The sequence below is a fragment of the Poecile atricapillus genome, chromosome 1, assembly GCF_030490865.1.
Source record: "Poecile atricapillus isolate bPoeAtr1 chromosome 1, bPoeAtr1.hap1, whole genome shotgun sequence".
NCBI lineage: Eukaryota > Metazoa > Chordata > Aves > Passeriformes > Paridae > Poecile > Poecile atricapillus.
In genome coordinates, this window is record NC_081249.1 from 128990658 (window position 1) to 129062746 (window position 72089).

Genomic DNA, 72089 nt, shown 5'->3' on the forward strand with positions numbered 1-72089 from the left:
GCTAATTTTGTTGGGTTTTTTTTTTTGTGTCCGTCCCCCCCCCCCCCCCCCGCCCCCCATTTGGAGGTGGGCATTGTTTTCCAATTAATCCAGCTGTCAGCATGGCCTTGTGTGGCTTTTAGGCAATGTAGCTCCAAGGTCTTTGGCTGATCTTTGGGAGAATAGAAGAGTGATGGAGGATGGGAAACTGGAGGAGAACTCACTTATTCTTGCAGTGCTGGTTTTGTTTTTTATTTGGGGTTTTTGTTGCTGTTAGTAAAACTGAAGTTAGAAATGGATAATCTTGATAAGTGATGAGAAATACTTGAGTCTTGCATCAAAGAACACAATACACATGGAAAGCAAGTGTGATGCAAGCATTCACCTCACATGAGGAAATGTACTTAAAAATTGAAGTGTCCTTATTTCTAAACAATAACAAAACCCCCTAAACAAACAAATAGCTCTTACAAAGCACAACACAACCACAATACAATACTCTGCAGCCTGTAAATGACTGTACTGCTCCACAGGAGCACTTTTTTTTTTTTTTTTTTTCCCCCCTGTTCCATAGTGGCTTTTCATGTGTGCATTGAGGTACAGCCTGTCTGTACAGAGTTTTGCTGTGTTCTAAAAAGAGCAACTGGGCTGAGAGAAATGTCCCACAGAGCCAGAGGTGTTTGTGGAAATGGAGGTGATCCCCCTCTGCTCCTGGGGAGCAAGGACAGCTTAAGAACTTTGTCTAATGTGCATCAGTTGTACATGTTTTTGAAGATGATGAAGCAGTAACTGCTGTCCTCTCCTCCCTGTCATATCCTCTGCCATAGGGTGATGTATCATGACTGGTAACACTTCCTCTGCAGTAGAAGCTGGTCACTTTTAAGTGCAGAAGGATGTAGGATTAAGGTTGTTCCAAGATGTTTTGAATGTCTCAAGAGGTGTGTGTGTGTGTATATACAAATCATACATACTAATTAGTCTATCTTGCTAGGTATCTTCCAAGTAAACCACTAATTTATTTAATAGATCTCATGACTTTTGATGAGAGCATAGTATGAAGTTCTCTAGTGTCCTGTTTCTTTGGGTTACAGTAGTGGTTCTGATAACTTCTACAGTAAGGCCTTTTCAGGACAGAGAAAACTGTTTTGGTTTTTTTTATTTTTCAGTGACTTGTCGGGTGGGGGGAGTCTAAGCTAGGGAATGGAGAGAGGAAGACAAAGTGTGTCCTGTCTCAACCCTGTGTGCCCCACAGTCAGTGCTGGTAGACGTGCTTCATTCACCCAGCAGTTCTCAGCTGCATCTGGTCCTGGGGTCAGAAGGACAACCCCCATGCCTGACAAACCTCCACATGGACTGTCAACAACCTCACACTGACAGAAGTGACCCAGAGTGCATTGTAGCTACTGCCCCAGCTGGGTTTGGGCCTTTTGAAGAGAGCTAATGTAGAGTCCGCTAGTGTGGTCCTCAGAGGAATACAACAGGATCTAATTATGTTTCCTTAAAGCTTGCATGTGTTTTTAGCCAACTTAAGGGGTGTCCCGTTATCATGACCAAACTCATCTGGGAGTTTGGCATGACTGATTTTTCTTATGAAAGAGAATAGTGTGCTGAAATTACTCTATTGCAAGTCAATTGCTATGATGAACTTAAATGATAATCTTTTGTTGCCAATTAAGATTAGTAATCTAGAGTGCTTTTTATGTTATGAGTTATTTTCCATTCCTATATCCATTCCTATTAAACTAGAAAGCAGATTTCCATTTAGAACTTTTTAACAGCCTCTAAATAATGAAAGCATTCAGTCTTGATTTGTGTTTAATGGCTGGATAAAGATTGTTTGTTTTTATTTGTAATGTAGTGTTGTCTCCTTAGCAGATAATGTCAAAGATATCATAGAACAATGTGGTGACTGTTTAATAGGTTCATGTCATCCTTAATGTTTGAGAGGAAAATGTGGCTGCACTTCAGCATATAGTTCAAAATTGAGTCTTATGCTCCAATATCTTAACTTATTGTGTGTCTGCAGTCCAAGCACGTTGTCAGTCAGCATATGTGGCAATGTACTGCATGTTCACAGAGAACATTGTGCAGTTAAACCCTTCTGAAATCATGGTCTTTGTGAGGCAGATCCAGGCAGCATGTCAGATGTTTGAGTGTTGAACTTTGGAAGCCAAGAACTATTCATAACCATTGATGATAACTTAATATCCATGTGTGTGGTTTTTTTTCTTTTTGGCCATGTGCCCAGATTCTATAAGGGTGGGTAGTTATCTATGCAACCTTTCACATTGTTGACATTGATTAATAACGTGTTGTGCACACTTCCATTGCATGAAATACCAACTTTTTGGGTAATGGGAAAAGAATATCTAATTAGGGAATTAATTTAATTGGCTTCACACTTTGTATATAATTCAAGTTTTTTGTTTTTGTTTTTTTTTTTAAAGCAAGGGTAGAAGTAGTAGATTGAAGTGTGATTTTTATGTAGTCGTGAGGGTAGAATATAAGGTTTTAGGTTAATTTCTATCAGTTTCCGTAGTACAACTGAAATGCAAGCATATGAACACAGAATCATATTTTCAAAGGATTTTACTGTGAGGAAGAAAATCTTTTAAATCACTAGATACTGTATATACCCTTTTGAATGCTAAATCCTAAAGCAATAAAGATAGCAGATGCTTGTAAAAATGAGATGACTGCAGCTTAGAAATCTTGTTTTTCCTGAGCAAAACTGCTTGAAACTGTCAATGTGTGTGCTGATAAGCACTCAATATTAGGAACTTATCTCTTAGAGAATATGTAAAAAAGTGTAAAACTGATGACGGGAAATTAAGAGATGGGTACAATTATCATACATGGATACCTTACATGTGAGCACACGTCCTTCAATTTCTGTATTTTATTTTTTTAGTCAGTGGCATTTAACCTGAAGCACTTTTTCTGCCTTTTTGCTAGTATTGAAGTAGTTTGCATATCACTGTATCTATTCAAAAAAACCTGAACCATAAATTAGGTCACCTATGCTGATTTTCCACACTTTACTTTTTTTTTTTTCCCCCTAAAGTGAAATTTAGCTTTTCTACTGTTTTTCTGTTAAACATCTTTACCGTTCAGGATTCAAGGGTTTTTTTTTGTTGTTACAGCTGCACTATTTAGCAATGCAGAGTCCATAGTTGTTTCATGATTTAGATGATATCTATGTGTATATATTAATTTCTATTCATTTGGCTAAGGACTGTATTCTTTCTGGTTTGTGTCATGGTTACTTCATTAACCGTGTTGAATTATGCTATAAATATTTACAGGAGCCCAGTCTTTGTAGTCATTCTCCATGGGGAATTTGCATTGAAATTGATGGGGGATCTTAGTGTAGAAAAGCTGCTTGATTGGGCATCATCTGCTCTTTCAGGCACGCAAGCCTAAGTGGTAGAATATATATATTTTTAACTGCTAATGTACTGTTAGGGCAATCAAGGGGATGATTTCCTCAACGATGTAAGTGGTTAGGCAGGAGGGGGATATCTGTTCTGTCAGAAACAGAAGAGATTTTTATCGAGAAAAGCTCTAGATAAAAGCAGAGGCCAGCAGAGAAGATGCAGGAATATTTCAGTAAAACTGAACTTATAATGATGGGAGGGATGCAAGTTCAATAAAACAGGATAGTGACTGTGTAAAAGCCTTTCATTTGTTCCTTGCTTTTAAGTATTTTGAGCCTGCTATGAAAATTGTATTAAAGGCAGGCGAAATATTCTAGAAGTTTGTTCTAGAGTAGCTGTGTGCTGGAATATGAGCTCGCACAGAGCTACTGGAGCAGGGGAAATTATTTTTGAAATGAATATAAACAAAATTGGAAATCCTTATACAAAGGAAGAATGATATAAATTTACTCTTTTCTCTCTTCTGCCTTGGAAAGGGAATCTTGTTGAGTAGCAAATCTTGTGCTTCTCCATGGCAGAGAAACACAGTTGGAACAAGTTACTTCTGCAGATATACAAGAACAGCAGAAAAAGAATACAATGTTCTCACTAAAAAAGATCAAATTGTTATTTCCTTTTGCATTGACTATTTGGCTCTGACCTGCGTTTCAAAAGGATACACACAAGACGAATGAAAAACCGTGTTAAATTGTAGAAAGTTTGCGTCTTTGCAGACTTCATCTTGATTTTTGTCTAAATGCATGGTGAGAGCTCTGGGACAGGGACTCCACTGTTTCTTTGTGGAAAGGTGCACACCAAACTGGTGAAACCAGAAATAACAGGTGGTGGTTTTGTCTGGATCTTCTGTCTATAAAGATGCACTAACCTTTTTGGAACAATAATTACCTCAGTTCCTTCCTTCTCCACTGAAGCAAGGAAAACAGAGAACCAAGAAGCTTGGCACGAAACAGGTTTGTGAAGGCTCAGTGTGTTTCAGCATATATTCTACTGTGGTTTTTATCTATAATCTTTCAAATTTTTGGCTGACATAGATTAGTTGTGTTTATACTCCATGACCTCAGTGGTTCATCCAAGCCTTAGAGCCAGAGCACAGTAAACTTGTGAAAGAGACAGAAAAAAGCTGAGAAATTGTCAGTTTTGTTGGTTTTCAGAGGAGGGAAAGGGTTTGTATTTTTTCATAATCTAATTTGCGTTTTACTGGGGACAGGCAGGGGTGATATCAAGGTCTGTGTTATTTCCCAGGGTATTTGGAATTCGTAAGTCTGAGTTAGACTCTTCCAAGTCAGCCATGAGTTTACCTCTGTGATCAACAGAAGAATTTTCTGTCTAACAAAGTAAGGTCTTTTGATTATGCTAATATACTCTAATGAAAAATGGATTTTCTAATTTGAGCCTTTGCATAAGGGACTTGATTTTGCTTTTTGTTCTTTTTAAACTTGTCCTTGAAGTATCCTGGCCATTTTAGACCAGGGTAAGATCCTAAAATACATCCAGAGAGTCCTGAGAAGGATGATACCCAGTGGTCATGCTTTTTGGAGCCCTGCTACTGTGCAGATAGAGAAATACTTTCCATGAAACTCCTGGGTTTCCTAGTCTTGCATTTCCAAAGGTATGGCTTCCCCAGCACCAGCCATTTGCAATTAATGACTTAGAGACAAGGATTGAAGCACAGAATAGCGTAAGAACTCCTATGAATATCGGTCACAAAACTGCATATCTTTTCCATCAGAAATAGTTGATTTTTCATTAAAATGCCTGGAGATGAGTACTGCTATACATGGGAACAAGTCTGGTAGTGATTGTGAGAGCAGAACTGGCCTATTGTGCTGCATTTACAAATTCCAGAAAGGTCATGTTGCTTTGATTGTGGAACTGGAAAGCTGTCTGTTCTGAGCCTTTGCAAGTTGATAGCTCAGTCTGAAATCCTCATATTCAGTTGAAGAGATTCCCTGTTGGATAGGGAATTACTAACTTCTGATACTGATTCTGAGAAGGGTTTTTTTTCCGAAAGAAATACATTTTGTTTTCCTTGTGAATTCAAGGCATGGGTTTGATGCCAGTGGAAAATGAGCACTGCGTCTATTGCCAATTTGAGCACTCTAGTGGTTGCACTAGAGGCAGCTATTCTAGTAGAGAAACTTGTGTGTTATTGTTCATATTACTTCACCACATAAAGGAATCAATTTTAGTAATATCAGTTGATTTAAAATACACACCAGTAAGTGAGTAATAAAAAAGCCAGTAGATAAAGAAGTGTTTCCTTCTTGCTTAACCTGTGTGGTTGGTAGCTGAAATTCCTGTCTTAGGCAAGAACAACTTGTATGACTTGTCCTTGAACATGCATTTTGAAAGTTAGCTGTAAAGTTTAATCAATTAGTGCATGTTTTGATTATGTACTGTCAGCAGTTTCCCCATCAGATTCTTGTGGCTCTTTTCTCCTGCTTTAACATGTAGTCCTTGCACCTCTGTTGTTTAGTGATGAGGTCTGTTGTAGGTCCAGGAGCTAGGAGAAAGCAAGAAAAAATAGTTTCTGGCCTATCTGTTACACTGCTTTAGTTAGACTAAAACTTTTACCCTTTAGTTTCTTTCTTAATTGTATTTTGGTTTTATTGGATCCTCATTCTAGACCTTTGAAAGATTATGATGAATATTTTGCTAAGTAGCATTGAAAATACAAAGGTGGTGTATAGAAAGATACAGGCCCATACCTAGAAGCACTTAATCTGTGGTTATTGTCACTCAGGTTCCCAGTGTGGCATTACTGCAAGGTTTGAATGTTTAAGCAGACTGAAATAAGGCTTTTTGAGGTACCTTTGCATTCCATGGATCAACTGATATCTGTAATTCCATGGCTGTGTAACAGCAAGGAGTGAATCAGAGTGAGAACTTAATTAATACTCTTTCTATATCTTTTTATTTAAGATTATATTTTGTTCAGTAGTGCATCCAAGTTAGTCCAACTTTTTAATGCTCATCTGAACTGATGGGATAAGACTGGAAGTGTCATTGTGTCATTAGGAATGATGTTTTCCTTGACTGCTGTGACAAGGATGTTGCTGAAGAAGTATTTAATTTCAATGGACTTCTAATAGCAGCAAAACATCTTACTTGTAGCCTTCTTCTGGAGAAAAAGTTGGTGCAGACTTTCTAGTGATATTCCCTTAGGTCCAAGTAGAAACTTAAAATTTTGGTTTTTGAAAGTTTGGATTATTTACAATATTGCAGAAAAAAAAAAGCTCAGCAACAAACGTCAGTAGAAATGGGGCTGCATCTTTTGGGCTGGAACTCAAAAGTAAACTGGTTGTCTAAACACTGTCTTGCCAAGCAGATGGTTTGGTGTTGTTTTTAAACTGTCTCTTGTCAATGAGGCTGATGATACACAGCTCCACTTATCCCATGTTGTCTGTGTCTCTGACTGTGATTGGATTCCAAGCTCATCCAGGGGTTGCAGTAATTCCTCCTATGGGTGTATCTTGTAAAGTGGTAAATGAGTTCTGGTGAATCTTGTGTCATCCCTTCCCTCTTATCACAAAGAGGTGCATAATCTCTTTGCACCAGGATTTGTTTGGTCTGTGCAAATTGATATCCCTGATGAAATTTAAATAGTGGCTTTCCAGAAGAAAAGAAGATGCTGAGTTTTCATGACATGACTTTATAAAGCATTTCAAACAATGCCAGCTAGTCCTGAGAGCTGTCCTTATCCACGTGGACATGGGAATGTAACAATCTCATTGAGTGGTACGGGTGATGTGGGTGTCAGGGCTTTCTCACATTAGTATCGAGCACTAGCATGTTTGTTCCTGAGATCTTCAGGTGATGTGTGGTTTACTGATTAAAATTATTAATGTTATTATTATTATTCTGATATACAGAAGTGTGTTGCACATCTGCAGCATTTCAGTGAATCTCTAAGGCTGTGAAGATGGATCTGTGAAGAGTTAAATAGTGGAGCATATAATGAAAGTGATATGTTCATCTGAACTAACGTGTGTGCATGCATATTTATTGCACAATTTGGAAGTCTGAAAGCCCCTGTTCTTTCGTAAATATTTGTATGTTTCAGCCTTTCATTTTGGTTTAAAGTATGTAATCTACAATAGCAAATACACTTTTATTTTATCCCTTGACAGACCTTGCCAAATGATTACTTTTACCAGCTGGTCCAAATACTGGAAGAAATAATGAGCTTTAAAAAAAAAACCCCAGCAGATTGTAGCTTGTCGCTTCCTCATTCCAGTGTCACTAGAAGATGTGGACAGTTGTTCTGTTCTTAAGTACCTACTTACTTTAAAGGTTATGGTTGCAATGAAAATAACACTTTTGCCATTTAAATTTGTACTTGAAAATCTCTTTTTTGATGGAAGACAGTCATCTACAGTCAGGTAGGCCACTAGTACAATGATGTGACAAGTGTTATGTCTTAAAAATAAAAAATACTCAATTTGCTCCCACTCTTGTCCAAAATTAAAGAAACTCTAATATCCTTCATGATAGTTTCCATATTTCTTCTTTGCAGATGGTTTAATGAGGCTTTATTTTTCAAATAATTTTGTGTAAGATCTAAGGATTGGTTCTGTGGAATAGAGCTCACCTTTGTGAAGAATCACAGAGGGTGGTGTGCAATGACCCCTTGTTGAGTTGTACTCATAATTTAGATACTACAGTGGGGTGTTTGGGTTGTGACTTCCCAGAAGTTTGTGCCTTTTTGAAACTTTCTTCCATACAAAATTAACCCCTTTTTTTATAACACCAGCTGTATTAGAGTTTACTGAGAGTGTAACAGTGTAATTGGAGGGTTAGGGTTAATCTTCACTTCAGATTAAGCTCAGACACGTTCTTGGTGATGAGGAGTAAACCCAAAGTTTAAAAGCTCAAAATAAGTCTTGTTATAGTGGTTATAGACAACCAATCAAATTGTAAAGTTTATTTATACAAATGCACTAATAGAGTGGGTAAGGTGAAGAAGTGTCTTTAGAGTGGGCTTCTCTTGCTATAGGCAGTTCAAAGTAAAGAATATTATTTGAGTAACATTTTTCCTCTTCTGGCAGTTACATATCTCTCCCTGCTGATACTGGTTTGGTTTTTTTGTATTGAGGTTGTTCAGGGTTTTCTGGGTAGGTCTTTTCCCTTGTATTTTCTTCGCTTGTGGCACCAAAAGCATAAGAACTGGAACCCATGGTCTCCTGCTTTTGGTGCTAGGCTGTAGTCTATTGTACATATAATTATGGGCTGTAGAAAATGATGCCATTGATAGTTGTGCTAATGGGGTGTGTGTTTGCTCTTCTTGTAGATAGAAAAAAATAATGTAGATTCCCATTTGAAAAGATGGGGAAACCTGGAAGAAAATGGCAACAGTCATTGTGTGGGTGACTTGTTCTGGCACACATATTCTTGTGAAGCTTGTTGTCTGTAATATTAACTCACTGCTTATGCAAGGGTCTGTCTGGTATTTAAGAGGAGGTCCAGAGGCTGTTCTGATTTTATTTTTTTTTTTCGGTTGGTGTGCATGAGTCATTTATTTGATTACCACTGGAGTTTTGGGTGCACGTGTTTACAGTGTTCCTTACTTACGGTACCTGTAGTAGCTCTGCACTTACTTCAGCCCCCAACAAGTACTAACACTTTGTCTTGCCCCTTCTGTGAAGAATTTTCTGTTTTCAGGGGAAAATAAGAAAACAATTCCTTCTTGAATGTCTTTTTTAGATGAGACTGCTACTTTTTAGATAGCTAACACAATAAATGGGGTTGTAGAACACCGATTAAGCTTGTAGGTAATGGAAAAGTCCAAGTTTTATCTACAATGTTTCTTCTGTGAATGAATGTCCAAGTATGAACTAGGCTGGTGCATCTGTTGTGTGCTTAATATTCTTTCCACTATGGGCTGAACGATGAATTTGGGAAACCTTTAGCAGTTGTCTTTGTACAACAATGATTTAAAGTAGGGTAAGTGCTCTACTTTTGTCTTTTTATTCTTACTTAAGAAAAATTGTGCTTCTGTCTGGCATCACTCCAAATGTGCCCTCCTAATATGCTGGGCATGACACCATATGGTCCCTTGGGTCAGCTGGGATCAGCTGTCCTACCTGTTTCCCTTCTCAACTTTTTGTGTAACTCCAGCCTTCTTCGCTGGTGGAGTGGCAGAAGGAGCAGAAAGAACTTGACTCTGTGTAAACACTGCTCATTAGCAACTCAAACATCCCTGTATTATCAGCACTGTTCCCAGCACAAATCCAAACCATACCTCCATATCAGCTGTTATGAAGAAAATTAACTCTACCCCAGAGAAAACCCGCATAGGCATCCCAAGGTCCTTTATTTAGTGAGCTTCCCCAGCTATGCCTCTGCATTAAGGCTTATCTGTATGTTGGATCCTGAATGGGAAATGAATAGTCCTTTGTGTAAACACAAATAGATAAAATTTTATCACTCAGAACAGCTATTTCCATGTAGAGAGTTACATCTAAAATGCAGAATGACTGATTAAGGAGAAGATAAATTGGAAGATGTTAGCAATAGCTTGTGAATAAAAATTGTTAGCATTATAGGTGTCAGGGAAGGACTGATTAGTGGTTTTGGAGCTAGAGAATAAGGTAGGAAGAAGCTGGAAACAAGGGCGATAATACTGGGAATACATAGTCCTGCTGCATTCTGTTGTGTAGTCCCTGCTGTGAGATGATGGTCAAGGGGCTGTGGTGTTTACGGTGCAATAATCTGAATGAAAGAACCCCTTTACACCACAGAACAGCTTCTCCCAGTCTTTTTTCTACACTTTCCCCATAATTCCCAAATAATCTTAAAGCAGTCAGTCTAAATTAGCATTATTTTGGGAAACACATTTCTTAAAGCTATTTCATACCTTTAATTTCTGTCTGGTCTGTGATGAGGCAGGTGAATGAATGGCTGCAAGTTCTCCAAATGCTGGTACTTCCCCTTGGCCTTTACCATAGTCCTGGCCCCCAATTCTTGACTAGTAGCTGACCGAGGAGGAATCCTAGAACATTTCAGTGTCAAAAATCCTCAGGTGTTTTTAAAACTTTGAAAAGTTTTGTTTCAACTTGGAGCCAAGTTGATAAGGCTATGTGGTCAGAAGCTGGACTCAGCATTGGGGATACTGCAAATTAAGCTAATGATTACCTGTATCTAACATGTATCTGTGCAGAGTAGAAGAATAGTGGACACGTGAGAGAGTGTTTGAGACAGAGCAGTTCTGGGTAACACAGGGTTTTTTTCCTCCTATTTATGTTGCATTAACTTTGGTATTTCCTGTGTGTACACAGGTGTTCCCTACCGAACTGGGTATTTACAGTCCTGCAGAAATATTTATAAAACACTTGCATTTGCTGCTCTCTTAACAGCTTGGTACAAGCTCTAGGGAAGCACTGCTGCTGGGAGTGCTGCCTCCTTCTGTGGGATTTAGTGAATCATTAAATGTCTTAAATTTATGTCCATTATATTAATAGAAATGAAATGAGCAATACTACCTGACTTCAAAAATTATTCTCTTCTTTGCTATTGGTGTCATAAATAGCATTTTCCTCTGTGTCAAGCAAAACAGTCCTGTACAAGAAATTACTCTCAATTTCCTTTCTCTTACTGCTGTCTCAGTGCTAACTGGTTTGCTGGAAAGTATGTGAGTCTTCCTAATATTTTTCCTCCTTTAGGAATTTATTTTAGAAAATAATGCTTACCACTTTCAGACAGCAGACAGCACTTAAAGATGTTGTCTGTGGTCTTGTAACTGGTATTTCAAACGTTCTGGTTATACACTATTTTTAAAGAACAGCACCCTGCCCTTTCTGAGGGAAGAAATTGATAGAAAGCTAGGAAAGTCCCATAGTACTAATATCTGAGGCCATATGAAGGGGATGAAGGTTAGACCAGAAGTTTGTCTTTGGTTTGCGACCCCTGATTAGTTTAATTTTATATATGCATATAATAAATCAATTATAAGTAACAAGGATAAAAATACTTTTAAAAACCAGCCCCCTCTTTCTTCCCTGGGGTGCTGGTAGGTGACTGTCTCTCTTTTCAAGGAGTCTGAAGCTAATTTATCTCAGAGCTCTCTGTCCCTGAGCTCTTCTTCCCTGTCGGGTCCCCCTCTCCACACTGCCCCTGCACTGAAGGAAAAGCCCGACGTGAGCAGCTTTGCTGGATCAGCTGTCTTCACTCTCCTTTTGTGTTCTGCTGCTAGCTTGGATAACTCAGTGTGCTCTTTGGGAAGACACAGGAGCCTCTTGGTTTAAGCACCAAGGTTGCAACAACAGACCTGTCATTTTTAAGCCCTGACACTGCTTAAGATGAAACTCAGTCTTGCTCTGAGATCTTGCAGCAGATGGAAGTGTGCTCTTATGGTTGGATTTCTGTGCTATGTCATGAGAAAGGGACACAATCTCCGAGGAGAAATACCAGAGTCCTTGTAGGAAAAGCACCTTACAAGAAACGGATCTTTGAATTTGTTTTTCAGCATTCATTAAATGCCCTTGAAAATCACTGTTTCAAAGTGATTTCTCAAGATGGCTTTTTTTTACAACATTTTTATACGGACTAATAGCTCGATTTGTTCTTTTTTGTTTTCCCATCAAACGCTCCTACCTTGGAACAGATTGGCTTGTGTTGTGACTTTTGAGCCAGCTGGTCATGTGAGGGCATTGAGAGGGGAAACCTGGGAAAGGGAAATGAGGGCTGGGACATCAGGGCTGCCTTTTTCTCGGGTGAAGTGAAGATTTTCTTATCAGGCAGGACTCTGAAAGAGATTGGCACTAGGAGCTGAAGTCAAATGCCTTCCAGGGATTTACAGAAAGGACTGTACATCATAGGAGAGCATCAAATTCAAATCTTGTGTGTTGAACACCTGCAGTTAAGGTGTAGTGGGGTAACATTTTCAACAGATTCTATTCTTAAAGCTTCAATAAACATAGTTGGTGTCAACCCTGCACCTTTATTCCACCTTAACCCCAGCCAGAAAATACCCTAAATTGTTGTTTTTAACCTTTAAAAGTATAGGCTTCCTGAGTAGTTTTTTGTGTTAAGTAAATTTTTAATGATAAGTCTTAAACAAAATGAGTCATTGTCAGTGTCACAGTGCAGTGTGATCAATGAGATTAATCAGCTGTGAGCAAGACACAGGCAAGCAGTTGTTCTGAAAGGTAATTGTAAAACAAAAATGGAGACACTTTCATGTGTACAGGTGGAGCAGCTGTAAATAGTGCTTTGTTAATATTCCCAGTAGAATATGAGGCAGCTCAAATCTGGGTGAGGAAAATGAAAAATGCAGTTGCTCCTTGTCATGGAGGCAACTGCTGGACTGCTGTATTTTTTTTTTTTTTTTCTTTTAGGCAGTAAGCATAATATCTGTATTTTGAGGGTTAAGGTTTTGTATTTCATATCATCAATCATTTTCTGAAGGTGTTTGGAATACATGTTCTGCTATGATTAAACCAGCCTTCCACTCTGGAGGGACAGCATAACATTGCTACTAAAATACATCACTTAAGAAAATCAAGGTATTTTTGTAACCTGGTATGGAAATAGGTGATGTTATTTTGCTGTAGTAATACACTGCTTTTTCTTGCTTTACTCTCATAAATGGCAACTATGAATTTGAAGTGGCCTGTTTTTGTACATTTTGAGTACTAATCTTATATATATATGGTGCTTACTGCATCAGGTCACTGTATTGCATAAACTAAAACAAATCCAGTTGTAGCAAAATCAGTAACTGGGAGCAAGCGATTTTCTGTCTGGTTTTGGTTTGTTGTTTTAGATATTTTTTTTTAAATGTGGTGTGGGGTTAGCTCCTCTTCTTACACCACATTGCAGGGTGTTCTCTACCTTTCAGTAAAACAAATTGAGCCAGTTTCAGAGGAGATCCATCACATTAAAGTTTTCATAACATACTTTGTGTTCTTGGTTTTTTCCAGTCCTAAGCTGATCTCACTATTAATGTGGTGTGTAGTTTTGTTGTTTTGTTTTGTTAGGGAAATTGCTTATTCCCATTTCTTCTGCTGGTAAAAGTGAGATTGCAGATTCTCTTGTTTATCAACCAGGAATGAGCTGTGGATCAGATACAGAGCAATAAGAATTACTGCTCAAAAGAATGTGAGTTTTCATTTTTTTCCTAGTTTTTGTAGTGATCCTTTACCTTCAGAATAAATCTTGTCTGTGGAAGAAAGCTGTGGGTTTGTTTATTGTGGGGGGTTTTTGTACTTCAATATATTTTCACTCAGATTGCTTTTTTCCCTTCAAAAGTTTATTTTTATGAAGTACCCACTCTTGATTAAATTCCATGCACATTATACAATCTTCTGTGGATAACAGAAGAGGATGCATGTAGAAAAAATCCAGCTCCTGACATTTTTGACATCCCTGAAGGATATGGCTCCAAATAAGGCAGGTGGCAAACTTTCTGTTATTTCAGTGGAATTCAGTTTGCACTCCTTTTTTTAAAAAAACCAACAAACCACACAACGCTCAAACAAACAAAAACCCTCAAGCACAAAACACCAAATCTGTGCGAATCTCTCTTAACTCTTTAAGCACTTCATTTTGGGAGTGTGAAGAGGTTTTTTTCATATATTAACTGCAGGACTAAATATTTACCAGGTCAAAGCATGGGCAGCAGTTGCTGCCTTCATTTTCTCAAAGGAATAGAAGTATTTTGCATTCAGTTCCATGCATTTACCATGCTTCTATCTGAACTGACCATTGGTATGAATATGAAAGTGAAAGTGTAAATTACAGCTATTCAGTGTATTTTTTGAGTTAATGCTATTTTAATTTTTTTAGATGATGATTCTTTATCCACTAGGTTGGAAATGCATTCATTGTTTCTTTCTTTTAAAAGTAAATATTGAAGAATTGGTAGACAAAATATAGTTGAGTAAGCTACTGCCTCTTTTTTCATCTCAGTTGTGCTGTGATCTGTTTTTGCTATTGAAAGCAAACTTAGTCTTATCTTCAGCCATTTTTAGAAGTGTAACCAGAAATGACAGTTAGAAAACTCACGCCATAAATTTTATGGTTGTCTTTTGGTCTGTGCTCCTGATAAAAACTGGACTCAAACATGTTTGAATCAGGAAAAAAAAAAAGAGGATGAAATAGTCTTTTCGACAGAACTGGCCTAACAGCTACTATTTACTGATTAGTGGCTTCTAAAGTGAAAATTTCATTATCAGTAATGATAGCTGCCAAAAACCTGCTTGTTCTAAAAATAGCCATTACCACTTAGCTTGAATCTCTTTGCAGATATCTCCAGCTATTTAAGGTCAAAATAGCACTTAATGGGTTTAAGTAATCAATAGCCCCAAAGACTTCTGAAGATCTTGACACATAAAATATTAATAGTTTATATTTATCTTTTTAAGAATCTACTAAGCGCTGTTAACACATTACAAAATGCTAAGATTGCAAAGTGCCTGTATTAAATGATGTTAAAATGCCTCCAACAAGCCTGAGATGCTTGTTTTATGTATTGATGTAAATAAATGCTATTTCTATTCTGTTGAAGTGCATGGCTAGTTTGAAGTTCAGTGTTGAGTTTGATCTGCTGACAGACTCATTTTACTGCATGATGGCAAGGTAGTCTTAAAGAATGTCATTTTTCTGCAATCCTTGTATATGAAACTACAGAATATTTCTCTGATAAGAAAAAGTCCTTTAACACACTTTCCTGTAAGTAAATAATAAATATCTGTTCAGCCCAATTCTGTTTAATCTGGGGGCATAATTAAGGTGTGTGGTTAACGCCCACAGCTGGTTCAGGCACTGCAAACAGTAGGAAGTGCTGAGTAGGGTGCAGGTTGATGAATGTCAGGGTGCACTTCTAAAATCCCACAGCAACTCAGAATTAATAACCTGTTGTAACTATCAAGCATTTCAAGAGGAATGGTAATTTCTAGCGGAATTTGGAAGATGAGAATGAGTCTCAGCCTAATTATCTTACAGAGTTAATGTGACTGCTCATCTTAGATCTTACTACAACCAACCTTCAAATTCCCTTTTAGCCTCCTATGTCTAGTAAATGAGATTTGTTTATACTTTACTAAAATTAAATATACTCTTTTCTCTACTGGAAACTGAACATCTTAAAGAAGGGTCTTTTTCATTAAAAACATCAATGGATAAACATACCAGGGGAAATTGCTATTGATCAAAATAGCAAGATATTTCTATCTGGTCAGTTTTCTGCATTACTTAACACGGCCATTTTAGTCATATTGGCAATTTTTATTTAATGGCCCCGCATTCTTCATAATGTGTACAGAAAATGGAAGAAGAAAATTTTATTCAATTGATATTCAGCTGCTTTCAAGGTGAAACTGGGGATAAAAAAAAAAAAGAAAATTCACAACTCCTGCCAGACTTGGCTTTACTGTGGGAGTACTTGAAGACCTTTACTTGGAGCATATGGTATGAAGTTGCTGCTGATTTGGGTGTCATGAGTTTAAGCATAGAAACAGTTGGATACTGTCAGTCAGTAGCTGCCAAAAATTGAAATTTAATGAGGCGAGCTTTAACCTGCATACCTAGTGGGTACCTGTGTCTCAAATATCACCTGCATACAATTTATTCTGCATACAAGATGAAAGACTTTTTTCTAGTGACATATTTGTACTGAAATCTGATAGACCTTTTAAGCTTTGTCTTTTCTCTTAAGCAATTGTATGGCATTATTTGTATTGAATTGTGCTTAGGGGAGAAGAGGGAGGCTGAAGGACTCTTCCTGTCTGTCTTCTAAGAGCATGTTTTTAAAACATCACTGTTCTATCCATCTTTCAAGGACATGTTTTTGAAACATGAAGACCTATTTCTAGAAAACTTTAAAGCCACCAGTCAATTTTTGTTTAATCTTTCCTCTCTCCTCTTAATAAGGCAGAAAAGTTGGTGAGTCTGGTAGCTGAATATCTCTCTGCTCCAATGCTTCCCTTGCTGCTCTGGATTGTAAACACCTGAGTTCTTGTTATCTCCCTCCTGCTGGCAGTGCCATTAGGGAGGTTTTAAATAGTACCAGCACGATGCTGGCTGCTGTCGAGATTCAAAATCCTGTTATGACTGTAAACTGTGAACCGTGAAATATTGGAGGACAGAGGTTGAGTGGGTATTCTGCTTATCTGCCTAAGATTTGGCTTTCCTTTTGCTTTGAAAGAAAAAAAAAAAAGGTTGACTCTCCTAGTTTAGGAAAAAAAAAAAGTAGAAGAAAAACCTGCATGTGTGAAACAGCAGTGGATTGAACAAAGCCCCTAACAAATGTCCTTTTTTTCATTCCTGACTGACAAGCAGAGAAAGCATCATGTTTGGAGCACAGTAGTAAGCACTACAGTCTGTTCTCCTGATGGTGTCCAAGATCAGTGCTTGTAATTTGCAAGACGTAAAAACCCCTATCTTCCCATTTTATGTTATGTTATCAAAGGAGGTCCCTTCCTTCCTAGCTGTTGCTGTAGTTTGCCTATCTGAACTTGTAAGGGAATACTAAATAACACTTGGTGGAGACCTTAGCTCTTATTTCTGCTGAGAAAATTCTCTGTTCTTTTAGGAGAATCTATGCAAAAGGCTTATGTTTGTCTTATTGAATGTTTTTATTTGTAAACTGTTTTATTTGTAAATCTGGGTAACTGTACATCCCAACTTCGGTAATTTTTGGTTAATTGCCTGGCCTTTTCTTGGTAATGCTGTGTGTTTGTGTGTTTTGCTTCTGCTGCTTCCATGTATTTTCTACTGCAGCCACATAAGCTTGAGCCTTTGCTGTCAAGTCTTTCTGCCAACCTGTCTGGCTGATGGTTTCCTTCAGACCAGTTTAGTGTTTGTAAATAGGCTTGATGCAAGTCATGTCACAGCAAAAATAATGAAACCCCCTGTATTAAGTGCTATGCTAGTTCAGTGATGCTGATAAGATCGGTTTGTCCCTACATCAGTGTAATTTAGAGAAATTGCTGTGTTGTGAATGGAATTTTAACAAGAAGTCCCCACAGGAAAAAAGGGCAGTTAAATTAAAATGATGTTTAAATCAGAACAGCATAGAGACGACATTGAATATAAATCAACTATGTTAATGGCAAACAAAGCTAATTCTGGAAAGTGTGGTCTGAGAAGGTTCTGCCTTGGTTTTGTTGTTTGCACCTATTCATTTGTGATATGTTGATGTTTTAATTTTTTTCCATCGCATGGATTTGATGTTAAGATAAATAATATAGTTTTTTCAATGTAAAATGCCAGCTGGACCACAAAACTTAAAACTTAAGAACTGCTATAGTACAAGTAGAGGAGAAAAAAAAAAAAAGTCCATACAAAGAGTTAGTAGGCAATAATGAACTGCAGAATCTTTAATTTTGTAATATTTATGTCTTTGATTTAAAAAAAATAAAACCCAGATATTCTTATTTAGAGAGATGCCATAAATTGCTTGGTTGTGAAATAAACCTGTAATGCATCTTGGATGTAATTGCCCCCACCTCCGCACTCCAGATAAAAAAATAGGGAAATCAGATTTGTCTTGGTTGCTCTGAAGCAAAATGAGACAGAGGCGTAAGATATGTGGAAGCTATCTGCAGCAAGAGCAAGTATCACTCATGTCTGCTGTGAAAGAGAGCTTGCAGCTGGTCACTGTACCCATGAGCTGTCCTCACATCACTGGTGGAGAAGGCTGTGACTGAGGGCCCTTTTGGTACAATGTACCACCCAGACAGTTCTGCTTGTCCCTCCAAAGTCCTGCTCATAGCCTCTAATTTTATCAGTGAGCTCACTGTCACTGCACATCAGTCCCTGCCTCTCCTAGACCCCTGTAAAGCTTTCTCTCTGGTTGGTTGAAATGGCTAGAGCTAAAAAATGCTCATTAACCACAAAAAATTGAGACTGACATTTTGTAGTCTTCTTTTAAACAGTGTTTGAGCCAAGCATTTTGAGCTCCAGCTCAAATTCAAGCCTGAATTTGGAGGAGTCTAGAAGAGCTGGGCTGGTGTAACTGTTGTGCTTGAGAAAGGGACTTGATTGGGAGAGCTGGCGGGTCCCCAGGGTGTCACAGGGGACCCTTGGTTTGCCTCATCAACCATTATTATGCTGACTTGAAAAAAATGTCACTAGGACTAGATGTTATCTTCAAGTACTATGGGATCAGCACCTTTATCAGTGCTCAGGATAGACATGACAGACTGTACTCTGAAGGAGCAGGGTGCTTTCTTCCTTTCCCTGCGCAGTTTTTACTCTATGGCATGAGTTATTAGGTTACAATATTTTATTGACTGGGAGGAGGGAGAGAAAGGATGATCATGATGATAATGTAATAGAACATTATAATGATAAGTGGTAAAATAATAATCTACATGTAATCAATACCTAACTCTCTTATGGTTAATCAGATATGCAGATGCTGGGTTTGAATTTTACACCTACCTTATCTACTGTAGAAGTGCAATGTGATTGGCTCCAAAATGCAAGTGAACTGTAGTTGCACTGAAGAGCTCAGAATTTGGAGAGGAGGTGTACTATCTTGAGTCTTTTTCCATGAGGTGGGAGTTGGATGTTTCTTTATTTACCAGGCAGGTGACATTTTGCTTTGTAAACCTTGGTATGCCCTGCACTTAGCTCTGTTCACCACTTTTTGTCCTTGCTTCAATTTCACTCCTTTCCGTGGTCCCATTTCAGTTTCACTCATTTCTGTGATCCCATCTTCCCGTCTTCATCCAGTCTCAGTCCCTTCCTGTAGGGAAAACTTGCTGGGCTGGTGCTGATCTTCAGCTGGTGGGAGAGGCCATTGTTGAACCACAGCTTCCCAAGGATTCCATTTCTCCTCCTTGAATGTATGTTTGCTGGAGGCCTTCCCATGAGGTTACATTGGAAAGACTGTGGGAAGTTTTGGTTCTCTTAGAGGAGAAATTAAGAAATAAATTACCCATCAGTAAATTTAATCTGAAGCCTATAAAGAGACAACCTGATAGCAGACAGAGCAGCAGTGTCAGCAGCAGTCAGACCTCAACTGACCAGTAGGGTGCTCTGATGGATTTCACTGCAGCATTTATATCAAAAGCAATTAAAAAATCCAAATTTGCCTCTTTTTGGTCTGAGTTTAAATGGACTCTTAATTGCCAATAGCAAGAGCAGGGCCTGAGGCAGAGAAGCTGATGGCAACTGGCAACTTTCAGAAGGATCTTGGCAACTTGCAGTATCTGTCTCTGTTTCTCTTTAGCTACTCTTCCTGTGTCTCTGGGGAAAAAGAGAGATGTAACTGCAGAGAATATTTATAATCATCAGATTGTCAGAGTTCTTTGTACTACCCTGTGCAGAGGAGCAATGCCTGAAGTTCTTGTCTTGCTGTGATGTACACACTTTCTACAAATTAGTTTTAGCTTTTCCTGATCATTTTTGTGGGATATGAATTTGTAAAAAACATGGACCTTAACTCTCTAGGAGCTGCCATATGAACTTGGTGTCCTGGGTAAGCTGATGCAAGAAATATGAGAGGTAGGAAACGAAGTATGGGAATGTGGAAATATTTCTGCTCATGTCTTGTAGATTCTTACTGCAATTATTCCTTTTCATATTTTGGAATTAATCATTGCTTACAAACAGTGTGGGTTTTTTGTGTTCTGGAGAGTAAGAACTGACGTAGGCAGAAATTGTTGTGAGCCATTGTTGGAGATCAGAGTTGGTGTTTTTGGCTCCTTTCTGACTGCAGAGATATGCTGCTGGTGTGCGCACTGTTTGAGCCTGAATATCCCCAAAATGATCTAACCAAACTTTCCCAAAGCAATCCATCAGGATTTTCATTTTATCTCCACAGTGCGTGCTGAAGGAGCACCTGGGAGTGGAATTTAAGGAGAAATAAAATTTATTAAAAGCACTAAGTGTGCTTCAGTTCAAATGTCATTTAATCATGGCTGCTTTTGTCTTTTTCTCCTTCTAATTTCTGAAAATTTGAAGGAGTAAACTTCAGTTAGTCAGGAGTGTAACTTACTAAATGAATGGTCCAAGGCTTTTAGACTTGGGTTTATTGCATTTTAGGTATTTAAGCTTTGGTCAAATATTTTTTCTTCTGGCTATGACACTGTCAGCAGGAGAATCTTCCTTATTTTCCTTTGTTCCACTCTAAAGGAAATATTAAATTCCTCTTAAAGTCACAAGAGCTTTGAGACAGGCGTTTTAGGAGAAAAAACAAATATTTCCATAAACAAAAGTGAGATTTTGGGGGGATCTGTGTGGACTAAATTTCATAAAGTCATTTTTAGGTGGTTACAATACAGGTACAATTGAATATTATCCAGATCCTTTTTGGGGAGTACTTACAGTTTTTTGGGGCAAAATTCCTGTCTTAGAAACAATGCGGGGCTGGCATGGCAGTAGTGAGAGATCATGCTGGATAAGAGCAGTGTAGGAGAGGGTGCAGGCAGCTAACATAATTGATGGCAATCGAGGTTCTCTGGGGATCAGTCCTCAGCTGCTGTGAATTATCACAGCTTCATTAATGCAAGTGAGTGATGTCAGGCTGTTCCCAGCTGATGTTCCGGCCTTGTGGCTGTAAAACCTTGGGTGATCAGCGTGGCTCAATGTTTGCCTGTGTGTTCATGCGTTCACACAATTATTTGATGAATTAAAATGTATTTAATGCATTAAACACAGGAATTTCAGACTTGATATGACTGTCACCGCAGAAGGGCTTTCCAAGGATTTCTGTGGGCGGGGCATTAAGGCAGAGCAGAAAAGATGCTACATCCAGTTGGAATCCCTTCCAAGCTGCGGTATTTGGTGCTGCTATATGCCTATTTGAAGTGTCAGTCTGGCTGGTACACTTCCCTTTTGAAGGAGAACTTGATGCTGTAGCACTCCCTGAAGCTCACATTTTGGGCTGAATGCTACAGGAACTGAATTGCTGAATATGCCAGCCCTCTGAGAGCACCTTTCTACTTGTGGTTGTAATAAGCTGCTGCTGGCTTTTGACTCTCAAAAAATTCAGGCTCCTGCTGTGGGGTGACTTCATCTGTCCCAGATGGGACATCCCTTCTGTGGTCTGTGTGCTGGTGGATTCTGCTGAAGGAGAAGCAGACTGAGATCTAATCTGTCTGGAGCCGAAATGCATCGATGAACCGTTTCTCTAGAGATTACGAGCTAATGGTTTGTCCATAAAGCCATGCAGCTTTTCCCATTTCTTTGGGAAATGAATAGAGCTGGAACAGAATCATATGGTGCATTGTGATAGCCTAATGCTCTTACAGAGCTGGGTGTTATTACGCAAGCTGCTTTAGTGGACAAATTAGACATGCAGAATCTCCAGATTTTACTTAATTCAGATTTTAATTAACTCAGTGTAATAAGATGTAAGCACATTAATATCAACAAAACTGTTATCTGCTAATATTTAGATGAACAAGCCAAGGGTATTGTTTTCATACAAAGACCGGTGAGGTTAGGAATAATGGGCAACTTTTTTAGGAATTTGGAACATGCTTTTGAAATAATCTTGCATCTTCAGTGGTAGATTTCAAATAATAGCTGTGAAGTGGAAAGTGCTTGTATGGGATTTTTTTACTATCACATGTTTGGTTTTTTTAAAGCTTATACTTGAAAAATTGATGGAGTCATTTGCATTCACTAGCTTGGACAGATGGTGTGATCCATAACAAAATACTCAATAGCATACTAAAAAGGATCATTTCAGCACCTATCCCCTGCAGGAGACTTTCATCCAGACAACAAGGAAAGGCCTCTAAAATCCAAAATCCTCACACAGGCCTTTCCAAGGTAAAAGCATTACCTGAGCACTGGCAGGTGCACACTTGCTGTGGCTCTGCTGGAGCTCAGGCTGCAGGCCATCTACACTGGGCAAGGCTAGAAAATACCAGCTGAAAAAAGAGCCAGCTCCTGCATTTGCTTAAGAGTATTTTCTTGGGAATTGGGAGTTCTTCACCTGCCACTGGGGTTGCTTCTGGATGCAGTTAACCCACTGGCAGGAGATGCTCAGGGCACTGCTGTATGAGAAAATCAGTAACCAAGGGGGACCAGGACATCCCAAATTGCTACAAGGCACTGGGAGCAAATGAGAGTAGCTGTGCTCTCTTGTATCCCAACAGGAATGTAGATGTCCTTTGATGAGCTATTTAGGCTGTGTGTACAAGACTAATTGTATGGAAGTGTTGTAGGAGTCCAGCTTATTTTTTTTTAGAAAAAAATCCCAAATACCACTTTATCTTTTGATCAAAAGAGAAGAAGAAAAAAAAATTATGTTTTCCACCATCTGCTTACTCTAGCATGGTTTAGTGATTTTTATCATGTGGAGACCTTGGAAAATTTGGAACTGATTTCAGTAACCTCTGTTCTGTGTCACTTGTGTTGTGTCTTCATCTTGCATGGAGATCAGGGAAAGCCTGATCATCAGAGTATTTTTAAAGAAAATTCATTGGAGAGGACAATTTTTTTAGTAATAGTTGTAAATTATTTTAGCTAAAATAACCACTGGAATTATATTAAAGAACACATATGTGGTTGCAAATTAGGAGAAAAAAAAATGTTTCGGATACTGCCAACTGAGCAAAGCTGCAATATGTTCTTAAAGTCAAGCTGTGTTTCCTCATTTTTGCACATCACAATCAGTAGTAAAGTCTTTGGGCCTAAATTAGATACTGTTTTACTTCTGAAACCACAATTTCTGTTCTATTGTCAGCAGCAGCCCCAGTGCAAACCAGCCTACAGAAATTAAGATTTCAGCAGAGTTCAGTAAAGAGACAATTGTAGACCCACTTGGGAAAGTCCCAACTGGTACAGGAGAATTTCTTGGAGGTAATTGTACTCCCCTACAAACTGTTTTGTAGTACACTGCTAGCAATAAAGGCAAGACCTTTAAAGGCTCAAAATGTTGTTTTATAGAAATTTAGGTTGGTATTTTTAAGAGAGAAGTCAGGCCTGGAATGCTTCATGCTTGCACAAATGTGTAATTTTTTTTATTTTTTATTCCACACCCCCCCCCCCCCCCCCCCCATTATGGAGAACAACGGGGCTAATCACTAAATATTTATTTTGTGTGACTATTATGGGGAAGATTTGGCAGATCTTGCTCATCATCCAGTTCAGCCCAGCATTTATGCTGCTAAACAAGGCACGTTACTACATACACGTTAAAAGTTTTGTGTGCTGCCAGATGTGTTTGCACAGTAAGGGTTACAGAGGTATGGGTTATCCCAGTTCAGCTGAAGCAGCCTGTGGTTCTGTGTTTGATTTGAGACATGATGGCCAGGTTGCTGCCACCAGGGCTTGGATGATGTTTTTGGACACCATCCTTTCTCTCTCTCTCTTTTTTTTTTTAATGTGAAAAAATGGGTTTGTAAATTATAAAGGTTGTCTCTTGAGTCCCCACTGCCTGACCCTGGTGCATAGGTGCCATTGCAAAGTCTCAGGCACTTGTGGATTTATTTTTAGGGCTCCTATGCTTTGTCATATTGCTTTCTGTATAGGAAAAATATGGTTTTAGGATGTAATGGTACTTCAATGTGAGAGTAAATTACAAAATATGAAGTGATGCATATTTTTACTCTTTTCTGACCCTTTGTTTTTGGTTTGGCTGAACTGGTTTCTGTAATCACTCGTGATCCCCGTGTCTGGTGTCAAGCACTTTGGACTCTTAGTTTGGGACCAAAATCCAGAGCAGGTATTACATGTAAAAATAAACATGGTATGGAAACATCATATAGCCTCAAATTCTGGATGACAGCTATATTAATGATATTCCATAAGGATGAAAAATGGACATTAGTCATACTCTTTTAACTAGTTTATATTAAGCATTTGGACCATTCAGTTCAATAATCTTTTGGTCAATAAATCCTTTGATGAATCCTTTAATTGCCAAGTCTACTTTAGTTACCTAAACTGTATGGGGTTTTGCTTTAGATGAAAATTTCTAAGTTTTCCTTTTCAAAGCTTTCATTGCCTGTTGTTTTCAGTTCAGTATAAGACCCTAGAGAGCTCTGCATCTATCCTAACATGCTTTCTCAGGGTTAGGGTTAGGCCAGTAGACTGGGTTCATTTCTTGTTTCTGTCACAGATTTTCTATGTGATGAGTCAGGTGCTTTATCATTCTCCACATTGGTTCCCAATTAGCAAATGACATCCTGTAATACCAGCCTACCCATGCTTATATATGTTGTGAGATGTTTGACCAGCCTGAATTTGTCATTGTTTGATTATCAGAGCCTGATCCCTTCTAGCCCCAGTCTGAGACTCCTTTGGCCTTCAGTACAGTCAGCAGTAGGAAACACACGTGAAACGTGGAATCCTCACTTACTTTCAGTACTGTCTAGATGAACATTGGCTATTCCTGGTGCTTACATGCCATATCCTCGGGGAAGTACATTGCTTTTTCTTGTTTTTGTTTTCTTGATGATGCTGATATGCACTTTGTTTGTGTTTGGACATAATTTTGGCTCACTGTGTAAACCAGTCTATTAAATATCACTTTTTCAGAGTATCTTCTTGGTAATAAAGATGTGGTAATCATTTGGTGGTACATTTCCAGATGAACATATTGAACAGCCTTTAATTTGAAAGCTCATCTAGGTCATCTGTCATTTACTGCTGACACACACATCAATTTTCTTTTTCTTTTTTGTTTGCTCCTTTTGATTTTGCTCCTTTGCAGCTCCTGAGAAGTGTAATGATCTAAAGGTGTTTCCTCATGCCACCCAAGAGAAATAACTTCAGATGGGTACAGCTAGGTGTTGAAGGGCCTCCCTGCTAGGGAAACAGAGGCTTGAAATTGAAGTTCATCTTACGAAAAGGCAAAACAACTTCTCAGCTTTTAAAACAGTGCACCTGCAGATGGAAGGATTAAGTTACTGAACATGGCTTTGTTCTTTAGTAGTGCAGCCCTCTCAATGCCCAAGTCAATGACAAGGCTACTGATGAGCCATAATTTCATTTACTGTGCCTGATTGTGGCTAAGGTGACACCAGTTTATTATTGCAGCCTGTTATTACAGCAAAAATATCATGGTGGTTTTGCCACTGAACATTGTGGGATTAGTCCTTTACGTGAAGAGGACTGACATGTTAACACAGTGTTACAGTCATGCTTTAAAATGTTCTGTCTTGAAGGGAAAGGGGCAGCTGTGCTGTAGTCTCGAAGGATGTAAAAACCTGTAATTCCCTCCCAGTGTAGATTAATTATACTGTCCTGTTAAAATTTGGAAATAAGAAACCTGTATGCATTGGCTAAACAATGGGTCAAATACAGGACTGGCTCCTTGGCTTTTCAGGCTTTAAGTTGCTGAGATAACTCTTCTATATTCCGTAGTTTCTTTGTCAAATTTCCCCTGTGCAAGCATTTGCCATGGTAGGGCTGTATGTCAGCTTTATTCCTGGCATTTTTCAGATGCATTGTGATACATAACAGAGGCTCAGGGTCCGAAATCAATGTTAATAAATTATCAATTGTTTAATAGATCTACCAGTCAGGCAAATCAGGATCTTTAACTTTTAATTAGTGACCTCGATCTGAAAGGGAACATTTGAGTTAAAATAAAACAAATCACTTGTGTCTCAGCCAGATGGAGGCTGTTCTTTTCCTTTCTTAAGGTAGGCAGAGCTTGTTCCTGCCCTCATTCAGACATACAGAAAATGTACATGTCAGGCTGAAATGGCTTCAAAGGACCTGGGATGAATGCAGTATTTAACTTGCTAGCAGCAGCTGAGCATAAAGACTGATTAGAGCAGTTACTCAAGATGGATTCAGATTATTAGGTAATATGGAACAAATGTCAACAAAAATAAGGTGAATAACTGTAGGCATATCCTGACAGTGATTTATTAGGCCTTCAGTGTAGTGGACCACTAATAATCTCCCAGGGGATGGTGGAGTGATCCCCCTTTAGAACATTTCCAGGTGGGTCAGTGACATGCCAGCAAATGTGCTGGAGACCTTATGTCCCTTTTGTCTGCTTGCCACCATTCTTGAACTTTAGGTATCATCTCCACTCTAAACAGGGTAATAATCATAAATATTTTTTCATAAATGTTGTCATCAACCTGGAAGTAGTCCTACAGATAGCACAAGTTTAATATCCACAGTACTTACTTGGTTTCTTGAAGAGAAATCTGAAGTATCTCTGAAACAGCCTTTCTGAACCTCACAGTAAAATTTAAGTATGACTTGAACAACTTAACATCAAGCCCAGTTATTTTAATGTTCACTGGCCTTCTATTCAAGACTTGAAGAATTATACTTGAAATAGCTGAATACAGTTGATACAGCTGAAAATAATTTATATTGAAATCTTCAAGAAGAACAAGACCTCTGAGTAAGTAATGTTTCTGAATTGTAACAATGATTCTCAAAAATACAATTTACATCGGTATTCTCTATTTAAAAAATAATGGAAGATGTGCAAGATGTTTTCATTGTGGTCCATTTTTTAAGTATCACAGTCTGTGCAGTGTGAGTATCTTGTATTATTTTTCCATGGTTGTTAGTTCTTTGTGGACTACACCTTTCAAGTTCTTGGTGTTCATGGGATGCAGCATTGAGTTGTCAGAAGAAAATCTAGAAATACATCCTGTTCTTGATGAAAAAGCAAGATATCCAAATCACAAGCTTTTCTCGATATCTGGAAGGCCCTTCTGTAGTTTGAATCCCTGGTAGCTTGAATTGATGTTTCTTCTGTAGAGAGTGGCTTGGGAATCTAAAAGCACCTGTTTGGAAAGAACACAACCCCTTCTAAACCTCCACCACTCCTGCGTCTTGTATTAGCAGTGAACAAGGGGGAGATGAACTAAAAAAATGGATATTCAAAGTGGGACGTGAGTTTTATTATGAATTAAAGTCTTTGTTGTGATGCTGGTAGGTGTTTATAGCAAGGTAAGGGCTGTCTGTGAGCTTAGGAAAATGAGTATCTCTAAGTGGGGTGTTTGGGTGCATGAACTTGGTCTGTGTGAGGGCTTTAAAAATATTAAGGTATGGGAGACCTCTGTCATGACCGTCTCTGAGGAGATGGTCCCAAGAGGCTGATGGGTTTCTTGTTTAGATCTTTTTTGTCTCATCAGTGCTCTCTAAAAACTTTGTTCATCTCACTCGGGTGCAGCCATGAGGAAAGCATGGCTTTGACTTTTCCCCGGAGGAGCTTTGTGGTTTAAGACTTGGGTTCTTGCAAAAAGAATTGGTAAAATCGAGATTTAACAAATGTTGCATCTTTGAATATAATATTGTTTCACTTGTGCCGCTGCTTCTCTGGAAAGGACCTGCTATTAGTGAGTTTTGTTCCATGCGACATAGCTGCTGTCTGTTCTTTTAAATGAGGTAAGATAGCAGTTTTCTAGTGTTTGTTCTTATTCTTATTTTTGTTTCTGTATTTATTTGGGGCTTTTTGTGGTTTGTTGTCGTTTCTCCCCACCCCCTGCAGTGTGTGCATTAGAATTAAGCAGAATTTTCCTCTCTAGCCTGTATCTTTTTCTGGGTGATCCATTTGAACCTGCTTTCATCGGATTCTAATGTAGTCTTGAGGTTTCACAGTCTTCTGTAGCTACTAGTGAGGGAAATACCATAATTTTCAGTAATGTGGTGGTATATATGTAGGTTTTCTGACTCCTGACACTTTCTATAAACAAGATTATAGCTAGCTGTTGTATTTGAAATACATGTCAGTTTTCAGTAATTTAAAGCCCCCCCCCCCCAAAACAACAACAAAAGAACACAACATCCAAACAAAAAAAGCTTATTCTGTTTTCCTTCATGAGATGTTGTGGTTTAATACAGAAGCAGAGACTTGCTGTCTTGCATGCTGTATTTATTTTTAATTCACCCCATCCAGGAGACTTGCATTAGGTACTGGGTCCAATTCCGGTTATCTAGGATTTAATCTCATCCTTGGGGATGTGGTTACTTCTGTGGCTAAATATAACACATCAGAAAACAAAATGTCCACCTTGTTTCTTGCTGCTCTGTCAGGGTGAACAGCAAAAGATGTGCTTTGGTCTCATTGTAATTAATTGGGGGTGAGCAAGTTCCTGAAGTAAATAATTTTTCATTTTCATTTCATGCCAAATAAGTCATCTGTCTTGTACAGATGAGAGTGGCCCATCTAGCCATGAGCTCGCTGAGAGCTGGGGAGAAGCTGAACCCTCAGAAGCTCTCTATTTCCTCTAAAAGAGCTGACAGCCGCTCACCTTTAATTCCCCCCATCTCCTGTAATGTGCCTTTTTCCTATTCCTGCTGGCAGTGTAAACTTCTTATTTTTTTGCTAAATCTGTCTTGCAAAACATGATGGTTGGGTAAGATGCAATTTTGCTTTAATTATGATTAAATTACTTTATGAATTAACCAGAGGATCTCATGGGACTGGAATCTTGACACATGAGAAAATTGCCTTTCTTTAACAAGCTGCTTCAAGCATGCAAGGTAATATTAGCATTTTTCAGTTATAGCTTCAGGGGATTAAATAATAAGGGGAAGTATTGTACCTACAATTACATGATGTGCATGTGTGTGTTAAAGTCTTAGAGACAAGTAGACACGGAAGGAATTAGTCGAACTGCTGAACCTGTGACATTATGCAGTAAGTGTGAGTAGGGATTTTTTTTTTCTTTATAAAATGGCTTTTTTAAAAACCTGGGTATCTGAAGAATTTTTTGTTGTAGACTTACAAAGGTTGGTTGAACTTTGAGTACATTCAGCAAAAAAAGCGTCCTGAACTAGATACTCTTGTGTCACCTTAAGGGTAATGAACTCAATGGAACATTAAAGGGAGTAGGTAATTTTCATATGTTACTTTGTTTTGCTTGATTTAGTGGAGGTAGCAAATAGGCTAAACCCAAAGATTGGATGTTGAAAATACATTGCAAAATTAACCTTTTTGTGAAGTACATGTGGAAAATAGTGCATGCTATTCTTACATGAATAACCTGTGATGCATATGATATCTCCAAACTCATATTCTTCTGTTTTAATACTTCTAAATGCACACTTAAAAACATTTCTTTAGATACACTATGTCTGATGAGTTGCAATTGTTCAAGGTGCTGGTGAAATTGAAGGTGATAATTCATTTTTTTTAAATGAGGGAAGAAAACAGTACAACAGCTTGTGTCAAATTGGGAAGGAATTGGACAAGCTAAGTTGTATGACCTCTGCACGTGTTGTATTCAGTGTGGACTTGCACCTGCATGACCCTGCTTGGTTTCAGAGGGTTGCCACTGGCTTGTGGTATCAAATCCAATGAAGTGGAAAATTGACAATAAGGGATTTAAGCTATTGTTGTCGTTGCCCCAGCTGTTTGGTTGTTGTTTTGATGACAGGATTCATTCATGTTCTACACAAATCCATAAGGTAACAGTAATTAGTGGGACTCAGAACTTGGGGGGGTTTATACAGGGATAGGGATCCAGATGACAAAGAAAAATTGTTTAAGCATTGTGGCAGTTTGGTTCTAAAAGGAAGGTATGTGCATAATGCATGATAGATTAATTAATGTGCTCCACTAGAAAAGGCAAATTACTTGACTTGAAAATGGTCAGTGACAGAAACCCAACACCTTTGAGCCTTTAGTTGTATTTGGGACAAAACTGCATGTGCAATAACAACCACAGGCAATGCTGGTGTGCAAATGCTCTCAGTAAGGCAGGATTTTTTTCACCTATATTTGCCATGTCTTCCTTTAATCTAAAATTAAATGTGCATTAGCCATTACAACTATTATTACTGCTGTTGTACTGTCATATAACTAGCCTGTCTAGATTCACAGCCCAAAGACTAAATGAGGTTGGTAATTTTAAACCTAAAGCTGTTCTGTGCTGACAGGGGGTAATACCTAGAAGATAAACAGCACAAATTACAACCTTGTGCAGGCAAGATCAGATCAATGTTGATTGCATGTGGCTGAATGTTATCAGAGAATTTGAGAAATCGTTCAGAAGAAAGCCATGTTGTCTGTTTTTTATTTTTTTTTATGGTAATTGTAGAGATTGAGTGGGTTCATATGGAGGAAGAACAAACCCCTCTACTATGGCTGTGTGCTTCTTGTTTGAGTCTTTTCCTTATGGTTTTGAATTTCCTTCCATTTGTTAGTTGACACTGAGGATTGTCTTGCTGCTGAAGGGAGCTTTGTGCTGTGTACAGATTCAACCCAAGGCTCCAGAAGTTTAAAATTAACCAAGTAAATTATTTGTCACCTTGGATAAATATTAGCTCTGACAAATTAAAAACACATTTTTCTGATGTGCATTGCACTATATCTTACAAAATGGTAATTGTTCTTGCAGCTATTGCTCTTGCTTGTAGTGAGGCATCTGTTTCTTGTCTAAATGCTAGCATTCAAATCCTAGTCATCAAATTTAAAAATAAATTTTTGAGACTTCAAGATAGCATATCCCAGGCATCACAGACATTCCTGATTCATATCTTTGGCATTGTGCTTTTTATTACTAATACATTACAAATACATATATAATAAGTTACAAATACATTAAAAAAACAACAAACCAAACCAAAACCCCTCACAAATATAAAGGAGTAGTTTGGCATAGGTTGGTTGTGTCTTGTACTGTAATCAAAGGCAATAAGAAGAAATCCTGGTGTTGGATCTGCCTTTCACCATCAGTGTCTGTTCATCCTCTGAGCCTGCTATAAATCATGGAGCCCAGAATCCACCACTGCCTCTTGCATAGCCACTTGAAGTTGAAAATCTGTTAAATGATTTTTACACTCTGACATGGCCTTGCATGACTTAAGAGTGACTATTTTTATTTTTTCCATTTTGACAGTTAATCTCTTTATTTTTTTTTCAAGCTGGAATAATCATCTTTCTTCATACTTGTCCCCTGCAGCAGGTCCTGCTGCTTTGCTTCTGCATTTCCCTTGGCTGTTGTTTTAAAAATCCTCCTTAGGGTTTCAAGACTCTGTACAACCAGTTGGGAGCTGTATCTTTTCACAATCCTCTTTGAAGAGTGAATTCTCTCACCTACTGAGAGGATCACAATGATAAAAACACAGAGGTTCCAATTTTCCTGGGTTCTCTGGAACTGGTGTGTGGAATTCTTAAAATTTAATTACTACTATCATTTTTCCCCTCATCTTCCATCACATAAAACAAGAAAATGCAAAACCTAAATAATAAAAAAAAAAGTCCCCATCAGGAAAGCTGAACAAAAGTCAAATACCTAGATGAGAAAGAAACATGAAAGCTGCAGGGGGTGGGGGGTGTCCAGAGTGGGTTTGTTCTTGTCTTTATTTAGAGATTTTCTAGTGATACAGCACCAGCTGTAGTGAAACTGCTCATCAGGCTTATTTCCAGGGGTAGAGGATCATGTTTAAAGGTAGCTCTTTGGGGGACATGCTGTGGTCTCTGCATCTTGACTGCAGCCTTGCTTGCTGTGAGCCTTTTGGGTTGCTGTTTATCAGTAGCAGTGCTGATACTCTGGCTTTATCTTCATGCCTGCCATGGGCTCCTGTTCGCACTCCCCTGCTTCTTTTGTGTGAGTAAAAGGCCAGTTCTAATCCCTGTTACTCTTGTATTAATTCATTAAGTTCCCCAGATCAATTCTGGTCCAACTCTGGCTGCTTCCCTGGAAGGGGTAGGCAGAGCTGCATTCTCGCAGTTAAAAGGAAAATGCTTCCAAAACACCCCATAGAGCAGAGGTGCTCTCAATATGGATACCTCTGAGTGATACACACTCAGAACTTTTAGCTGTGACAGGCCCTTTACCCTCCCTGATCTGTCCTTATTAATGTTTTTGTGCTATTTCACAAAACCCTTTGAGTTTTCCATAGTAATTTCACAATTGATGGGGAGAAAAAGAAATTGAGGGCTAATATTTCAGGTGCATGTTAAAAAACCTGAACATCTCCCATTTGGAGTTATGTAGGAAACCTGAAATAGCTCTTTACATTTTCATGTGCAACATCCAACAACACATGAGGTGTTCCCTAATGGAGGTCTCTGCAGCTACCGTGACCCCTGGTAATGGCCAACACGAACATTTGACAGATTTTGTTCCTCCTTTCCCTCTCTTCTGCTTTATCCAGTAGTGTCTATGCACCTGAGCAAAGAAGTCTGAAGAATTTCGTGAGCACGTTCCTGAATGAAGAGCTGATCAAGATGTGATTTAATTGTAACAGGAGTAGTACTTGGTTTTCATCTGAATAAAATGGGGAGAGTTCTCTTCAGCTGCTTGCTGTGTAGTAGTAGCTTATGTAAGAGTTTCAATGTTTGTGTCTGCCCTAAAGGAAGTTAAGAAATAAAAATGAGATGTGATGGATATTAGCACTCTGAAGATGCAACAGAAGATGTCTTATTGGCACCAGGAAAGCCGGGAGCCAGTGATAACTGTAAATACTTTTATCCAAAGTTTGCTGGTGCTGAGCTCCACTGACTATCAGGTCAGACTTGTGAGTCAATTATTTCTAAGGCTGTTAAGTGTACAGGCAGGCTGCTAAGTCTGTGGATGGTGTGATGTTGTGAGGAAGCACTAGAAACCTTTCCCTGCTAAAGTGTGTTACCAAATCCCACAGCTATCGCCTCACTTGGCAAACAGCCACTTGAAATCGGGGCTGGACAACTCTCAGGTGTCAGATGTGACAATGTGACATGTCTTACCTTTCCCCCCCGCCTCCCCCCTTCTTCCAACAGCTTCTAATTTTTCTGGAATGAACTGTGAAATTTCATACATACTCTAAATGCACATAAACTTTAAGAGTAATCTTCCTTACCTTCAAAATCTTTTTCCCCTGGCTCAATTCATCCAATTTGCTGTTTCAGCCACATTGTGCAGAAGACAGAAAGATGTGAGAGTAGTGACAAATACACCACTATGTTTACAAGGGCAGGCTGCTTCCTTTGGTGGCTGTGCCAGCTTTTTCTGCCCTAAATTTATAGGAAGAGATAGCAATACTTTAACAGCTTCTTGGTGGTGTTGTGAAACTGAACTGTATTGTCAGAGATGCAACTTTGAGGTTTCTGTATGAAGAAACCAGGAACACTGCTTAGAATAATTCAAACACTTCTGAAATGGGTCCTGGCACTGTGAAAGACAGAAATTTTGGATATTAATATGTGGATATTAATGAGAGCATTTTTAAAATAATTCCATGTGGGAGATCAATGATAAAAAAGGCTTGTAACTGTAACATGATGTATAAAACTGCCTGTAGAGTCCTTGCCCATAGTACTTGGAACAGAATTGGCCCATGTCAAAGCAGTGTTTAGTTGTTGCGTCCCCAGAACACTTTCTTTCTAGTATTTCACAAATTAGCAGAGGTTTTAGTGACAATGGTGTCCTGGTTTCTGGTGGTTAGGGAAAGACTGCTTAGAGTTTCTGTCCTAGCACTTAATAATCTGTGTTTCTTCTTTAGACTGAATCTGAACCTTGCAACAAAGCACAACTTGCATTTTTAAACTCTCTACTGTCACTGCCAAGTAATGACTCATGCTGTTTTACCCGTGCCTAAAGGAGCTCTTTCCTCTTTAGGTTAATCACCGAATGAGATTAATTATGCTGATTAGACAGCAACCTTGATTCATGTAACTCATCACTACCATCATAGATGTTCAGAATGGGATGATTAAACCCTTTCCAAACTCAGATCTTGCAGCACCAGTGACTATCCCAGTTAAAAACTGCCTGGAACAAAACATATAGTGTAGAAAAGCATGATGTGCATAAGCCTCGTGTATTTCTAGTCCAAGTTGTGTGTCTCCAATCACAACTTCTCTCAGTTAAACCAGCTTAATCAAATTGCTTTCTTCCCACTGTACTATGGTTATGGTGGTTTGTCCTGGTCAGGTGTTGATATTTCTGTCCCTAAGCTAGTTTTAAATCCCTCTGCAAGAGTGACACCTCCAAGTCCACTTGGACAAACAAGATTTTAATTTATTTCATTTTTTCCCTAGCCTATGCATGGAAGTCTTTTTCAGTGTAAGTGAAGACTCTTGAAAACCAATCCCGCAATTTCCAAAGGGAAGTCTCCAAGGCATGGCAGAGTATGCGCTGCTGTTGTGACTGGCACTGGTGCAGGACTGCTGCTCTGTCCGGCTGCTGGGCTGGCTGCCACCCTCTGGTGTGGGCACAAGCCACTCTTTGGGAACATACAGAGAATTGGTCTTTGTTCTCAGCCTGTCTGTGTGAACACTGATGTTCAAAGGATGGGAGGAGCAGGAATGAGCAGCTGAGGGTTTCTCCAGCACCCTTGGTATACTTCATGCCAGAAAAAGAATTGCTGATGCCAGGTTTTTGAAAACAATGTTTCATAGCATGTGTGTATCTCAGTATTTCACTATTTTCAAGGTTACCACATGATACTGTAATGTTGTTTAAAAAAAAAAAAAAAGCAACAAAATCAACAACAACCAGACAAAAAGACCTCAACTCACACACCAATGAAGCATCCGGAGGTTGTCCTGTTTCCATTTTAAAACTGTGAATCACAGGAGTCCTGTCTGCACGTTTGGGGTATGAGTTTGGTAACAGCAGGCTCCTAGCTCTGCCCTGGGGTGAAATCTGGTGTGCTCTCAGGGTTTATAAAAAAAAAAAAGTCATGGTTCTAAATATGGCAGGAGTTGCATATAAAATGAGGAGACTCAACACTAAAGTAACCAAATAGGATATCAGTCATATCCCTTATGGTTTTAAGTGGATTCTCTTTCTGTCCTTGGAAGCTTCTTCTATACCTAAAAATCCTTTGCTGAAAAGGAAAATGAATATATGTTTCAAAAATGGTTTTTATTTATATCAAGATTTACATATGTAATCTCTAACCCAGATTCAGGTTATGTTATAAAGCTTCAGTATCTAAACCACTTTAGGAAGAAAGCGGGGAGAAACTGTGAAACAGTCATACTTGTACAGATGGACAGATTTACAAAGTGCAGTTTGGTATCTGCTTTGTTTGATTTTCTATAGCTTGTGTAGAGACTTTATTTACTCCAGTTCCTATCTGTTCATCTGTTTCAGCCTCTTGCTTAATTACATTTTGGTAGTCTTGTATCTTGTCATCTTACCCTCATTTTAAAAGTCTGCAGGAATGGAGCTGTAACAAAAGCTACCTTGAAATAAGGGAGTTCTGTGTGTTTCTCCTAATTATTCACAGTAGAACATATGCCAGATTTCTGTGGGTAAATGTGCCAGACAGGCACAGACTGTTGTTATTTGCGCAGAGGATAGTATTGGGGTGTAGCAGGCTCTGTGACTGCTGATGTGCTGCTTGTCCAAGAAAGGTTGCCCTTCCCTTTGTGTCTGTGCCTGGATGCACTAGGAAGAGTAACAAATCCAGCTTGAATTATGTGCATTTCTGTAAATTAATATCCTTTAAATTCAGGTAACAAACCATAGCTGTAGATGGGTGAAGTAGATCTGGGGGAATGGTTTAAGCTTGGAGTGTGGGCATAAATAGTGGATAGTGGGAAGAAGCAGGAGACTTTACTGTTCAGAAAATAACACCTGCTTATGGGGACCACCTTAGGAACTGCTGAGAAGACAGCTCTTCTCAGAAATAGTTATTTCCCAGCTCTGAAAAGAGATGCTAAACCTCCAAGGCCCTCACTCTGTTTCACAAATATGAGATGTAGGTCATGCTCATGTTCTTAAAGATAGTGCATCAGTGTGTGTCTCCATTTACTTCAAGTGTGTAATTTGGGTGGTCAGCTACATTTTTTTCTCTAGTTCCATATTCTGATTTCCTTTTTCCTCACCCTCATGTTCCTCTCTTTAAGGTCTGTTCTAAAACTGAGGTTGTTTCACTGATGTGAAGTGGACCAGTGTTTCTTATTTCAGTTGATAACAGTATTGTGGTTTTACAGTTCATAGTCTCTTGCTATTCAAGCCCATAAAGCAGAGGAACGGCAAAAAGCATCCATCTGGCCTAATGCCAAGGCTGGTGTCCAAAGACTGGCATCCTAGCTTGGGAACACATGGAGCAGGAGCACGTTTGTTCCCCTGCCATGGGAAATGCTGCCAGTAGAGCAGCGGTACTGTGGCTGACAAAAGCCAATTTACCAGTTGAGGGCAGCTACAAGGGCTGGAGCAGAGGTGGCATTGGGAACAGAATATCAATATCCACATGCACCATATGCTGTGGTTCAGCTGCAAGGAGAAGGAGTGAGAGAAAATATTGATTAGGAGATGTTACATATGGTGGGGATATCCTTGGATGCAGTAGAGTCTGTAGCGCTGACGGATGCATAATACTTGGGGTCTTGAAAAAAACCCCAAAAATCCAGTAATGTGTTGTATTCTCACTGTTGTGTTCAGTATGAACATGGCTTTAAGGCTGGCAGTTTCCCTTAATATTTATAGGAATTTTATTACCTGATAACTTACACATTGGTCAAATACAATTTATTATTATTTTCTGATGGTTAAGCTATTAAGAGGAAAAGAGTAAAGGAAATAGTCGGCTGTGGTCTTTCAAAAAATAAACCACCAACTCTGTAGCAGTAATAGCTGATGTCCTGTAAAGCTGCTGTGTCGGGGTGCGACACTGGTAGCTCAGTTCTTTTCCTCAACCCCAAGATTAACGAGAGAGAGAGAGAGAGACTGCTTTTGTGTTTGGGCTCAGTTGTTTATTCTTCCTTATGTATATTACATATTTACAGACAGTGAGGAGCTGTTTATACTAGGCTAGCATGCTACAAAATGGAGAGCGAAGTATCTCCTCAAGGTCTTTTAAGTGTCAATGTGCCCAATAATGAAATGCCAAGTAACTTATTTTCACTCATAGCCCATTAACCAAACCATTAACCTGTGTCCCACAATGTGGATTCTTCCATCCAATCACTTAATATTACCCAAAAACCCTAGAAGAAGATGAAGAAGGAGAAAAGGACAATGCCCTAAATCCTTCAAGTTGTCTCTTACTCACTAATACAGCTTAAACCTTAAACTCTTTCTCACTCAGTGACTTAATATAATTCTATTTAACTTACACAATTCTTAATTTCTTCACTTAGTTTTAGGAGCTTTATCCATGATTTTAGGTTAAACTCAGTGTTTTCTTGTGCGTCTGTGTGTCAGCACAGATACAGGGATATTCTCTATGCCTCTGACTCCAACACTGCTGTGCAATAATCCAAAGCATCCCATTAAAAAAATCACTGCTGGTACTTAAAGTAACAATTTTGAGCCCTTGCCTGTGAGGGGGTAGTTGCTCACTGCCATGTATGAATGACATATACCTTGGAGCTGCAGTGATCCAAAATGGGTTTGTGGGATTTTCCTCCTGATTTGGAGGCAGTAATGTGTTCTGTATTGAATTGTTTTGTTTTGTGATCAGGATGCTTTCAGAAGAGTTCAAAAGGTAGAAACAAAGGATGACTTACTGAAGACAAATTTTTTTACAAGATTGATTAATCAAGATTCAGCAATGTAGAAGAGCACAAAGAATGAGTGTTAATATTATGTATAACAAAAGGAAGGGCAAATAAGATGATTGCTCTTAACAGTAAGCATGGTTTCTGCATATTCATTATATCCTTTTTGCCTTCTGCTCTGCTTTGGAAATGATGCATCTGTGTACATGGATTATGCCTAATTCTGTGATAAAATAATCCTTGTAATTTGAGATTATTCCAAGAATTGAGCACGTTTGTTTTTAAGACACCAAAGTATTTTTTAAATGGAAAATAGGTATTTTAGATTCCTAAGATAATGAATTATCTTTTAGGGTCAATGCTTAGAGGTATGAAATATAGTCCTGCTGCTCAAGAACTGAGTATTTCTGTTATTTCTCCATCCCCTCATTATTTTGCTTTTTTCCTTCTGCTCTTAACTTCTGTTACAGCGTGTGCTGCAACGAGATCAACCAGAGAGCGACCAGCGTTCTCAGGGCCTGGAGAGCACCACTAAAGATTGCTGACAATAAAGGCAAAGGGATGGGTTCTCGTTTGTTAATCCAACAACTGGTTTATTGAAGAACACAGCCTCAAATGAATTCAGGGATGAGAACAAAGGATTGGCCTAAGGGCACAGGGTTAGATGAGGGGCAAAAGGGGTGGATCTGAGGGTCAAGGTCCAATAGGGACAAGGGAAAGTGGTGCAGGGGGATGGCTAAAGACCTGGAGAACCAAGAGGCTAGTGGGTGGAACAGTGTGGCAAAACAGAGCCAATAGGGGTTAAGGGAAGGAAGAATTTACTAGGAACATGAATGGTAAATGGGGGCTGAACAAGGGGGACATCAATCCCCACACACTATCAGAACACCAGAACCCAAAAGTTGCCAACATGTGGCTGCAAAAGGCCAGTGGGAGGGAGGCCTTTTCTTACACTGTTCTAGAGGGGCGTCTCTCCTCTTTTGCCTCTGTCCTTCCAGGGCTGAGGTATGATCACCCTGGTGGCAGACCCCTGGGCCTCCACAAACTCCCTTCTCCTCTCATTTTCTTTGCTATAAATCAAGAGCAGGTCTTTTGAATTTGGCAGACTGAGGCTGGTACTAGACTTGTGTAGGCAGTGTTTTAAACAGGGTTGTGTTGTCTCTAATGGGAGCCCTGATGGCAATAGGGGAGGAACAGCTGGGACCTCGGGGGGTCTGGTGGTCTGTTCTTCTACCAGTGGAGAAATTTATCTGGCAGCTCCAAATCTGCTTGGAAATGACTGTGAAAGAGGGTAAAGGGGAGTGAAGGGCAGGCTGGGTATATTTTCAAAAGTCTGTGTTGAATTTTTCCTCTCCCATGTCAAATAATTCCTTTTTGTCCTGTAACACGTAAAATATTGGATTTTGCAAGAGTACTGAGCCATTCTTGAGATGTACAATAACTGATACAAGGGTTGGTAGTAAGGGCTGAGACTTCAGGATCCTTGGAGCTGGACACTGAGTGACAGACACTACTGTGGCTGGTCAGGAGGAGAAGTGCTGCCCTGACTGAAACACTGCGAAGGCACAAATGGGACCAGCTCCTCTTTTCAGTTTGTGACACAAGAGCCAAAGAAGAAATGTTTTTTGTAAGATTCGGTTAAACTCCCTAAAAATAATGGCTGTATTTTTTCTCCATCTTCTCTCTAACGCCAGCTCTAAATCCTGTCTGTGCACTTATTCCTGCTGCTTCAGCACCTGATTTCATACATGGATAATTTGGTGATTTCTCCCTTCTATTCCACTGCATTTCTGCAGTAGCTGGATGTCTGTCCTAGAACACATCTTGCCCGTACTCTGTCACTGCCCTTGTTCTCTCATCCTTACACCCCATATTCCTGCAGTTAGAGCTCCTTTTCTCACATATGTCCTTACTCCACCCTGTGGTATGCTCTCCTACTTCCCTTCTCCCTTTGGCAGAAGTGGCATCTCCTACCCCTGTAACTTCAGGAAAGTTATAAGAAGGCAGTTCTGGAAATGATGTTTTTTGCCTTTGTTTTATTGTAGTCTGGAGGATGCAAACTTCCACTTCAGCTGTGAAAGAAACCATTTCCAGTCATTTTGCTTGGAGCTGTACAGCAGAAGGCCTGGATCAACAGCCAGGAGCAGACCAGGGGCTTGATAGAACCCTGGGTGGCAGCATCACCTGTCTTGGGTCCTCCAGCCCTGAAGTGTGAGAGCTGCTAACTTTAGCAAGAGAAGTGTGGTGCTGCAATTGCTTCTTTCACAGTCTTCACAGTTGTAGTTGAGATAATTAAGGACACCTTGAATGTACTTTGTCTGACTTGATGAAAAGGCAGCTGATACTGCATGTTTTCTTCTGTGGTTTTTTCCAGTGATCTTGGGTTCAACTTTGAACTTGCAAAACGTGAGCAAAGCGTGGGCATTGTCTTTGGCTTTCTAACTGCATGCTTAAGGGGACACTTGGCAAATATGGATGGTTCTGTCTCTCCTTTTATGACACTGACACCCAAAGCCATTTCTGCTGGTTTAGAAAATATTTTGGCCTCTTCTGAAAAACCCTCTATTTAGGCTTAATTAGATGCTTTCTTGTAGCCCACTTCCACTTGGGTTTGTGAGCTTTGTATGGAGTTGGCTGCTCTGGTAATGTGAGATCCACCTATTCAGGGGGTCTCAAGCCCAGCTGATCTTCAGGTGAAGCAGTAAGAATACTGTGTATAAGACCCCTCTTAATACCAAAGAGGGCAGTTGAGAATTCTCCTCTTCAATTGCTTGATCCCACAGTTTTCCTTGCACCATGGCTAGAACCCACAGACTGTTAAAATCCTTGTGTGCAGCCTTCAGCTATGTAAGGGTCAACTCTTAGGTGTATTTTTAAAATACAGCTGAACTGACCTGCTGGCAGCTGCTGACAAAAACGTTGGAATTGAACTTTTTCCCCCTGGACAGAGACTCTTCCATGAGGGCTTTTTCCTCTTGAGTGAAAATCTGAATCCTTGTTTAGCTTCTTAAGCTTGTCTACTTTGATGTCAGGTGAATGCTGGTTCTGGCAGAGGGGAGGATGTGAAGCTGTGGCCAAGGTTATGGGAACAGTATCACCTCCTTTGTTTGTTAATGTGGGAATTTGGTGTCCTGCATCTTTAGCCAGCTGCCTGAATTTGACAGTGCAGGACAGTTTATAAGAAGTGGCTGGCTTGTTTGTTTTCCTCTTTGAGATCCGGCTTTTTCCATGGAGCTGCCTTGGAGCATTAAGGTCAGGGGCTTTTGTCCTGTAGCCTTCCTTGTACCCAGGGCAGGGGATAGATGTGGGGATTTTTCATTCTGTGGTTGCCTTGCTGTTCTTTGAGGCGTTTGTGGCAGGGCATGTGTGAAATTAGGAAGAATTCAGACACTGTACATATGCAAATTCCCTCAATCATTTATGTGTGATTTTATTGTTTTAGCCTTGTGATCTCATGGCTAAAAATCCCATTCTCTCCAGTCAATACAATTAGCTTTCTCTATGTCAAATGCCACTTATGTGTGGCAGAAGGCCACTAATGCAAGTTAGATGTACTGAACCTGTGAAGAGATAGTATTTCAGGCAAAGCAGCTTACAGTTTATTTGCTTTGTTCTTTCTAGAAACCTTATTATTATATCTCTCCAGAGCTGTCGAGGAGAAGGTGGAAGATTCTGTGCAGCTTCCAGGAGTGTGGTCATGCTGAGAGCAGATGGTCCATTCTTGGAAGCCATCCCAAACGATGGATTACTCATCTGATGCAGAATGATCCACCAGAAAATTGCAGATTCACTGGGACTGCTGTTTGACTCCTTTAAAGCTTTGATTCTTTTAACTTTCTGCTTTTACTTGTCTGCCTGGTTTGTTGCTCAAAAATCCTTCACTAAAATAATCTCTGCCAGAACCATAAAGACACTTAGAATTTTAAAGGGGAACTAGTATAATGCATCTGAATTGAGGGAAGACTTTGGAAGTGTGGGTTTTTTTTGTATTATGAGGCTTAAAACAAAAACTAAACAAAAATCAGTTTTCATTAGTTTCCAGTGGGAAAGAAGGAGCCCAGTAGTATAATAGAATACTTTTGCACTTGTCAGTAGTGTCACTTACTAATATTTTGCCTACTCAAACCTGCCATCAGGATCACTTCTTGTATCTGCTTTGTTTCATGTTTACATGTGATCCTCACTTTTAAGCCACTTTAACAGTAAAAAAGTGTTTGAATTCATGTTATACAGGATTAAGGCATAAAATACCAAGTCATAAGAAGCTGAGAAGTTGATTATTATTCATTATAAATGTATTCAGTGAACTAAACATTCTGGAAGCTGATAGCTCAGGGTGTTGCAGTAGCTAATCTGGCAGGAGTATTTCTGGCTAAGTTCCTGACTGATGCTGAAGGATAGCCGTAAAGGATAGCTATTATTTTTTCCTTCCTGTCAATTGCTCTGATTTTTCACGTTGTTTCTCAGTATTTTCTTCCCTGCAGACAACCCCAGCCTGCTGCTCACTGCAGCTGCAGTAAAACATCCGCTTGTCCACCTCAGAGAGCTTCTTTTGTTAGCTGTTGCAGTATCACTAAATAATGTAAATGGATTTTTTTTAGCCAGGTCAGAATTATTTCTCCAGAATAGTTAGAGTTTCCCCTGGCTAGAATGGCAGGAATATGCAGCAGGTTTTTATGAAAATCTGATGAAGTTACCTAGGCAGCGGAAGCAGCTGCATAACTCCATATTTTCCAAAGTTGAGCCTTTGCTGTGCTGTCATTGATTGTGCTAATAGAAGCACTCTGGAGTTGTTGAACAAGGATGATGTTCTCCTTAATGTGCTGAGCAGTGTATGGGAGCAGGGTCCTGGGCCCTCTTTAAATGCCCTGGGCCGTCATAGCCCCTGCCTCTCAGTGGACCATGGTATGAGCTATCAGTCCGGTTTTGGTCCCTCCTTCACACCTGCCTGCTAAAAATGTTTTCATTTTAAAAATCAAAGGGATGAAAGGAGTCATGGTGGTCTGGAATTATTCAGCATTGGTTTTCTTTCCTTGTTTCCCCATCCATTTAATGGCTGTAATCTTCTTTGGAGACTGATTTACAGGAGATTTCCCTGTCTTTCCTGAAAACATCTAATTTTCCCAGGAGCAAGGCTCCTTGAACGTTTTCTGCTGGTCTTGGGGTGATGAAGACTTTGTTGTACCTGCACAAACAAAAGAAAATGGGCTTAAGTTTACTTTCATTTACCTCAGTTTAACTCCATTAGCTACAGGGGAATAGACTTTTTCTTCCCTCTTCTTCAGGCAGAAAGATTTTTACCGTACCGTTTTTAATCTGGTGAGAATGTAACTCTTTGGGGCAATATATTAATACCACTGTTATATTTAAGACCCAAGAGCAGAACTGATTGAATTAGTTAATTATCTCTGAAGTTAATTTTCACAAACACTTTTTAAAATGAGCTGTAATGTGTTACTTGAAACTGTAGCTTCATGTTAATCTGAACTATTCTTTTTGATATACTTCATGAAAGGTTTAAGTGTGCGTTTTAATATTGTTGGGGGTTAGGTGTAGGTTAGGGCAAGTTAGGGAGGAAAACTCCAAATGGGGATTTCCCCAGGGAAATGACCCCTCCCCACCAACTGGTCCAGGAAAGGAAAAAAAAAATTCCTTGGAGAGAAGTGGAAAAAGCTGTTTATTTAACAGAAATTGAATAATATTAAATAATAAAACCTCTCGCTGTTCGATGGGATGGCAAGTCTAGGAAGAAAAGTCCTTTTCATGTGGTGTAGCTCGGCTCGCTCAGGTTCTTATCAGTCCCTCCAGCGCTGGAAAGTGCCGAGGCCCAGGCCCCAGTGGGCCCCAGGCGTGAGCTCCCGGGGTTTGGCTGGGTGTTCAGTCCAGAGCAGGTTTGCACAGATCCAGGTAAAAAGGGAAAAAACAAAGGTCCAGGGAACTCCTCTGCCTCAGCTAGCTAAAGCTAACTAAAAACCAGAGAGAAGCTCTGTCCCGCTGTCTGTCCGTGCTGCAGACACCACAGTCCAGGAGCGAGATGTGTGGGAGTGATGTTTTTCTTTAACACAAACTGCGGCTTCTTCTTCCCCCTCTCTTGCTCTCAAAGCCAGCCTTAAAGGTGCAGAACTTAATATATAACATAAACCAGACAACTGGGGATACCAGTGTCATAAAGTCACCCCAGGACAGGTGTCCTTCTTTTAGTTCTTTTAGTTACCTGTTGAATTTTTACCCATTAGTTGAGGGAAAAACCTGACTGCGGGTACTTGGTGGGTGCTTGAGGAAAGACAAAGAGTTCGGCTGGGCCCAGGGGGGAAGGGGGCAGGAAAAAGGGAAGGGCAGGGACAGTTTGGCGGCTTCTTCAGCTTCGGAGAAGGACATTTTGGGCGCGGAGCTGTTGCGGTGGAGAGAAGGGAATTTCGCCATCACCCAGACGGAGCTGCTGCTTCTTCTCCTTCTTCCCTCTTCCTTGGTGGCCTCGCACCCCCTGTCCTGCCGGGATGTGCCAGTGCCAGGCACCGCCGCGGAGCTGCTGATACACCTCAGCCACCGGCCTGGGATCTCAGCTCATCCCTGCTCTTCCAGCTGAGTGTTCCTCAGAGCCCTGCAGGAGCACCGGGACCGACTGCCCGAGGGGTTTGTGAAGCAAAGCCTCTCCTCCATCCTTTCCCATCTCAGCCGAGAAAGCTGTCACGGGTACCCTGGTTCTGTTCTGTTGTTAATGCTGTAGTTATTGTGGTTTGTTTGCCTTTTTATACATACTAGTAAAGAACTGCTATTCCTATCCCCATATCTCTGCCTGAGAGTTCCTTGATTTCAGAATTATAATTCAGAGGGAGGGGGGTCTACATTCTCATTCCAGGGGAGGCTCCTGCCCTCCCTAGTAGACACTTGTCTTCCAAAACAGAGACAATACGTTGTATGCATATCTTTTGAATTCTATACATGAAGAAATTTTATAATCTCTTGTGGTTCTTGCTATTAGTATCTTCGTTGGTTGATCACAATATAAAGGAATTATTCTCATTTAATTGAGTTCCAAAGTATAGTACCAGTTTTTGAAATCAAAGTTGATTTCTTGGAAGAACAGTTTGCTGCTAACAGACCAGTAATAAAGTGAGCTGTGACAACAAAGCATCCTGCAAACCATGGGATTTGTGTTGCACTGCCTCCACTCATTTAAACCTAAAATAATTTAAAAACCTGCTAATTCACAGGAGGTAGGGTGCTGCAGAAGTAATCTGGAATGTACTTTCATAGCCGGTCTTGAGTCATCAGTTTAAATGTAATGAACAGAAGCATATATTTGAACAAACATTAAAATAATACAGATTTTTTTTTAAATTTGGTATTTATTAGAATTTTTCCTTTATTTATACCTTTGTTATGTGCCTTCTTAATTACTCATACAGAAATCAGTGTATTTTAATCAATCACATGCTTATGCCTTTGGTAAGGATGAAGGATGGTAAAGGTATGAATATTTTTCAGGAGCAGAGTTTGAGGAAACTTCATCACTCATGTTTGGATCTGTACCGTATGAAATTATACATATTGCTTGAGGTTATGTTACACTGTGTTCGTACCCTGCTAGATGCAGAGTAAAAAAATCTGCAGGAGGATCAGAGGAAAGCAAAGCTGTGCTAAGACCTAGCAGTGCAGTTTACTCACCAGTGTGAGTTACTAAAGCTGTGTCTTGCTGTCTGCCAGAACAGTCCTGCCCCTTTTGCAAACCTGATCGAAGAGTCTTACCTTTCCCTCTTTGATGTTTAATGACTTTAAAGTAAGTCAGATCAATTATCTAGCCAGTTTTCTCCAGATAATTTCCAGTTCTTTCATTAGTTGGGTGATAAAGGTGATCTGATTCAGGGACCGGGGTGCATATGATCCCTACAGAGGGAGTGGTAGTGGTGTAGCTAACTTTGAGGAAAGGCAAAAGTGGTGTTAGCATAGTATTATGTTGTCTTAAACTCTTCTCAGCAACTTCTGCAAGTTAAATCCCCTTCCTTGCTGCCCCAGTGAAGAAAAGGAAGAGAGAATAACTGGTGTTACTCTCTCTGTTGATGGGCACAAGCTGCAGAGTGTTTAAAGTGTTTAAACTAGGTGAGGTTTAGGATGGATGTGAGAGAGAAGTGTGGTTGGATTCTGCAGATGATGAAGAGATTGAGGGGATTTCTGAGATTGCCTCAGTTGGTCAGAGCATGGTACTAAATAACACCAGGGATGTGGGTTTGACCCTTGGATGTGTCACTCATTCAAGATTTGGACTCAATGATCCTGCTGGCTCCCTTTCAGCTCCAAATATTCTGTGATTCTCTAAACTCTAAAAGTTGAGGTCATCCATCCTAGGGGAAAAGAACTCCATTTGGTGTTCCAATTAAATAAAGAAATTTGTTTAAATTGTTGTTGCTCATAATAATCAATACTTTTAATTTAGGAACTCCTAATAGTTCAGACAGGAACTGTGTTGGTGTTATCTCCAAACGGTGAATAAACTAAATCCATTCTTGGTAACTTAGAAATTTCCCCTATAAATTATTCATCCAGATTATGTGAACACAACAAGTCATCCAAATAATTAATTCCCTTTGTTCAGGTTGCTTTACTCATCACCATATTTTAATGACATTAGAAGTGTTGTTTTTCATGTTTTTCATTTTTTCCAACTGATGTAAGTGCAAAGAAAATCAGGAGGATTTTGTATTTCCTCTTACGGATTTGTAGCTGTTTGGTGGAGCTGTAGTGAGATGCTCCTTTCCTGTACAGCACAGTGCTGGGCTTTTATTTAAAAAATAAAAAGTCAACAATCAAGACCAGAAGAGCAGAAATGTCAGACTTTCTGAAATCTATATTCCAAGCTGCTTTTGAATCAGTGTAGATATGATGTGACAGAATTACATTAGAACATTACCCAAAATTTAGGCCTTCTATTTTTCAGCTGTAAAACAAAACAAAAACAACAAAAACCACCCTTGTATATTACCACCCATTTTCCTGCAGGATAACTTAGTGAAAGATTGAGGAGCTATCAAAAGCAAACTGGAAAAGCACAATCCATTTTGTGCAAAACAGTCTTATGCCTGGACTTTTTGATCCATAAACTGGGCTCAGTGCCCTACTACTGACATTGGCTTGTTCTTGGGTGTTTTGTTTTTTTTTCTTTGCCTTCTCATTGTTAAACCCAGAAGATCTGTTTCCTTTCATTCTGGAGTGAAAAAGAGAATGTGACAGCTGAACTGTTGTGAAAAAATGAGATGGGAAAACAGATAGGATGTATATAAATGTATAATTTCACTTCAGGGAGCAAATGTCACATCTCTACTCAACTTAGTTACAGAAACTAATATATATTAATGTAAGAAAGAAATGTTATTATAGGGCAGGTTTGGACATGTATGTGTCTGGAATCCTTAATGCACTGACAGCAGATAGCAAACACAGTGTTCACCAGGACACGTTTGGAGGATGTGCAAGGGTAGGGTGGTGCCTCTGTGCTCCCCTGGTGACTGTAGGGCAAGAGTGGGACCCTGCCACTCTGCAAATGCAGCTGAGAGCCTCCCATCTTCTCCAGTTTCCCAGGAGCATCTCCTTAGGACACCTCAACCACAGGAGCTGCAGCAGTCTGCCTTTTCTGGCACATCACTGTGGCAGATCTTGGAGTCCAAGGACAAGATCTGCATGTAGACCAGTGAAGTGTTTAGTATTCAAAGAGGCACTGAGTGAAGCTTCTGGCTCTTTTCTGTATTTCAGGGAAACACTTTTAAATCTGCAGTGGGGAAGGTGGGACTGAGGGGGTATCTCTTTTAGATGGTAATAAAGCCAAAAGTTTTGGTATTGACAAGATTCAGCTGTGTTTACTGTCATTTTCAAGTGCTATGCAGAACAGATCAGTGACATCAGCAATACCGGCTGAGATTTTTGTCAGTCTTTGTGTCTGTTCTCTATGATGACATGCTCTGCAGTCAAAAACACACACACAAAATATTTAATTTTCCTAAATCTGAAAACAAATTTTGTAGCAGATTCTTCAGTCAAAAGTAATATGGAATTTCAGCATCCAAACTTGTGGTTTTTCTTATTTTTTCCCTTTTGCTTAGATGCAAGCAGCAGCATCACTAGGAATCGTGTCCTTTTTTTTCACATACTGAATGTGCTTCTCTTGTCAGACCAGCAATTCTCATTTGGCTGTAATAGTATCTTTAAAAATGAGATTATTAACTGAGTTAATAACACTGGTGACCAAGAAAGGGGGAAGGAGGATTTTGTTTGAGTTTAAAAGAATATGCTTTAACTATGGACAAATGTATATTGTCAGGAAATTTTTGTATTCAACCCAGTCGTGATTGTGAAGGTTATTTTAAATTCAAAAGCAAGTCAACACTGATAGTCAAGTCTCTAAATAAGTTGGAAGTCTGAGATATTGTACTTGCTGATTATTTTAAACTCACCCATAAATAAATAAAACCTAATGCTTCCTTTCAGCTATGCTATTTACATCTCTCCTGTTTGGTATAAATTAAAGTCACCAAATCCCTCCTTGAAGCTAAGTGAGCTCATGTCTTTGTAGCATGCCAAAATAGCCAGCCCTAATATTTTTTAGGGCTGTTAGTTCTAATGGATGTGGACTTTACATTATTTTCATCTGTGGCCAAGTGTGTTTCCATTTGTGTAAAACAACTGCATTGTTATATGGCTCAGTTGTTTCCATGTCCTAAGTGGAAGAGGAATAATAATAAAGTGTCAGTTTTAATCAATATCATCAGACATGATGGGAATTGAATTCTACCTTGCTGCTAATATATTAGGTATATTCTGCTTTATCTTCTTTTGCAGAATTGATTTGCCACTATTCAGTTCCCTTGGCTGTTGTTATGCAAATTGTGCCATTTCTCCCCCATTGACTGCACAAACTGAGATTAGACTTGAAAATCGAGTCTCACTGACCAGCTGCTGCGATATTTTTCATTTGATTTCTCCTTCCTTGCCTTCCCAGTGCCCTTGCCTTGTGCTCCCCACCTTGGCTGGTGAGGCGCTGATAATGCTGTCTCCAGGGAGCGGGCTGGGAATTGCTTGCCTGCAGCTGGGACTGAAGCCTGTGAACGAGCCTGAGATGTGCTGCTCTTTTCAAGCAGTTCTTTCTCATGGGCCTCAGAAGTTTGAGGGAAGAAGGGAAAAAGTATGAACTCTTTTGCTTTGCAGATATGTTTGTAGAGGATATGTAGTCCAGGCAGTGAGCAATGGGTTTTGTTTAGTCTCTGCCCATGGATGTGGAGTGAGGACATGGGGAAGAGCTTGCTGTCTTCCCTATATGACCTGGCATGTCAAGAGGATTGTTTTCAATTGGGTATAAATTGGAGTTGTGGATGCTCCATCCCTGGAACTGTTCAAGGCCACTCCAGGGACTTGGAGGAGCCTGGTCTGGGGAAGGGGATTGGAACGAGATGATCTCCGAGGTCCCTTCCAACCCAAACCACTCTGAGTCCAATTTAAGACAGGGATAGCAGAATGCAAAATAAGTATCAGAACAGGGTCTCTTCTTATAACCTTTATTGTATTTTGTATGCTTTGTCAGAGTGCTGTTGGCAGTGGTTAATATCAAGGTTCTTTCCTTATGTTTGCTGGTTTTGAGGGTAAATGGTAGATTAAATATTTGGCCCAGGAGCTGAGTTTGCCATGATCTACGTTTTCATCAGCTCCAGAAGGCAGAGGTCAGTGATTTAGTGGCATATGATGTTAGGTAGTTTCCAGTGCTAGAGGCCAGGGAAGGGAGCAAAACCAGGTGAGCCTCTTTAGTTATGTGCACGCTATTGAATCTGTTGTATCAAGAAAAATGTTAGGTTGAAGTAAATTGAGGAAAGGAGGAGGGAGAAAGAGACATTTTAAAAGAAAAAAATCCCCAACAAGTACATGGAACTTTTTGTGCTAATGGGAGATTTTCACTTTAGCTCTGTTTTGGTTTCTTACTCTATTATCTGAATACTGCAGAACCCTTTGTTCTTTATTATTTATTATTCCTTTGTATTTATTTTTAGTGTTTCTGCAAGATAGGGAAAAGATATTTTTAAAAAAGCTCCAAAACAACAGAGAGACACAAGAGCTATGTGAACTGAGGCTGATTATTTGCTTTTCTCCAAAATAAAGTCAAACGTTATAGGTCTGTAGTGATTCTAGACTTAAATATATTTAAGAATCCACTTCACCTGCAATTGCTGGAATGCAAGGGCTGGAAACGAGCCTTTGCTTCCCTTCTTGTATCTCTCCTTCTGCTTCCCAGGTGAACTGTGGCAATACACTGACTCAGATTTGATGGGGGACTGCAGTCACACCTGGTACTTACTCTGATGATGCCTCCTGCCACAAATTTTGGCAATAGCTACTTGAGTAGTTAGGGTCTTACCCTGAATACACTTCATCAACATGGTCCCCGCCCTATTACTTCACTCCCTGGCACTACTTGTTTTTAGCCTTTAATATTTGTAGCCTCAAAATTCAGCTAAAATTCAAAACAATATTTTTGACATTATTTACTTTATTGCATAGCTGTCAGCATTGGCAGTATATAAGTTTGGATTAACTTTATAAGAATATATTGAAGATTTTGCTTTCACTAATGAAAACATTTCAGAAGAGAATACTAAATTTCATAGAAAGTTTTCCTGGAAGGCTCTTAACCATGTGTTTCTTTGTAAATTAAGAGAAACCATATTCAGTACCTGCATGGTAAATATTGTAATACTGATAAGAGGAGAGTATTTTTTTTATTGTATTAAAAATAAGTTGGATCTCTGCATAAAGTACAATGTAATTAATTCTCATTGAAGGCAGACAAACACACACATGTTTCAAAACAGATAATACTGTAATGAGTTATTGTTGTGTATCCACTTCCAGATAAGTGACGCGTCCTTTGGCTCATGTTTGGGTTCACTCCCAGCAAATCAGTACCTGTGGTATCTGGGTACACCCAGAATACAAGTCTTTGTGGGTGTGGGTGCTGCAAGCCCCTGTGGCCCAGTAGGAAGGAGTGGCCTTGACCCGGAGAGACTGATGCTCTGCTTGCAGTATCTGCAAATACTTGGTTTGAAAAAACCTGGACTCTTGTCAGTTTTAGACTAGTGTTTTATTTACCCTTCATACTCCTTGGGAAAGGGTCACCCTGTGGGTGTTGAAAGCTAAGTGACTGGCACTGTCCTCTTGCCTGGACTCTCCATTCCCAAATTAAGAGTCCAGAAGTTGCTTTTCACTTAGAAGATGCTCATTCAGGTTTCTAGGCAACCAGGCCCATTTTCACTTCCCCCCACTGAGAGATAAGAGCTGACTCCTCATGAAGGGAGGCGAGACCATGACGGATTTTGGCAGCCTTTAATTGGAGCTGAAGAATAAAATGTAGCCCTTCAATGTCAGCTTTTAAGAAAAAACAAGGGAAAAAAACCCAAACAAACCAGAAAGAAAGAACAAATAAGAAAAAAAAAAAACAAACCCAGACTGATGAACAACAAAAAAAACAACCTGGCACAGGCCTGAGAGTGATAAGGAGCAAATTGCTGCTGTTAATTAAGGAGTGGTAAGAGGTATCTGCAGGACTGGTGGCTGCAAGCAGGAGTCACATTCAGCCTGACTGAGAAGGGCTGTCAAGTTTTAGTCCAGGTGTCCAAGGCAGGTTGGAAGAAAGGGATATTTTTCCAGCTGGACTCTTCTAAGCTGATCCCTGATCCCTGGATCAAACAAAGGTGGCTTTCTCCCTATCCCTGAAGTCCAGTGGCCAGCTGCTGGTGCTCCCTCATTTCTTACCCACCCATGCAGAAGATGCTAAGACATGGCCTGCCACAGCATCACAAATCACACTAAAACTTGATTATGGCAGCATGAAAGAAGCTCTTGAGAAGACCTGGACATCTCACAGTAGCATTTGGGCAGAGGCATGATAGATGCGTAATCAGCTTCAAATAGTCATGTTTGGAAGAGGAGATTTGGCTCTGTCCCTTCCTTAGGGAGTTTTGCAGGCCAAATGGTTGCAGTAATGGATGTTGGAAGTGTTAGCAATTGTACTCTTGAGGATGTTAAGGCCGTTCAACACTTAACTGAAGTTTTTTACTGTGTTGGACTCAGTTCTATGTACTGATACTGCACCCCTAATTCCCATTAACCTGAGAATTCTGTTCTGATACAATGGTCTTTTTACCTGTCTTAAATTGTGCAAATTCTGCAAAAAGTGAAGGAAAACTGGTCTGGTTCTCTGGCCTTTTACCCAGTGATTGTGTCTAGGTTAATGAATTTATAACCTCAGGTAGTAGCTGTGTATGTTCAGTTAATGTCCTGCATATTTTATAAATCCTTCCTTAACAAGGAATTATTTTATCCATGCCAGCTGCTGGGTAATACAGCTGCGGCGGTAACAGATACTGGCTAGCAGACAGATTTTTGGACGTGCAGTGACCAGCAGGGCTGCTGCATGGGGAGAGCAGATGAGCTGCTGCTGCAGGTGTGCAGGTGGCTCTGCTGCTTTAACTCTTCCCCAGAAGCTCTCACTGGTGGATTAAAGATTTCTGATTCTGTGGCTTCTCCTGTAATCTGGAAGACAAAGAGGGATGGATGCTGTTGGGGGCAGGGGTTTTGTTGTTCTCTCTGGGCTTGTGTTTGTCCTGCTTTATTGACATATTGGTATTCATTTACTGTCTTAGAGACCCTAAATTAAGGGCAGAGGGTTAAATGTTATCATAAATTGTAGCTGTGTTCCAGTATTCATCATCCTTCTGAGGTCCTCCTCCACCCCTCCCTCTGCAGCTCCTGTCTCCCTTTGCTAGTACTCCTATGGATAGTGGGTTTATTTCCCTGGACTGGAAGTACTTCCCTCTAATTAGACAACTGAATTTTGGATGTTGCTTGAAATACATGCTTTAAATTCCTTTTGGCACTGTGAGAAGCAAGACAGAAATAGGTGGAAAAAGCATTAAATAGTCCTGCACCTGCAGTAACAGCAATTGTGGCTGATATTCTTGGGTAATTGAAATTTTATTGACAGGTGTTTTAGCTATTGCACCTTCTAGAATTAGGTCAGCTATCTTTTTTTTTGTGCATCCTCATATATTTTTGTTTGATGCTGTTTTGCCAGTTTAATTGGCAAAACATTTCAGGAACATAAGGCCTGTTAGAAAAGTTGTTTGTTGATGTTTATTCTTGACTTAAATGTGAACTATATCAAACTATATAATAGTTTTTGAATCTAAACAAAGCCTTTTTTCCCCTCTATCAGTCAATATTTCATTGTGATTTTGCTTAAAAATATTTTCTTGTTTCAGCCTTAGTCCCTAACTTTTATTTAAACTTGAAATGCCTACGTAACTTTTTTCTTTACAAAGGACACATTGAATAACCTAGTGAAAAGTACTGAATCTGATACAGTAATTGTATTTAAATAAGATCTTAAATACAAAATTCTCTTGTTAGCAGAGACAGAGAAGCCTATTAGTCTATTTGAATTTTCACAGCAGGAAAGCAAATGGAGTTAGGAAGGGATCGTGTAGAAGGACTGGTAGACAAAATTGGTCAATTAAATGCTACATGTGGGAATTTTTTTTTTACTTAAAAATTTTGTGGATAAGTTGTTTCATTTCACTGTGAAAATGGAAAAAAAAGCAATGCAGGGGGAACCAGTTTGAGATAGCTCAATGATATTTAAAATGCGGCATCTGACATGCAAGATCAGACTCAATGAATAAATAATTTTTCTTGTATTTCAATACAGTGTTGTACTGTTGTCAGTGTTTTTGGTATTAGATGTTAAATGAACTTGAAATTGCCTTTTTGGTGGCAGCTGAAGTGATTTGTCAGATTTGTCTTTCAGATTGGTAAGTTTAATTATTAATACTTCCATCTCTGGTGTGTATTATTAAATCATTATGACAATGGAACTCTTGCCTTCCAATATTATTTTATTAATCTTACAGTAAGAACTCATGAAGTGTGACTAGTTGAGATGCAAAACTTAATAAACAATCCTAATGGCTTGTGTCTGGAGTTGTGGGTGGATGTCAGCCCAAGATCCTCTACTGAATGCAAATTTTGCAGAAAAAGGCAGACTGCTGGGGTTTGTAGAAATATGTGGAAAGGAGGATTAAAAAATATGCACCCATAACTCTGTGACACAAATTAGTGATTTCTTGGCAATGCAACGTTCTCATTTGCAACTGTTTTTTTGCAGTAAGGATCTATGAAATGAAAGAGGACATATTTAGATTGGAGATGAGGAAGAAATTCTTTACGGCAAAGGTGATGAAGCCCTGACACAGGTTGTCCAGAGAAGCTCCATCCCTGGGAGTGTTCAAAGCCAGATTAAGTGGGGCTTGGATAAACCTGGTCTAGTGGAACCAGGAGGTTGAAATTAGATGGTCTTTAAGGTTCAACCCAAACCAGTCTGTGATTCTGTGATCTGCTGACACCCCGCTGAAGGCTGGAGAAATTTCAGCTTCCCCTCAGCTGGACCAGCTGACTTCTCTTCTTCCCAACACTCACATCTTGGTTGCTTGATTGACTTCTGCTGGAGTTTTCCACTTTTGCAAGTTGAACAAAATTAACAGTTGTGCTACAAAATGTCTATGAAATAGAACTGAAATTTTACACCAGTCTAACATGTATGTATAGTCATGGCTGAAACTTCTTATACTTTCAGTTTTTCTCAAAAACTGCAAAAGACGCAGCTCTCCCAGTGCTTGTGTTTTGTTGTGTAAATTCAGCATAAATTAGGCTACTGACCCTGCTGTTTATGATGTATGTGTAGAAATGCATAGGCATTTTGCTTGATCATTTACATATGTATGTGCATGGCTGAGTAGGGACCTGCTGGTCAAACTAAAGGAAAAGAAGCAAATTTGCAGTGGAAACCAGGACAGGTGACCTGGGAAGAGCATAGAGACAAAGTGTGATTTTGTAAGGAGGGTGAAGAAGGCTGAGGTGGAGCTGGACCTGGAAAATGATGCCAAGAATAACAGGAAGGGCTTCTACAGGTTTGTTAATCAGAAAAAGAAGGTCGAAGAAGGTGAACCCCCCCTTGATAAACAGTTGGAAAACTGGTGATAACACCTGCATCCATTTGTGCCTTCTATTTGAACCTTTTCACATTCCTTGGTCATAGCTATTAAATTGGAGGTAATTTCCTTATTCTTCCCCCTTTAAAGTAAACAGACTTTAAAGAGTGGAATAAAACTGAGACAGGACTTCTGTGTTTTATCCCCCCCCACCGCCTTTTCTTTTTCCCTGAGTTGTGATAAATATACATTGGTGCTTTGCTGTTTCAGATCTCAGATCCACTTTTCAAAGCTTGGCCTGAAGGTAAGCACCAAGTACAATTTTCATACACTTGCTACTGCTAATGACAGGATTGGCAACCAAGCCTTCAGCAAATCATTAATTTTTATTTACACCTACAACTACCTGCCATTGTGGGGGGAAAAAAAATTATGCTGTGTTTCTTTCTTGTAGGACTCATGTCACTTTCATAAGACTGCAGTCTCAAAGGCAGTGACTAAAAAATGAAAGTTTGTACTTTTTCTTGCTATTTCATTAGTGTTGGGGAAATTTTGCTTTCAGCATCTATTATTCCTGGCTTTACTAGGTAGGGGTGATAATTCCAGGCTTTTCTTCTTCCAGTGAAAAGCAGGGTTATATTCTCTACTCACATGATGCAAATGTCCTTTTTTTTTTCTTTCTTTGGGCAGAGAAAAGTGAGTGGATTGGTAACACAATGCATTCAGCAAAGAGACTGCAAATCCTATCTGCACACAATGATAAAACATATCCCTAAAAATGTAAATTAGCCTGCTTAGTCTCTAAGCTAATTTTCATGTGTATGGTGGAAACAAAAACATAAGAAGGAAAGATGTAGCTGTTTAACCAGATTATCTTTAAAAAGTGACAGAGATATATGCTGGCTAATAGCCATCTCCTGGTGAAATGTCTGCCTTACAAAGCACATAAGGCCTTTGCTTCCCAGAACTGCACTGTGCTTCGTAATCAGAGAAAGACAAAGAGTTTAATTCTGTTTTATTATGTGGTGATAAAGTGGACTGCCTGATTTAGCCAACCTGGTCTTCAGATGTCTCCATGGGCCATGTGGCTGCTGGAATAGGAGCTGCAAGTGGTCTCACTGAGACAAGACCTCCAATTACAGTCATGTTAACAAAGGTTATGACTGACTACTCTTTTTTTGGGGCACTAATTTATCTTCAGTCTACAATCAAAGTATTTCTAGTTATTTTTAATTTAAAAAGGAGCTAAGAATTCACTTGGGCTGCAGGCTTTGGGATGGGTCTGATCTAATCTGGACTAACTCCAGTGAGTATTTGGGCACTGCTGTAGTGGGGAGCAGCTTTCCTTAACTTGGCTTCCACCTTGTAGAGACTTTGCTGTCCGGAGTGAACAAACTTAATTCATAATTTTTAGCACAACTGAAGCTTTACCTAGGGTTTTTAGGTAATCAGGTAGTTAAAATGTGTTTTCGGTATCGTATTTGTTCAGATTAATCACAGAATCATTTGTTGATTTGGTAGTTTCTGGATATTCTTGGACTGCTTTAATTTTTGGTCATTCCTAGTTTGGGTGTCTTTATGTAGTACCACATGCTAGAATGATAAATCTGGTTAAATTGTTGAAACGGGTGGAAAATCCCCCAGAAATTCATACTCACATACTCACTCTTCTGAATCTGATATTTCTGTGTCTTGCAAATTTTTACTTGAACATCCTTACATTGATTTCTATTTTTCCAAATGAAACTGACCCCACTTTACATGTATTTTTCTGTGTTGTAGCTGAATATTGAGCTTAAAGTGGGATGAAGGTGTTGGAGAAGTATTCAGAAGTATTACAGAGCAACATTCATAATTATTCTTCTCTGTAGTAATGTGAAAGTACTATTAATGTGAATCTATATGCAAAATATTTTAAATGTTTGTTACATTTTTTTCAATTTTTCCATTGTCTACTAATTCTGCTGCTTTGTCATGTCACCCCAGGACACTAGGTATGCATTGTTACACCTTTCTTATAAAGAAGGCCCTACCTGACTAATAATTTCTGTAGATCATGAATTAATGACTCAATACTGCTTCAGAAAAAAGTCTATGCTATGAATATACACGTACATTATGAATGGCACATTTATGAACTGGGAACTGTAATTCTTTCAGCACTTGATTGGGTCTGCTTATAGATTTGCTTAAAAATAGAAAAATTAATGTACTGGAACAATTTTGAAAGGCCCATAAATAATGAGCTGAGGACCAAAAGCTTGAAACATGTCTAAGGTTATGTTAATTATGATAAATTACTGTGAGAGGTTTGTTAGAAGCCTTTTAGCAACTATTAACCATAATTATTGCACGTCAATGAAAGCACAGAGACGACTGCAATTTCTCACCCTGCCTGAAGGTTTAGCCATGCAACTTCAGTTGTAACTGTGCCTTAAATAAGTATATAAAAGCTTAGTTCCTGGCTGTGATTTGGCTAATAAACTCTAATGAGAGCTTTCTTAATTGACTCCAAAGCTGATCCAGCTGTTTCTTGGATGTAGTGGTACAGAGAATTGATAGTGAAGACTTTGCAGCCCCAGCACCAATCCTGGTTTTGTTCACTCTGATCTGTTGCTGTCCGTGGGGTGTGAAGTGAAAGTAGTTGGTTTTTTTGGATTTTTTTTAAGCAATTCATGTACATCTTTCCCTGTGTATGTGGCTGAACAGGACACAGAACCTCTGATCCCAGGGCAAAGCTGTCAAAACCCAGACCTAGTCCCCATTATTTTGGATGTTTGGGCTTCTCTCTTAGGAAGAGAGTAAGAGAAATCTGTCTTTTGAGAGCTGTTTGTTTCCTGGTGCTGCCAGCACACCCTGCAGCCTTTGAGAGTTCATCTTCATTCAGCTGGGATTGAGAAAAGACAGCTTTTCATAGCCAGCTTCATCTTTGCAGACATTTCCCCTCCCCAAGCTGCTCTATTCTCTTAACTAAGGACAAGGCATCAGGCCAGAAATGGTCAGGAAGAAATGTAAGAAAAAAGATTCAGAGCTTATTCTGCCAGTTCATTAATGAACCATAATGCAGTATTTGTAAAGCACTTTGCCCTCTTCCAGATGAAAAATATATCCTAGCAGAAAAAAAGTGAGGAAAAATAAAGGCAGTGTTTTGTGTTGAGAAGTAAAGACTAAAAAAGCCAGATGTTTGATTTTCAGAATTTACCTTCTGGGCTTTTGTTTCTAAAAAATAGATTAGCTGGCTTATCTGAGTTGTGATCCAACCTTTCTCTGACTGAAAATAATGGCAAACTTTTAATTTTTGCTTGTAACAGTGGATTTGCTCTTGTGAGGTTTTTTTTCACTCAAATGCCTTCATACTCTGCACATAATTCCCCATTAACGTTAATGGGACTTAAATGGGCAAATCTCTTGGGAACCCCAGGTTCCAGTGTGTGACTAGATCACCTATTTGCTCTCCTGTGATATGATGGCATTTCTGACAGTATTTGGCAGGCTTTTTTTTTTTTTAATGAATGCACTGCAGGAGAACTGCATCCCTGGTGAAAAGGGATGAACTGACCTTTAATGAATTATTTTGGCCAAAGGAGGGAGAAGCACATGGTCATTGAAATGAGAATTTCCTGAACTGTGTTATGAGTCTCTCATTATCATCATCTCTGCATGTACATGTGTGTATATATATATTTAATTTTTTTTCCTCTCCTGCAGATCAAATCCAGTGTAGTTACAGTAGTGTTGCTATGGTGACCCAAAGTGACAGCTGTTATTTTGTGCTCCCAGGACTACTCTGTAATAATGATGGTCATTTTCCCAAGGGGAATGGATTGATATCAAAAATAAATTTGAAAGTAAATGAACAGGTAGCATGTAAATTAAGAAAAGAAATTCATTCTCATTAGCTGTAATTAATCAAGCCCTGTAGGATTCTAAGGGGGGGGGAAAGCCAATTTTAGATGGAAATATCTTGTACTGCATGAATGTAAATGAGCATTGTGTTTGCTGGAAAGAGAATGCAAAACCCTTCATCTTCCATTATAGTAAATTTCTGCTTACACTTGACTACCCAGTCCCAGTCTAGGAAATGTTTCTCCTTGGGCCAAATCTCAAGGCATTTAAAAATCCCCACTGTCCTGCTTTCACATGAAGTTGACAGAAAGATTAAAAAATAAAATATAATATAGACCTACCTTTTTTGACTCATAAATGCACATATACACAATTTCCCCGCTCTGAATATTGCCAGCAATTTATGTGTAGAAATCCCCAAACATCACAAGATGGATGGTGGAAGGCACAGCATTGTCCTACCTTGTCCTACTGCTGCACCCTCCCGGTAGCCCAGACACACAGAAGTACCAGGTTTGTTGGCTCTGCCTTCATTCTGGGGCTATATCCAGCTACAGCCTTGCCTACAGATTCCCTGCTGTGTGGTTCTGACAAGAGGGATTGTCCCTTCTTTACTTCTTTAGGCAAAAGGTACTCCTGGATACCACCCTGGTGGTGGTAACTGATCTGCTTGGGGAAGGGATATAGATGAAAGGTATGTAGAAGCTGAAAATACGTTTTCATAGAGTGATCTGTGGTGGAAGGGGTTTTAAAGATCATCCCCTTCCAAACCCCCTGCCATGGGCAAGGACACCTTCTACTATCCCAGGTTGCTCCAAGCTCCATCCAACCTGGCCTTGAACAGTTCCAGGCATGGGGCAGCCACAGCTTCTCTGGGCAACCTGTACCAGGGCCTACCCTCTCTCACAGGGAAGGATTTCTTCCTAATATCTAATCGCTACCTCCCTTCTTTCAGTTTAAAGCCATTATCCCTTGTCCTGTCACTTCATGCTGCTGTCCAGAGTCCTTCCCTGGCTCTATTGTATGCTCTCTCTCTGGAGCCTTTTCTTCTGAATATCCCCATCTCTCTCAGCCTGTCTCCATAGCAGAGGTGCTCCAGTCCTGTGATCATTTTTGTGGCCTGCTCTAGACTCAGTCCAGCAAGTCCGTATCTGTTTTGTGCTGATCTCATCACCTTTGCTCCTTTTACTGATATTAGGAGACTTGGTGAAATTTTAGTCTTCCACACTGAATGGAAGTATTTCCTGTACTGTTGTGATCCCCACCATCAGCATTTCCAGTGCTCTCCCAGGAGTGCCCCACCTGGGAGACAGAAGTGCTTCCATGAAGGTGGAAACCTTCATAGCTCCATCTGACTCCTTGGAGTCTGAGACATTTTTTATGTCACCCTGTATAAATGGGCAATGAAAAGGCCAAGTTCTAGATTTATATTTATCCTAATAAGAGCTGGGAAGCTTGCAAGTGTAATAAAATATTGCTGTTTTCTAGTTCTTGTCCCACACAGCTTATATTCCTTTGTGTTCCAAGGTGTGAATGTATATTTATATGGTCATAATCAGTTTACCCCCAGTTAAGAATATTGTTAAATATTTTATGTAAATGTCAAGTTTTACAAAGGAGATGGTAAAAGCTTCACTGTAAGCACAACCCCCCCCAAAGAAATATGCATTTTAAGCCAAAACATTTAGACCTTCAGATTTGAGGTGTGCATCTAACATGAGAGTTTATCTCTATTGTGTGACATAGAGATAAAAACCTATTCAGTTTTCAGTCAGTGTTGGGGATGAAATGATGGTTGTGGATTGTTTTGACATACAAATTTTATGTTCTGCCTATCAAAAGGAATAAATAAAGGTGACTTGATTATAGTATGTTACTAACTTCAGTATGTGAAAATACTGAATGGCAGGAAAGCTATAAAAGAAGTCAACCTCTGGATGCTGAAGTCAGGTAATCTAAGTGTGAATCAAGAATGTTTTCAGAAGGGAGGGTGTTAATGTTGCAAAAGTCTTATCAAAAGTTGGACTACCTCCCTTGGTGCTTTTAATTCACTACTTGGATGGTGGTGAGAGCATTAGATTTAATCCTTTACAAGTTATTTGGCTCAGCTTGAAACTTAAAGGCCAGAGTTTGGGAAAGAAAAATGGACAGGGATTCCTTCTGCCCTTTTCTTTTGTGCAGCTCCCTCTCCTGACTTGGGTTTTGTGCCCCATCCTGAAGGTCATGGCATGATTTTGAGCTTTAGGGTTTTTCTCAGTTCTGTGTGCATGCTTTCTGTAAGAAATTACTGTTTTCTACATCCTCTGACATCCTGTTTCCAAACAACGGAGGGAACCTCTTGTGCTGGGATTGGCTTCATTCAGAAAGGGGAGCACCTAGTCATGGGAGGCTGTTGCTCAAATGAAATGTTGTGAAGAATGCCTTCACCATGTGCTTATGAAACAGAATTAATTACTTTGTGCTATTGAAAAAACAGACAAATGAAAATCCAAACCCCTAGACCCTGTATTTAAACCTGTGAAAATAATCATGCTACAAACATTTAGGCCAAAATCCAATGGGAGGAGTTACTTCTGACTGATGGGGTGCAACTGCTTGCAGTTAGTGAAGCTCTTGATAATATATTTACATCCTGACTTGTGTTTATTAGGCTGGAGAGGGTTTTTTGCCTTCAAGTACATTTATTTGATTGTAGCTTCTTGATATCTGTTATGGCAATAAAGACATTTTGAAGTAACACAGCTGTTCAAGAAACATGTTTGAGACGCAAGCTGTAATGCAGAACGTGATTTTGGTAAGGTAGGTGAGAAGCTGAAACAATCGTGTTGGGATTTATAGCAATTAGTTGGATTTTTGTTGGGACTGTTCAACAAGTTCTAATATTAAATTCATTATATTAGCATTAATTTCTGAACAAGAAGTTGCCAAATGTACTGCTTAACTATTTACCATTACCTCTGTAAAAGACTTTATTCATGGTACTAAAAGGAACTATGAGCACTGTCAAACCACACACTAAAAACTCATTTATTTGGCCTTTTGAAAGAAATAAAATATGAACATAATAGTTCTTAAGCAGAACTGCTTTATTTGGGTCTCTGTGCATGTTAAGGTTTGGTTCCATGAATTATTGCCATTTGACTTGGAAGAATATTTGTCCCTTCACAGCATTTGCAGCTCCACTGTGAGCTTAATTAGATGTTCCTGTTGCTTTTCAGTTAACTAAGAGCACCTGTTTCTCTGCTGGGAGATGATTTACACAGGCAGGCAAAAAAAACCTTTTTAAACATGTAAAATTTGCTTGTTAAGCGTTGGCTGCCTGCAAATAGCTACCCTGAAGTCTGTAGGTGGCAATTTCATATAAAGCATTTTATGCTCATAAAACAATTTAACTTTATTGTGCAGTTTAGACTAACGACACAGAATCTGGGTTGTTTTTACACCAAAGGGCTTGCATCTAATGGGCAGAGAAAAATATAAAATAAAAATAAAATTTCAGCATTGTCTCAATGTCCAGAACTGATCACTGGAAACATAGGTGATTTTTCTTTCACAGAGTATGGATAAATCATATTTTAATTTCAAAAAGCATTTGTGGGTTTTTGGTTTTTTTTTTATACTGACTGATCAGGCACTTTGGAAATGAATATACAGAATTTTCTTGTGTTGAAAAAGGCTGAGTGAAAGTGAACAGCTTTTGTTCTAAGGACCTAAATGGTTCCTTAGTGAAAAAGAAGGGTTTTGTATGTTTTATTATGTGCAGTAGCAAAAAAGCTTGACATGAAAATATGAAGAACTGCAGATCTCATGAGATCCAAGGGTAGCAAGTTTATCATTGCAATGTTGCTCACGCATTCTCTCATGCATTCTCTACGTTGTGAGATGTATTACATGAGACATAAAATGGGCATCATTAAAGTTTCTTTAGGAGCTGCATGATTCTAATGTTTTAACTTCTATGTGCCTGATTTCCCTAATTTTTCCATGTTAATATTGACTACTGTCCATTTTTTATAAATATCTGTGACGATAGGTTTGCATCAATTGTTATCTTTAATTATCTTGAAGTATTATGCTCAGTAAAGCCTGTGTTGTAAATCCTGGAGTTGTTTATAATGCATTACTGATTTACAATTATTAAATTATATTGCCAGAGGGTGGTGGTGGCGGGGTGGGTAGATTATTATTCTTCCAAGTATCTGACTTTGGTAAATGCATTAATTACATATGGAGCAAAGCACTTTCCTTTCCCAGGCAATACTTTGAATTTTTAGAGATTTAAACAGACTGTGTACTATTTAGGTTGTTGAATATTTCAGGATGCGAGTGAAAGCATTTTCTGGCAGCACAGAAAACAGCTGTTGCTGCTAATGTCCTCAGATCTAATTCAATGTGTTTTGTTGTTTGTTGTTTTTTTTTTTTAATAGCCCCTAAACCTCCTTCCACATCACTCCTAACTGAAGGCTCTGTCGGCATGGTTTGGCTTTCACTGCTTAGCCATGGATAGTATGAAAATTTATTTTTTTAAATGTGCTAGCTTTTCATGGTTAAATGAGAAACACATATATTCAAAGTGAATAATGATTTAATGTTTTTAGAGTTGTCATATATGATAAGCATTCCTACTGTTTGTCATAGGGTTTAATTTTACCAAGACTAATATTATTCTGCTGTACTCTGTTTATTTTACTAATGCAATTCTTTAACAGAGAGGGGGGGGAAAAGAGCAAATTGCCCCAGATTGGAACAGTGTTCCTGGTCCATCATGGACTGTTGGGCTGCTCAGCACAGGGGTGGGTGGCTGACATGGCAGTGGCTGTCGAATTTATTTTTGATTGCTCAGCTATTAATTGTGGCAAATGACAATTTTATAAACCCTAGCGTTCAAGGTTCCCAGGCCAAGCCGTGTTGTATTCATCTCTGAAGAGAGGGAAAGGGCTGTCAGCTGCTGCATTGGTTTAAAATGAACACAGGATTTTTCGTTTCAACTGGGGTTGTGACAGTGTTGTGGAGAGAGCAAATAAGGCTCTGTTCTTTTTTTTTTTTTATAAATATAATAGGCAGAAAATATCCACAGGAACATCCATGTTTCTATGGTTACAGGATTGTATTCTCTTTTGGACTGTAGGGATGATAAATGGATATGATCATCCTGTACTAAACCTGAAGGGAAGCTAAGTTACTAAACCTAAGGGGAAGCATGAACATGTCACAAGTTTACAAAATCCTTGATGGCTTGGACCAGGGAATGCCTTTAGACCTCTCTACTGGTCTTGGACTACCCTAAAGTAGAAGCTTGCCATAAAGAATATTAACAGCTATTAAAAAAGCACATAAATAATAAAAGCTAATAAATGCATTCTTTCTATAAGGGTCATGTTTCTAGTAACTAAATTAAAGAAGTAGAGGTAATTTTACAGTTGGATTTGATCTTCAAGCTCTTCTCCATCCTAAATGATTCTATGATTCTCTTTAGTTTGCAGTTAAGTCTAATTAAGAAAAAAATCACTGGAGGAAATGGTGGAACCTTGATCAAAATGTTGTAAAGCTTCAGTTTACTTCCTTTATATATCTAATAGTGGTTTCTTAACCCTACTACAAAAATAGGGTGTAAAGCAAGCCAATCTACTCATCTGAATTATGTTTTTGTTTCCGTAGAAACAGCTGGAGAAGTTTAATTTTTCTTTTTGCTCTATGTAAAATAAAGATATCTGGAAGATACAGTCGATTTTTCTAATGGGGTTGTGCTAAATGAAGATGAATCCAGAACAAACCTGGGTCAAGGGTAGGAATCACGGTTTTTCTGGAAATGTAAAGTAATGCTGTTCTTCCCCTGAATGAAATGTTACAGGGTTAGTGTTGACAGAGGGATCTGACATGATGCTGCTGAGGTTGATTGGATTATGAAGGGTTTAAGTAGTAATGGGATTGGAAAGTACTTCTTGAATGAAGAGACAGCTGTAGAGGATTTTGAAAGGAAGGTTTATAGGTTGAGTCAGTTCAGCCTTGGGGTTGTAGCCTTACCCAGAGTTTGGGGGCTGCATGAAGGCAGGTAGATCAGTGCTTGGAAAGCCTGATAAGTAGAAATGCAGTATCTGAGCCTTCATTCAGGGAGTTGTACAGACTTTAACAGAAACTGACAAAAATGCCTACTAAAAAAAAAAAAAGAAGAGAAGTCTGCCGTATGAAATTTTGCTTTCTGATAAAGGTTGAAATACTAAGTGTCCTACAGTAGCATGTTGGAGGTTTGTTTGAATGAGATATTACCCCAATTTCACCTATATCATTATTAAAGTCTTGTAGTAATAAAAGGAGTTTGTTCCTGCAACTAGACCGTAACTAAAAGGAGTTAAGAAAAATAATTGACCACTGTAATACACATTTGTACAATGTGCGCTTTGAAAATGTTTGTGTGGTGCAGAAATATCCTTGAAACTTGGAGGTAAGGTCCCTTTTAGTCTTCCCCTGTACTTGGAGTAATTCCAAATGTGTTTGAGAAGACAGGGTTGAAGGTTTGACAAGAAGAAAGTGTTGCAGGGGGAGGTCCTCAAGCACCTTAAGGAATTTAAGAGTTCATGCTTTCCAAACATGGCCCAAATGGTGAAATGTGGAAGAAGTGGTGGATTTTTGGATTGCCTGGATTTAGGCAGCTAATGATGCCTGGAACTGAACAGCATCAGCTAGATGGTTCAAACATATGTAAGATGAGACACCTTGACCAGAAGAAAGATGTGCAGCTACAGTGTGGATGAGACCTTGTGAATGAAAATAGATGTCTTCTGTCCTGTGTTTTATGGCCAGAGGAGGGAAAATATTTGAATTATTTTAGCTGTTTGAGGCCACAGAGTCTATTGATAATGTCAACATTTAGCAGACACGTGATACAAGCCTTAATAACTGTTAACTTTGCTCTTTCCCTTCTGTTTTCTTCTTCAGACCAGCATTTATCTTGGACCAGCTAAGTCTGTAATTGTCCAGTACCTTTGCTGCTGGTGTATACTGTGAGCTTAGTAGATACTAAAATACCACAGGTGTCCTCATGCAGGGAAGTGCATGCTTGGTTTTGAAGGAAATTGTCACTGTCAGTTCACTTTTGGCAACTAACAAATTGAGGGTCATTTTTTCAATTAATTTATTGCATTCAGCTCGAATCATAGCTTGAAATGATGTGTGATTTGTTCACTGGAGATCTCTGTTTTCCCAGGTTAGTGCTGCTCTTTTAAAAATTGCTCCAGATATGATCAACGTTTTAAAAAGAATTGTTTTTTAATATCAAGTAGGATTTCACAGTAGAATGGGTAAGGTGCTCATCTTCCTTGTTATTTTGATTGTGGTAACCATATTAAACCCCTATAAAGAAACTGATGAACAGGCAGAGAGATTACTGCAGGACCAGTCTCTGAAAACCTGTGTTTCTCTTACTTAGGTGCTTCCTTATATCCATGTTTCCAGAACTTTTGATAATCCAAAATAATTGACATTCATAATTTTCAGTGATAAATGTCCTGCTAAGATAGTTCAGGGAATTTTTTAATGTATTTTCTGCTAGTTCAAGCCAGCCAATTAACTATAAATGCTTATCAGTTTCCTTCCTTTTTTTCTTACAAGAGGTAAATCAACTGAATCTAGCCTGGGAGGTGAAATTTAACACTGTATATCAAGTCTGTGATTTCTGTGACCTGCTGTGGAGATAAGTACTATAGGTGGGATTTGTTGTTTAAAATTTCAGGTCAGTTTTCAGTTTTACAGTCTTTGCACTTTTATAAATGTCTCTCAGAGAGTATACTGTGGGAGAACGAGCAGTGGCACTGTCTTCTGTACACCAGCTTTTAGGTTTTGTATGAGGAATCTCATTCTTTGGGAGGTACTGTCCTGGTCTGGAGGACAGGTGTCTGCTAGGGAGGGCAGGAGCCCCCCTCGGAATGAAGATGTAGACCCCCTCCCTCTGAATTATTATAATCTTGAAATCAAAGGACTCTCAGGCAGAGATATGGGGATAGGAATAACAGTTCTTTACTAGTATGTATAACAAGGCAAACAAACAACAATAACTACAGCATTAGCAACAAAACAGAACCAGGGACCCTGTGACAGCTTTCTCAGCTGAGACGGGAAGGGATGGAGGAGAGGCTTTGCTTCACAAAACCCCTCGGGCAGTCGGTCCCGGTGCTCCTGCAGGGCTCTGAGGAACACTCAGCTGGAACAGCAGGGATGAGCTGAGATCCCAGGCCAGTGGCTGAGGTCTATCAGCAGCTCCGCGGCGGTGCCTGGCACTGCCACACATCCCGGCAGGACAGGGGGTGAGAGGCCACCAACGAAGAGGGAAGAAGGAGAAGAAGCAGCAGCTCCGTCTGGGTGATGGTGAATTCCCTTCTCTCCGCCACAACAGCTTCCAGCGAGTGTTCTGTTCTCCAGCCCAAGAAACCAGCCAGCCCCCAGCTGGCCTTGCCCTCCCCTGCTCCCCTTCCCCCTTGGGCCCAGCTGAGCTTCCATGTGTTTCTCAAGCACCCACCAAGTGCCAGAACAGGTACTTGTTTCCCCATAACTAATGGGAAAAAAATTCCATAGGTGAGAAGAAACTAAAGGAAGAAGACTCAACGCCCAAGAGATACTTACTGGAAGTTAGAGAAACCATCAGGAGTGGGCGCCTGAACGTGGTGTATAACCAGGCTTTGGGGGCAGTCAAGACGGCAGCTCCTACCACTGAGCTACAGCCATAGCTCAGAAATTATCTGTGAACTACTTTTTGGCTATGGTGTGGCAACATTTAGAAAAATAAAAATACTTGGATGACATCAGTTAGTAATTCTTTAGTGATGTGTCTTAATACTGCAGAAGAAAAGGTTATGGAGGTGTGATTAAGGACTTCCTAATCATAGCAGAGGAGTGTGTACCTGAGAGTCATCATTGCTATTAGTCTGAGGTACCAAAACAGTGTTGTCCTGTGCTTGTTAGGTGACAGTTGAGTCTTTGCCAGTGCTGGTAGAATTGCAATGAAACAAAAGGCAAGAATATCTAAAGCCCACTGATAAATGGAAGATTTAAGTCATACAGTTGATAAATCAAATATGATTGCTTCAGTGCTCCTCTTAATGTTTCTTTAAACATGTCATTACTTCTCTGAATTAAGCCCCGCCCCACTCTAGTCCTGTACAAAATAACATTTAAGAGTCCTGCTTGTTTTGTCCCTTGCTCCCCATATGCGAGATGTGTGGGTTTTTTAAAAATTTTTTATTTTAACAGCTATATTCAATATATTTCAGACACAGGGTTGCAGGCTAATTATGATTTAACTAAAGGCTTTGAAATTATCATTATTATTGTAGAAATACAAGAGTGTGTGGATGGAAGAGGGATGAAATAATGTTTGTCACCTTTCTGACAGATTGATGCACGTCTCAGGTAACCTTTAGGCCAGACAGCTTGGAAGTCTAATGAGCCTGAATTATTCAGAAGTGAAGATCAGTTTGATAGTGAGAGTATGTATTGTATGTATTGATCTGCCAGCATTCTTTGTACAGCGTTGAGCTTCCAAAATACTTAGTAACATTAAAAAGAGGTTTTTATTTTGACCAGAAAAAGAATTGGCTGGCATTTTTTCAGAAAAATTATGGTTTGTCACTCTTTGCTAAATGTTAATTGAAAAAAACCCCAACCAATACACACAACGCCCGCCCAAATGCCACAAAAGTTACTTTTTTTTTTTTTTTTTTTTTTTTTTTAAACAGAGTGGCTAACAATACACGTGATACTGTCTTATATCCTTCCGCAAAAAGATCCATTTCTTTCAGGCAATTACTGGCCTCTCCTTCAGATAAGATACAGGTTTATTGAGTTTCAAACTGTGCAATTACAGTTGTCAAGGACAGATTACTATGTATGAGCAACCTGGATGATGGAGTGGATTGCAGTGGAAAGTAGGCAAAAGATATTGCATCATTTGGGGTTTTTTTGGTGGTGATCTGAAATATATAGAAGGAACTTGGTGTTGCTACTGATTGATTTTACTTCATGGCCAGACTGAAGCAACCTAATTCTTGCACAAACTAGTGATGTGAGGAGTTGCAAAATGGATTTCTTTCTTTGATATGGAAAATACTAGGACCAACCCTTAGCTTAAAACACACTTTCAAATTTCCAGCCGGTAATGCAGGAAACAAATAACATTCCTTTGTATAAACTGCCAGGATGGGAGGAAATGTTTCTGATTTCAGCAGTGCTGGATAAAGTGTGCCTGTTTATGGCATTTATCAAAAATTATTAAATGTTAAGAACCCAAAGAGGGGCTCATTCATATGCAGACACTGTGCTTCCAGGATTAGCATTCCATTCCCAACACCAACTGCACCAGGATTGCCTTGTGAGACAGTTGCTTTTGGAAGGTGAGGACAATTATTTTAAAACATGTAGGAGGCGTATGTATTTTTAAGACTCTGTTGTCTTAAATGACTTCTCAGGACATGTATCTTATTTTTTAAATTAATAAGTAACATTGTGTTTCAGAATAACTGTGTCTTGATGAAAACTGCTTTGCATTCCCATGCTTCACCTACATTATGCTCGTTCAAGTTAGAAGCTTATGCAAATATTTTTCATTCCGTCACTTCTCAGCAAGGCTAAAGATTTTAGTCAAGGTTTGGAAGCCCAGCTTAGCTGTTTGTGCAGGAGTTATGCCTCTGCTATAGGAAGCTGCAAATTTCAGGGCATAACATAATTTTACATACAGCATTTTTTCTAATCTCAGTTTATGCTTCTTGTCTTAATTATTTACTTGATGGAGTGCAGTTCTATGTGCTATCTTTTTAGAAAGAAAGAAAATGGTGTCTCTCCCAGCAGAAGGGTGCTGCAAAAGGAATCTATTGCCATTACACTATCTGAGATTAATCTTTTTGAATCAAGAGGCCTTAAATTAAAGGGAATTTCAATAAGAATAAAACAAGCAAGTCTGTGCAATTGTAGAAGATGGATATTGTTTCACGGAAGTCAGCTGCACTGTGCTTTTAAACAAAAATAAGGCAGCCGAACCATTTTATCATATGTTGACACCCTTATTATTTCTGTGTCGTTAAAGTGTTAAATAAGTACAAAAATCCCTGCTTACCTCTACTACCGGCTAGACAGTAATGCCTTTAATGTAAGCGTGCTTCTAGTCAGTCACAAATGTCAAATATAATGCCAATTATGGTATTGCAGGTGTTTTAAAAGCAAAACATAAATGTTAAAGTTATATAGCTCGTCCAATTTTAATAAAGCAGGTTGTTTTCCACTGATCACATTTTGATGTCTGCAGTCGTGGTGGAGTCCAGAGGGATGTTGGTGCCAATGGAAGGGAATGTGTGGTCCTGCCTCAGAGTAGCTTTTCTCTGCAAGGCAGAACTCGTAGACATGGACATGGCATATGGCATCAGTGCAGTTGTAAAAACAGTAACTGGGTTCAGGATCCAGTCTTGGTTTTTCCTGCTTTAAAAAATGTCTTGATTTCCATCACTTCATAACCTTCAGCTGCCATGAGATCTTGGCCATCAGCAGTCATCACAATGCAGATCTCAGCTGCATTTACAGGAACCCTGTCCCAACTCCATTGCCCAGTAGCCAGTTGGATCCTTATCAAGTATATACGGGTGCATTTCCCATCCATGATGCATCGAGCTTGCTTTATTTTGGCTCTCAGTAGGGTGCCTTTGCTGGCCTGTGTCCTTCACACCCTCACTACTGTTTGTCCTTTTCTCTCCTCACCCTCCAGTCCAATAGCTGTACTCGGTAGCAAGCGCTTTTATCAGTTCTCTAAGTCTGGATCTCAGCATAATTCAGTTCAATTTTAATACTACTTATACACATACCAGTCATTTTATCATCTTGTTAACATCAAGGCTGGCACTTTTTATACAGACAGTTGTTGTGTGCTGTAACCCTGAAGATTCCCATCATGTCTTTGTAAATAAGAATTCAGTGAACAGTTTTAAAAGATGGTAAATACTGTTTGTGTTTTCCCTTAAATTAATCTGTTTTAAGATTTTTTTTTTTGCATGTATCCTTTGTATATAGTATAACATTTGCAATCTGGCAAATGATTCTGTGCCTCTAAACTAGGAAATAGTGTAATTTATTGAAGCTGTGGGGTTTTCAGTGTATGCTTCTTTAGATGTTGCTAAGCCTGACTGGATGAGCCATTGCCTTTTTGAAATAGCAGTGTTTAAAATGAAAATGCAGGCCTTAATATCTCATTTGGTCAACATCTGGTTGGTGGATTTCAAATCAATTAGGCAGCATATGTGATTGGACTTGTTTTCCCTCAAAATACTGTGCTTTGATAAGTATTGAGAGTGATCTGCTGATGTTCTAAATGCATGTCATGCCTGGCCAACTGCTGGAAAATGCTGTTGAAATTGAAGTGATTTAACCTGTAAAATCTGGTGTTTTACATTTTTTATTTTAAAATAAATATTATTTACTGAATTATTATTGTTTGCTAAATATTTTCTTATTAATAAATATTGTTTACTGAACAGGTGCTCTGGATGCCATCAAAATGAAGAAAATACTTCAGAAATCTTAGCAGGTTTGGAGCATTTAAAGAGATGGTTTAGTGAACCTTTCTACTTACAGATGGAAAAATTAAGAGTTGTTGAAATCTCTAATGTAAATCACCTCTACATTGCTCTTGTAGCTAAAACTTTGTTCTGCACATAGACAGCAGAGCTAGATGGTCTTCTGACCATTTAGTATGGCTGGCATCTCCTCAGAGTAGAGCTGCATCAACTTCTGAGACATATTCCCATTTTCTGTAATGATAAAACATAATTATTTTAAATTACGTTGCTGCTTCTGGAAGCAGATTATTTCATTACTGTATGAATTTTTAAGTGTAAGTAAAATATGTGAGTGCAGAATATGTAATCTGATCCATCCAAAAGGATACGAGCTGAAAAATTAACTTTATACCTCATCGTGCCGATCCATGAAGAGCACATTGGAGGGTGCAAGGGCAGCGTGTCCAGTGGGCTCTGTTGGTGTTCTCTGTGGATCGTATGGAATTGTCTAAACTGGTTCAGATGCTTTCTAGTTTTTTGTTTGAGCACACACCACCTGACTCCAGCACTGCTGCCATACTATGCATGCAGGGGGTTTGTATTTTAAATGTTAACTGCACTGAAGTTGGCTATCGGGCTGCTGTTGTTTGTCTATGTGTTCCTAATTAGATGGATAATCACTTGAATATTGCTTAAAGTTTTACTTTGGGAATTTGGCTCTTATAAACCCATTTTATAACTAGTTTATTTGCATTCTCTTTATTCCTTATTAATAAATCATGGTTCAGATTAAGCTGACTGCTTTGATCGCAGGGTCTGGTGATCCACAGAGAGTTTTGTTCCCTTTTGGCATTTGAAATGCAGCGCTGTGGCAGTGCAAGGAAACATGCCTGGACACAGTTTGAGGAATTTTTGATTCTGAGTATTGTAACATCCTCATGAATGATTCTCTTCTGTTCATATGTGGCTTATTCAGTAAGCAGGCAAGGTGAGGTCATCCATCAGTAAATCC